This window comes from Lonchura striata, chromosome 4A (genome assembly GCF_050655825.1).
Source record: "Lonchura striata isolate lonStrDom1 chromosome 4A, ASM5065582v1, whole genome shotgun sequence".
Taxonomy (NCBI): Eukaryota; Metazoa; Chordata; class Aves; order Passeriformes; family Estrildidae; genus Lonchura; species Lonchura striata.
Window position 1 is genome coordinate 18,494,153 of NC_140742.1, and position 68,228 is coordinate 18,562,380.

At 55.9% G+C, this 68,228-nt stretch overlaps 4 protein-coding genes across 12 annotated transcripts; 1 reads left to right on the forward strand and 3 right to left on the reverse strand.

Annotated features, from left to right (window-relative positions):
- Positions 1–26,532: 26,532 nt before the first annotated feature.
- On the reverse strand, positions 26,533–38,243 carry CNGA2 (cyclic nucleotide gated channel subunit alpha 2). Of its 2 annotated transcripts, none has more exons than XM_085570997.1 (6): positions 37,406–38,243; positions 34,598–35,015; positions 33,231–33,395; positions 30,932–31,039; positions 30,439–30,545; positions 26,533–29,772 (listed from the first exon to the last, which is right to left on the reverse strand). In XM_085570997.1, the coding sequence occupies exons 2-6, from the start codon at positions 34,969–34,971 to the stop codon at positions 28,349–28,351; spliced, it is 2,178 nt and encodes a 725-aa protein (XP_085427123.1). In that variant the 5' UTR covers positions 34,972–35,015; positions 37,406–38,243; the 3' UTR covers positions 26,533–28,348. The 2 variants fall into 2 exon arrangements, with proteins under 2 accessions (XP_085427123.1, XP_085427124.1); XM_085570998.1 differs by lacking the exon at positions 37,406–38,243 and having other exon boundaries at positions 26,540–29,772; positions 34,598–34,708; positions 34,886–35,728.
- A 119-nt stretch (positions 38,244–38,362) lies between these two features.
- On the reverse strand, positions 38,363–49,830 carry LOC110472629 (mitochondrial fission factor homolog A). Of its 2 annotated transcripts, none has more exons than XM_085570999.1 (7): positions 49,675–49,830; positions 45,865–46,060; positions 45,215–45,363; positions 44,387–44,475; positions 43,655–43,816; positions 41,214–41,292; positions 38,363–40,191 (listed from the first exon to the last, which is right to left on the reverse strand). In XM_085570999.1, the coding sequence occupies exons 2-7, from the start codon at positions 46,058–46,060 to the stop codon at positions 40,060–40,062; spliced, it is 807 nt and encodes a 268-aa protein (XP_085427125.1). In that variant the 5' UTR covers positions 49,675–49,830; the 3' UTR covers positions 38,363–40,059. The 2 variants fall into 2 exon arrangements, with proteins under 2 accessions (XP_085427125.1, XP_085427126.1); XM_085571000.1 differs by having other exon boundaries at positions 49,682–49,761.
- A 953-nt stretch (positions 49,831–50,783) lies between these two features.
- Positions 50,784–60,622, reverse strand: PRRG3 (proline rich and Gla domain 3). Of its 7 annotated transcripts, XR_014952526.1 has the most exons (6): positions 60,569–60,622; positions 57,403–57,444; positions 56,623–57,200; positions 56,187–56,308; positions 55,554–55,735; positions 55,265–55,454 (listed from the first exon to the last, which is right to left on the reverse strand). XR_014952526.1 is itself a non-coding variant. In XM_021534475.3 (4 exons), exons 2-4 carry the CDS (start codon positions 57,407–57,409, stop codon positions 52,509–52,511), a joined length of 705 nt encoding a protein of 234 aa, XP_021390150.2. In that variant the 5' UTR covers positions 57,410–57,444; positions 60,569–60,622; the 3' UTR covers positions 50,784–52,508. The 7 variants fall into 7 exon arrangements, 2 of the variants coding, with proteins under 2 accessions (XP_021390150.2, XP_085427127.1); XR_002465745.3 differs by lacking the exon at positions 56,187–56,308; XR_014952524.1 differs by having other exon boundaries at positions 55,265–55,735.
- Positions 60,623–63,711: 3,089 nt separating this feature from the next.
- On the forward strand, positions 63,712–66,077 carry CLDN2 (claudin 2). The gene has a single exon (XM_021534595.3). It carries the CDS (start codon positions 64,918–64,920, stop codon positions 65,611–65,613), a length of 696 nt encoding a protein of 231 aa, XP_021390270.1. The 5' UTR covers positions 63,712–64,917; the 3' UTR covers positions 65,614–66,077.
- The last annotated feature ends 2,151 nt before the right edge of the window (positions 66,078–68,228 follow it).

Below are 68,228 nucleotides of genomic sequence, written 5' to 3' on the forward strand. Positions count from 1 at the left end.
AGTGGCCCTGTTTGTCCTGCAGGGAGACTCCTCTCTACAGCCACAGTCAGGTCTGCTAATGGTCATCCCTGAGAACTGCTCATCACCAGCCTCTCCACGCAGGCACGGGGTGCCCAAGCCCAGCACGAGGTGCCCAAGCCCAGCATGAGGTGCCCAAGCCCAGCACGAGGTGCCCAAGCCCAGCATGAGGTGCCCACGCTCAGCACATGGTGCCCGAGCCCAGCACATGGTGCCCGAGCCCAGCACATGGTGCCCGAGCCCAGTACGAGGTGCCCAAGCTCAGCACATGGTGGCCAAGCTCAGCACATGGTGCCCAAGCCCAGCACGAGGTGCCCAAGCTCAGCACAAGGTGCCCGAGCCCAGCACATGGTGCCCGAGCTCAGCACATGGTGGCCATGGTCAGCATGAGGTGCCCACGCCCAGCACATGGTGCCCAAGCCCAGCACGAGGTGCCTGAGCCCAGCACATGGTGCCCACGCCCAGCACATGGTGCCCACGCCCAGCACATGGTGCCCAAGCCCAGCACATGGTGCCTGGGCCCAGCACGAGGTGACCAAGCTCAGCACAAGGTGCCCAAGCCCAGCACATGGTGCCCAAGCTCAGCACATGGTGCCTGGGCCCAGCACGAGGTGACCAAGCTCAGCACAAGGTGCCCAAGCCCAGCACATGGTGCCTGCTATTTAATGTCCCCATCAAGGCACAGAGAAACCAAATGGACTGGAAAACTGGCCCGGGATCAGTGCTTTCCTTCCAAACTGGCACCACAGAACGCAGGACTCCTCTCCATTTCCAGCCTGGCATCCTCAGCAGCCCCTGGCCAGCTGGCCACGGCCAGGGCTGGCAGCGCTGCCAGGGGCTGTGGCCTCCCTGCCCCTGCTGTGGGACAGGCTCCCCGCTGCCCAGGGCTGGCACAGCCCATGGGGCACAGCCCCGGTGCCCGGCACAGGCACCACGCTCAGCTCCTCGGGGCTGGCATCACAGCCTGCCACCAGCTCACACAGAGCGGGAGCCAGCCCAGCTCCATCTCCTGGGGCTGCTTGGCCACTGCAGAGAGCTGAATTGCCTGGCAGGTGTCCAGACCCCAGATGCAAACATTTGGGCAGGAGTGGCTGTGAGCCCAGGGATGAGACTCTGATTCCCTTTGAGGCCAGGCAGGTCTGCCCCACAGCAGCTCCTGGGATTTCCTCACCTGGAGACACCAAATCTGATGCTCAGGAGCCTTCACAGGCTCCTCCTCAGTTGCATTTTGGGCACCCACACTTTCTGCCAAGGCTGGTCTTGCTCCCAGGGCAGTATCCCAAAGCATTTGCCATAGAAATCTGCATTCCCCCTACCTGTCTCGCTTTGATTTGTGGCTGTTCCACCCCAGCTCCTCCCACGGTGACCCCTGAGCTCCAGGGCCCCTCTGTGGTCTTAGGGAGCAGCCAGTGCCAGTCAACCCTGGCTGCTTTCATAAAGCTCTGGGTGTTTTCTGGTGTTTTCTGCAGTCATGTCCTTCAATTCTACCCCTTCAGTGCCTCCTGCACACCCTCTCCATGGATGGGGGAGCACGTGGAGGCTCTTGGAAGGGCTGCAGGGATTTCACTGCTATCTTTAATTCCCAGGGTCCAGGAACTGAGACCAGGCTTTCCCTACACAATCTGTAATATTCCACACACAGCCAGTGGCTGTGGCAGTAGAACTCCCATCACTAATCCATACTACTCCCTTCCTAGAGAAAAGAAAGGAGTGGGTTTGTCATGCTCTCAAGGGATGATGGAACCTTTTGTGGTCTTCTGTATATACCCAAAAGAAACTTTTATCAGCCTGTGTTTCAGGCCAGAGGTCTTCAAAAAGCCATGCTCTTAAAAATGAAATAAGAAGCCTTGAAGAATTTTTATTTCCTATTTCTGCTCACAGGCAATTAGAGGAGCAGGACATTAGGTCTGATTTTATGTGGAGGCCCTTTCTTTCTTTCTTCTTTCTTTCTTTCTTTCTTTCTTTCTTTCTTTCTTTCTTTTTCTTTCTTCTTTCCTTCCTTCCTTCCCTCCTTCCTTCCTTTCTCTTTCTCTTTCTCTTTCTCTTTCTCTTTCTCTTTCTCTTTCTCTTTCTCTTTCTCTTTCTCTTTCTCTTTCTCTTTCTTTCTCAGTTAGTTTTAATTGCATACCCCTTGTACCACAGAAATGTGTCTTGCATGAGAACTAAAGGCAGAGAGAACACTCACTCCATCAAAAGTCTAATCAATACCACTGGGCAGCCAGAGCCAAAAACATGTCAAAAGTGAGCGGGGAATGCAAAGAAAGTAACAGATGTCATTCAAAACCCCAGGGCGTGAGGAAGGGAGGATCATGCCCTGCCTGGCTGAGCAGCCCTGGCAGGGTGGGACTGTGGGACCAGGGAATCCCTGAGCTCTGGACATCAGCTGGAAACTGGGGGAGAGGTGGAAGGGAGAATTGTCCAGCCAGCACCGAGACTTTGATCCTGCTGCAGGAGAAACCGGAGGGACAGGATGCCAAGGGCACCCCAAATCAATGGCACGTGGCAGTGGGGGCAGCAGGGACGTGCAGGGACCACGGGATGAGGGCAGCAGGGGGACCTGGAGCTGGAGAGCGGCCACAGCGTGGGGGAGGGCCCAAAAGGGGAGATCAGAAGGATTTATGAGCACTGCCATAATGAGAGCCAGTTATCCGTGACCACCCTAAATCTTGTCAGAGAGATGCTGAGAGGGACTGCCTCCAGTGGACAGGCTGAAGGTTTAACACCAGCTCCACCGTGTCATCACAAAATGAGCCCCCCGCCCCGTGGGACAGGGACTGCCTCCTGCCTCTGCTCCCAGGGCCAGACAGGGCTGAGCCACACCTCAGACACGAGGGAGGGAGGTTAAATAATGCCAGAGGCACTGCAAGGAGCCCCAGCATCTCTCCCAGAGCCCAGGGAGGGTCAGGATGCTGCCAGCCTGCTGCAGGTGCAGGGTGCACCGACAGGCTCGGGTCCCTGCCAATGACACATACCAGCAGAGCCACACACAAATCTCCCCCAGCTTTTATTAATGACTCTGCATTTCCAGCCCAGCTGCTGCACTGCCCCTTGTCCCAGGCATGGAAAGAGGACACAGCCCCACAGCAGCACCCCAGGTGCTGAGAAGGTGCTTCCATTCCCAGCACCAGTGATGCCTTGTGAAGGCTGACCTGGAACAGGGATTAGACAGAGTTAAAGAATAAGGCAGGGGTTTATTAAGAGGCTTCAATGGATCCACCTTGGGCAGCAAAACTCAAAATGGTCACAAAATCCCCAACTGCTCATGGGGGCTCTCACTTTGATCAGTTCTGCTCCATTGGTACCTTGGAGTTCATTGTCCCATTCCAGCTTCAGCCCAGGCAGTCCCATCCTGCTTGTTTTTCTCTCTCCAGCCCACGGTGTTTGTGCTCCTGGGCTGAGATTTGGATCATTTGTCCTTGGTGTCCAGCTGGAGCAGGAATTGTTTTGTCTCCCTGCTCTGTGCAGAGAGCTCAGCATCCCCTGATATGAAACCCAGACCCACACACTAAAGCAGCACAGAGTCTGAAAAACATAAAAGCCAAAAGCTTAGGCATCACCATGTGTGCAGAACCTCTGCCCACGCTCAGAGCCACCCCAGTGTCTGGCTCCCAAGCTGGGGGCACGCACACTGCTCTGCCTGCCCCCCACACCTGCCCCGCTCTCCAGCCCAGCCCTCAGAGCAGCAGCCATGCCCAGTGGCTTGAGCTTTCACAGCGGGGCTTGGGGAACGTGAACTCAGCCAGCAGCAGGGAGAAGCCAGGGGCCTCTCCCCGAGCCTGGGGAGATGGGTCACTGCCACCTCCCACGGGCAGGGCAGGCTCCAGCCAGGGCCACGGGGGCACAGGGGACACGGGAAGAGCAGTCCCAGGCACTGCAGCCCCCTACCCACAGCTGGAGGCCCCGGAGCTGCCTGCCTCCCCCTCTGTAACCAAGCAGCCTCATCATCAGTCCCCATGAGAGAAAGAAATCAGGTAAGCAATGTCTACAAGCCCATATGGACGGGCTGGGATGCTGCCCAAGCTTCAGCGCGAAAAAAAGTGCACATTTGATGGTATAAATATTTTGGTTTGCCTCCTCCTCGGCAGCCCACGGGCTCCAGCACAGGAAGCACAGCAGCAGCCCTCCCCAGAGCCATCTGCAAGAGGCTGATCCCCACAGCTCCAATGTGTGCTGCAACAAAAGCCCACACACACTGACCTGCCTGCCCACACGCCTCCCAGGCACTGCCACCGAGGAGAGAGGCTTCTGGCACAGTGATGTGGGGCTTTCAGTCCCTGGAAGGTGCTGCTTCCCAAAGAACCTCAGTGGCTGCCACATTTACAACAAAGGAGATGCCCTGTGACACCATCCAGTTCTGAGGGAGCTGTTTGGTACCTTTTGTTATCTCCTGTGACAGAAAAGAGCTGATTCCCTTCCTGTTAGCAGCCTAAAATCATACAATCAGAGTTTAGGTTTGAGTTGGTTTGGGTTCGGGTTAGGGTTAGGGTTTGGGTTTGGGTTTGGGTTTGGGTTTGGGTTTGGGTTTGGGTTGGAAGGGACATTAAAGATCATCTCATTTCATCCCCCTGCCATGGCAGGAGCACCTTCCACTGTCCCAGGCTGCTCCAAGCCCTGTCCAGCCTGGCCTTGGCACTTCCAGGGACCCAGGGGCAGCCCCAGCTGCTCTGGGCACTCTGTGCCATGGTCTCTCCACCCTCAGAGGGAACAACATTTCCTAATAGCTACCCTCTAGGATGCTTGCTCTGAAATCAAACAGGCTGCATGCAGTGGGGACTCTGCCCACCCTGTCACAGCACACCCAACACAGGCCCTTTCCTCAGCAGTGGAGCATCTCCCCAGCACACGTCCCCACTGCTGCGGGCCCTGCCCTTACCCCACACATCCACAGCCCACCAGAGCCACCCCACTGTCCAGTCTCTTCCTCTTTTCTCCCCCAGTACCACGGGACAAGGTCTCAGTCACCAGAGCTGTTCTCTGCCGTGGCAGGAGCAGGATCTGAACAGCAATATGTAGGAGCAGGTAGGAATACAGAGGTGTGTCTTTTTTAACCATCAGAGCACCTGTGGACATGTCCCACCAGTGCTGAAAACAAAGAAGACCAAGCTGCCACATTCCCACAGAACAACAGTGACTAAATCCAGGTGATGGCCCCAAGATGTTCACCAGTGGCTCGGGAAAATACGATGGGAATTTGGTGGTGTGAAAATGTGTTCATTTGATTAAGCAGGAGTGGAGAGGAAATCCATCAGGGCTTTTCTTCACCAAGCCCTCCTGGAACAAGAATAAGAGAGGGAAAGAGAATTTGTCTAAGAGGAGTTTGAAAAGCAGTTTTTCAGCAGTGTGCACTCTATAGATTTTAATTCCTGAGAAAGGGGTTTAAATCCTGCCTCCCCAGCCCACCTTGGCTGTGAACACAGCTGGCCAGAGCCAGCCCCTCAGCCTGCCCTGCAGGTGCCCAGGGAGACTGGGAGCAGCTCTCCTGCTGCTGGTTTGCTCTCAGACACCCAGAGCAGGACAATGAACCTGCTCAGACAGTGCCTCCCTGTGTGTGTGCTCCACAGCTACACACCCAGAGCCAAACCTGAGCTGGGCATCTGCACTTACCTGGGCAAACATTTGTTTTGTGCTCTAACAGCAAGGTGAGAGTGCTATTCCCCTGTGCAAACAGCAGCTCCTCAGACATGAGCACTTCTGAGCTGTGCTCACTCCCCTCTTGAAACAGCCACTTTCCACGTGAAATCTGCTGCATTCTCCTGTGTCAACAGAGTCAGTGCTCGAGGCTGTGCTGGGCTCCTCTGAAATGCCTCTTGTCTTAGATGGAACAGTCTGAGGGTGTTTATTCATCCATTTTTAGATGCACTCTGTTCCTTGTGCCAGCTCAGTAGATGGGTCTGCAAGGCAGGAGCAGGAAGAAAGGATGATCAACAGCACAAACACAGAAGAAAAAGGGCAAAACTGCACTGGGTTTATCCTCCCAGGCTAATGTGGCACCTGTCTTGAAAGAGGAAGGCAAAGGGGTAAGGTAGTTTCCCCTCTCTGGTCTTGGTGCTGGTGCTCACTGGGAGATGGTGACCAAAGCAGGAACATGTGGGGAGCAGGAGGACCCAAAACCAGCCAAAAGTGAGCCCTGGAATGGGAGGAGTGAGGCTGGAGGGAGGGTGCCAGCAGAGCTCCCTGCGGGGCAGGTCTGGGGCAGGAGGAGCAGGTGGAGCTGCAGAGCCCAGCAGGAGCCTGGCACAGCTGGAGCCTGCTGGGAAGGGATTGAGGAGCACAACCTGCAGAGCTCAGAGCTGGGGCAGCTGTTTGCTCTGCCCAGCAAGGGCTCCTCCATGGGGCAGGGCCGAGCAAGAAAATTATCAAGTCAATGAGTCCAGAAAGCTTTGATACCCCTGAGTGTGACAGAACACCTGAGGAGAAAAATGGGGTCTGTGGGGTCCAAATGTCTTCTTAGACACTCAGGAACCCCCTCCAGCCTCAACAGGTGGTGGCACCACACAAAGCCCCAGCTGCTGTTGTTTTCACTGGAAAACATTTTTGCCACGACTTTTCCCCCTGGTTTTAGGCTCCTGTCAGGACATGTTTGGTGATGTGTGGCTGAGTTATCCCTATCATGCTCATGTGAATTGCTCAGCTATTCTGAGCTGCCTCAGTGGTCTGGGACAGGACTGGTGGTCCCACATCTCTGCTGTTTATGTTTCTGTTGAGATGTAAATGCACAGAATACTGAAATGAGCCCACATCAAGGAGCTGGGCTGGGAAGGAGAAATCTCCTGTACCTCCTATAGCACCTAACTCACCCCATGCCACAGGATGGGGTCTCTATAGGTAGGGAAACAAGGCAAGAAAAGTAACGTTATTTGCTCAGGATCACTCATCAGAAGGTTCTGCACATTCAGAAGGGCTCAAAAGGAGCAGAGAAGGGCACCTGAGTGAGCTGGTGAATGGAGGACACATGGTATAAAAGCTTTGTAGAAGAACAGACCTTGCTCAGGCTTGATAAAGCAAACTGGCAGTGATGTGATTTTTTTTCTCTATAAATACACCCGGAGGCCAAACACCAGGAAGGGGGGGAAAGCTATTTAAGCTGAAGGACGATAGTGGCACATGAAAACATCCATATTTATGTCTGAGAAAGTGAAAGAGCAAGTTTGGGGAGAGGGAAGGGAGAAATGAATGGCCTGAAGGGTAGGCAGAGGAGATGCAGGCAGGGCCAAACAGGAGCTGCCTCTCCCAGGGGAGATTCCTGCAGGATCAGTGGCCTTGCAGAGCTCAGGGCCCTCACCCTTCCTGCAGGATTAGACAAGGCACCATGTGGAGAAGGGAGGGGAGCAGGAGCAGGGCTGTGGAGGAGAGGAAGAGATGCTCAGCCCCAGCCTGAGCAGGGTGTTCAGGGATCCCTGGGTGTCTCAGGTTTAGCTGGGGGTGAATCTATTTCCCACCTGTCAGAGCTGGGGCAGCTCTCTGCTGTTCTTTGGGCAGTTTTCTTTATCTCTCCCACAACCCATCCTCCCTCCAGGAGATCTCTCCTGTTCATGGGTCATTAATTATTAATTATCTCCTGTTCATGGCCACTGAGTGTCCCTGCATGGCTGAGAAAATTCCATCATCCATGGGGAGCTGCTCTGCCCAGGGGAGGAGCCAAACATTCCTACCTGGATCCAATCTGACCTGGGAACAGCACAGCAGCCTCTGCCCCCTGCATTCCCAGAGGAGCAGCTTTCTTCCCCCTGCATTCCCAGAGGAGCAGCTTCCTTCCCCCTGCATTCCCAGAGGAGCAGCTTTCTTCCCCCTGCATTCCCAGAGGAGCAGCTTTCTTCCCCCTGCATTCCCAGAGGAGCAGCTTCCTTCCCCCTGCATTCCCAGAGGAGCAGCTTTCTTCCCCCTGCATTCCCAGAGGAGCAGCTTTCTTCCCCCTGCATTCCCAGAGGAGCCCAGGCCCATCTCCCCCAGCCCTGGAGCTCCAAGGAAAACTCCCCCCTTGTGCAGATCCTGCTCCAGCAGAAGCACAGCTGGCACTGCAGGAGGGCTGAGCCCCCCTGGGATGGGGCTGAGCCACCTACCTGACCCACAGGGGGACAGGGCTGCTCTGACTCTGGCAGTGTTTGGGGGGGGGGTTGGGGTGGTTTTTTTTGTTTGGTTGGTTTTTTGGGGGGTGTTGTTGTTTTTTGGGGTTTTTTGTTTTGTTTTGTTTTGTTTTGTTTTTGTTTTGGTTTTTTTAATTATTGCCTTTTTCTTCTTCTTCTTCTTCTTCTTCTTCTTCTTCTTCTTCTTCTTCTTCTTCTTCTTCTTCCTAGTAAAGAACTGTTATTCCCATTCCCATATCTTTGCCTGAGAGCCCCTTAATTTCAAAATTATAACAGTTTGGAGGGAGAGGGTTTACATTTTCCATTTCAGGAGAGGCTCCTGCCCTCCTTAGCAGACACCTGTCTGTTCAAACCAAGACACTGGGGAAGAGGGTGACTGCCAAACTGCTCCTCAGTGTGAGCAGCAGGAAAACATCTGCCTGGGCCCACAGGAGGGCTGGGAGGAGTCCTTACATCCCTGGGCTGTGCACGGGCCAGCAAGGGGTACAGATCCCCCCAAAAGTCAGCACACAGCAGCCTCAGCACACCCCTGTGCTCTGCTCTCCTCTGGGCTCAGAAGCAGTCAGACATTGCTTTCTCACCCCTGCTTCTAGGAGCAAGCTGGGATTTCCATAACCATTAAAAACAAGCCTTTGTTATTAGCCCTGTGAATTATTTATCCTGTCATAATTAATGCAGGGCTGTGAAGGGCCGTGGCAGAGCTCCCCAGCTCGCCTGTCAGCAAACACCACTGCAGCCCTGCTCACCACTGGGGCATTAAATATGCATTGGGGCTGATGGATGGTTCCAGCCTTGGGAAGGGCTGTGCTGGGACCAGCTGGAGGTGGCAGGGGAGGGAGGCAGCCCCAGGGAGCCCAGCTCTCCCCCCCTTGCAGCTCTTCCCATCCCCTGCTCTTACCCCTGAGCAGAGACACCTTCCTGGGGTGGGATCTGAGCCCTCTCAGCTCAGTCACTCTCCTCAGACTCTGATTCATGGCTGCCCCTCTGTTTTGAGGTCAGGTTTGGGGAGGATGAGCCCCTGCAAGTCCTCCTTGCTTTTCAGAGATGCCAGCTGGGCTGCAGGACACTGACCCTCAAGAGAGATGCTCACTCTGCCTGGGCCCCAGGACCATGCAGAGGAGGGGTGGGTTCCTCTGCCTTGAGGGGCTTCACAGGTTTTAATCAAAGCTCTGCAAAGAAGGAGGGAGATGGGGAATAGCTTGCCTAATTAATAAAACAAGAGGAAATCAACAGCTGCTATGAAGCTGCTGAAGTCTTTTGCTCATTGCTCAGACCAGCCCTTAAGAAGTAAAGCAATTCCAGAGTCTGAGGCTTTCCCAAACTCACAGGCTTTTAGGCAGAGAGCTGTGCTGGGAACCCGGGGAGCAGGATCCCATGAGCCCAGTATTACAGGACACCACAGTAACAAACTCACTGGTCATCAGATTGCTGAAAAACAGACCAAATCCAGGCCTAGTGCAACAAGTCCAGCTGCCAGGGATCAACGCCTGGACACTGACACCCCTCACCCCACCAAAATCCCCTCCCTTTAGCTTCCCTCTGTCAGGCTGGGCCTCCAGGACACTCTGTACCTCAACACCCCAGTGCTGCTTGTTTTACACCTTTTTCCTTTCCCAAAACTGCCACTCCTTATAGAAGACAGTGGCAGGGCGCAGAGAAAAGCTGGTCTCAATTACAGCTAGGTTGATTTAAATCAAATATATGATACAGAGCTCATGGATTTGATTAAGAGACTGTACAAGCAGAAGCTTTGCAGCCTGGGTCCATGGAATTGCTGCAAGCAGCCTTTTCCTGGCTATGGTGGTGCCTGAGAAAGGATTATTCCAAAATTTTCAATGAACTGACTCTATCATGCAGGTCTGAACCCACTGGCATGAGTGGAGCTGCTCCCATCCCACCACTCTGGGAGTTTAATCCAAGGAGAGGAAAAAAGAAGCATTAAAACTTATTGTGTGGGCGAATCCTAAAGTGCACTTTAAATGACCCTTCTCTCGTTTGATGTTTCTCTTATTCGAGGATCTTTCTGGCTCCAACATCTATTTCTGTCAACAGCCCTCAGTGCATCTCTCTTGCTATCTTTAGGCTCAGTTTATTGATCCCTCATTCCTATCTATCCATCTCATTCTTTTGTGCTCATTCCTGCCTGTCACTCGATTTACTGCAGGACGCCTGGCCTGGTTTACAATGTGCAGCTCATCTCAGCCCCTTTTTTCCACATTTCTCCCTCCCTGGTGGGGAGGGCCATGGGGCAGGGACCTGCTGGGCAGCCTGCAGTGCCCACCCAGCAGGGACATGAGCAGGCAGAGCTGCTTTCTGTCCAGAAGCAGCCCCCTTGGCAGGGCTGGGACATCCCCTGGAGCTGGGAGGGAGTTAAATACAGACCCAGCAGCAGAGCTGTGGTGTCAGACCTTCTGCCCTGCAACTCCTGCTGTGACACACCTTATCTGAGGAGATTAGCCAGAACTCTGTCCTGAAGCTGCCTCTGCATCCCAAGCACCAGCCATACCCTTGGAGCTAAGGGCGTCCGTGTCAGCGGCCTCAGCGCTCCGCGTGCCGGAGCCCGGCAGAGCAAGGAGCAGGGAGAGGCAGGGGATGGAGGAAAAACAGACTGAGAAAAGGGGCAGGATGAAGGTGCGCCCTCAGAGCTGCTGGGTTTTGTTTTCACCTTTCATCTCTCCAAAGCTGAGCTGGGGAAAAGAGAGGCCAAGAACAAAGCCCTGTCACTTACCCTGGCTGCTTAACTCATTATCCTTAATGTGTGCCACGCTGTGGAGGCAGAACAAGGTGAAGGAGAAGGATTTTCTGTCTCAGAGCAGGGAAATAAAGTCCTTCTCCACTCAGCAGACAGCCACTTTTCAGAGGGTTTAAGCTGACAGATGCCCAGACTATCCAGACACCCCTCCCCAGGACTTGGCAGGGCTGAGACCCTCACAGAGGGAAACCCACCTTTCCTAAGGATGGTTTGTACTAAAAACACGGTTTGTAACCCTGCCCTCGAAGCAGGGACAGACACAGAGTGTGGAACCACCTGGAAAACCAGCTGAGAGCCCAGTGCCTCAGTCTGAACAAGACCGAGGCCTCAGAAAACCCCAGGGGATCCCCAAATCCTGAACTCAGCAAGAGCAGCGAGAAAGGCTTGGGAGGGAACAGGCAGTGTAATAAATAAAAAGGTCTTTGTTCATCAAAACGAGCGTTAAAGGAGATAAGAATTTGAACTGAGTAGGGAATGCAACTAGCATAGAAGACTGTGTAATAGTAATATATATATATATATAAAAAACACAGTATATATATCTATAATATTATATATAATGTATATATTATATATATACATTATATAATAATATTTATATATATATATATATATATATATATAAAAAAAATTATATACAAGTTAACTTTTAGGCCAAGGACAATCTGCAAGGAAGATGAGGAGCCTTCATTCCTATAACCACCAAGGGCAGAAAAAAGACCCCCTAGCAACCAATTGCACTGGTGAAGAGTGCATTGAGAGAAAATATGTCAACTGGAAAAAAAAAAGGACTATAAAAACAAAAAGGTCAAAGGGAGAAGGTGCACCGTGGCAGAGCAGAGGCTCCCCGGCCACCCAGCACTGTTCTTTTGCTTAATACCACTTGCTTAATAAATTATTGTTAATTGGTTTATCTATAATTAGCCTCCCCAATTGAATTTGTCCATAACAGGCAGCTCCATGAAAATATGACTAATTTCACTGTTGAGGCAGGACAGGAACGGAAGAACTCCAGTTCAGAAGGCTAGATGAATAGAACTCAACTGATTTATTTCAAATACATCACTCTTTGTATAGAGAACATTGTGCAGGCTAATTTCATTGGTCTTAAAGTAAAAACATCGCACCCCATTGGTGTGCAGTGAGTGACGCAGGGTGGCAGGACGTATCTATAAACAATGTGAACAGCAAGAGAGATAGGGAATTATTTACATTCCTTTGCAACTCTTTCCCAGGCCCAACCTGATTAGAAACCTCTCATTTTCTCTCTGACTGAACTGAGAATATCCATAGCCAAGGGAACTGCCAGACCTGATCCCCTCTCGGTGGGAACAGGTACACCTCTGGGCAACCATTTCTAGCAAAGCCCAGGGGTTTGCTCTGAGGACTGCCCTGTAGGACATTATCCATGAGGCACAGCACTGCAGGTGTGTCCTGAGTCACAAAAGCCTTGTGCAGCAGAAATCTCAGGGCTGGACCTCACGGCTAAAGCAGCTGAGGGGCAGAAAAGCTGCTCTCTCCATTTCTCTGCCTGAACCCCCACATTGGCCCTGCTTGGGCAAGCAACTCGCAAAGACACAGATGCAAAAACCAGTTCTTGTCCTTCTGACAAAGCCACAAAAAAGAGAGATGAGGGAACAGCCATCCATGGCAGACAGACACTGAAGAAGATTCATGCCCCCAGTAAAAATTGTCTCCACATTGCAGTCCCAGCAATTCAAATGGAAATTGTTTTTACAGAAAAAGGACAATAACAGGGAGGCTGCAAGGGCAGGTCATTATTTAAGAAGTCCTGTTGGGTTCTGGGGAAGAAAAAGAAAAAGGAATGGGATGCTCTGGCTCTGGGTAAAACTGCAGTCCAGAGCTTCACAAGCAGTAGTTCACTGGTGGCATTTGAAGGTGCATGCTTCCCTGCTTGGTGCCCTCTGGCTCCCAGGCACAAAAACCTGAGCCAGGATGGGTAATGGTGCCTTGTCAGAATCTGGGTATTTAAATGATCCCGAGATTGTAGAAAGTCTCTGTCAGCCCCGCTGCCAAAGCAGAAGCCATAATTGGTCTGTGCTGGTTTCCAGGTTGTTTATTCTGTTTATCTCTAACATGTTCTGCTGCCCTGCCCAGCTCTGTCCTGCAGGGCAGCGTGTGGGGCTCTGCCCTCAGTGGGATGTGACAAACATTAAATACCAGAAACTCCCTGGGCTGCATTTACAAGAACGTGCCAATATCTGTCACCTACGTTGGACAGAGTGTCCCCAGCCTGAACCAACAGAAAAATGCCAACACCACAGTGAGACATGGAGGGCATGAAGAAGGAGAAAAAGGACAAGGCACACCCAATTTCCTCCATCTTGTCCCCTTTGGACCCCTCATCTAGAATCCTAAAATTTTACTTTTGCACCCATGCCACACTTAATTATTACTAATATCAAACACTCAGAGCTTGTAATTCATCCTGTAAAACTGAAAACTCTTTTCCATGGCCAGAGATCACAGCCAGTGTCTCTGGGGGCTCTGTCCAGGGGGTTCCTGACCCCCGCCAGGGTCCCAGACCTGCCAGGGCAGCCAGAGGGAAGCTCTGGATTCCCACAGTGCCTGGGCTCAATCCCTGTCCTGCAGGGATGCTCCAGCCAGGCCACAGAGCCTGCACAGCACCGGGCACTCAGCAGAGCCCTCTTCCCACGTCTCCCTGTCCCATCTCCAGCTGAGAGGAGCCAGACCTGCCTGACTGGGCAGCCTCTCCTCTCCCCAGCAGCCAGCTCACAGCTCCTTACTGCACTTTTGCCTTTCTGAGCCTGTTGGCACCTCCAGTGTTGCCACGTGCTGGAGTGGAAGGACTCCACAGCCTCAGGAGTCTCACCTTCCCCCACATATGGGGGTTTTTGAAGGAGTTTTGAATGAGATGGGACCTCTGAGGTTTTTTGATGATGTGGTTTATTTTCTTATCTTCTGCATAGGCAGGAAGGGTGAGTTCAGCTCACATCGTTACACCATAGTTCAGGTCACAAGACCCTTAGGTACAGGACCCTTTAAGGAGTTATTGACTAATAAAACACTGCCAGCAAGGATATGTATGGTTTTGACCTAATCCTTAAATATTTCATCTTATAGACCCACGCTGCAGTGTCAGCTTTCTTAGCCAATCCTGTTATGACACACAAACCTACAGTGCTGCATTCTAATCTCCTTGTTTATCTCTGTAATTTTTATTTTTTCTATATCTTAAACTCTGAACTTTCCTTTGCTGTGCTTAAGGTGTCTCTGCTTTAAACTATAAATCCACATTCTCACTCCTTGCACCTCAGTTTGAAAGCCTTTTCCAAGGTTTTAGATCCAATCCTGTGTTTAATTCCAAGCTTTGGCTTACAGGCCCAAAGTTCTGAGAGCTCCTTGCATTTCAGATTCCAACACAGACACACCTCACCTTCAGTGAAGTGCTCCCAGCAGCTCGTCCCTCTCCTGCGCCCAGCTCAGGCTGTGTCAAACGCTGCCAGAAGTCACCTCCAGCTCTCCTGTCCCAGTGGGGAAATCCTTCCAGCATTCCCCACAAGTGCCACGAGCCTGACCCAGTGCTGCAGAGCCAGGGAAGGGAGGGAAGGGAAGGGAAGGGAAGGGAAGGGAAGGGAAGGGAAGGGAAGGGAAGGGAAGGGAAGGGAAGGGAAGGGAAGGGAAGGGAAGGGAAGGGAAGGGAAGGGAAGGGAAGGGAAGGGAAGGGAAGGGAAGGGAAGGGAAGGGAAGGGAAGGGAAGGGAAGGGAAGGGAAGGGAAGGGAAGGGAAGGGAAGGGAAGGCTCTGTGAGCCAGTTGGGCACTCATAGCTCAGGGGATGCTGTACACGTGTTCATTGTTCAGGGTGCCAAGGCCTGACACAAGCAGAGCACATGGCCCTGAGCTCCTCCTGAAGCTGATTTGGAACCCATCCCCTGGTCAGGAGTCCCCACAGGTCCTGAGGTACTTTAGTGAGGAGGGCTGTCCCTTGAAACTCCTCTTCAGCATCAATACAACTCACTGCACAGCAAAGCCACGAGCTGCCACGGCAGAAGGCAGTGCAGAGCATCCTGTGCTGGAGCCAGAGGATGAGTCCAGTGGGTCAGTGCACAGAGCTCCATCAGCAGCTGGGCACTCCCCAGTCCAGCTGGGTTGGAGCTGGCAGCTGAGAAACTCTCTGGGCTCAGGAGACAACACGACCTGTGCTGGTGAGCAGGTAGGAAACAGCCCCACCATCCCCCTGCTCCAAGACTGAGGCTGGAGAAGGGAAAAGGAAAAGCAGCCTCCATGCAAACAGGTCTGTCAGTCTGAGCTCTCCCAGAAGCACAAGCTCTCTGTGTCTGACAGAAAGCAATCAAGCCAAGGCCAGCTTACAGGAACCTTTGCCATTGCTTTGCAGTAAAAAGATTTCCATAAACTGCTGGTTTGGTTGTTTTTTTCATGAGACATTTTGTCTCAATTTGTCTTTCCCTAAAGGTCATTCTTGCAGACAGCAGCCCACTGGCACCCATCAGTCAAAGGCTCTGACAAGCCAGAGGATCTGTCAGGCCACATTTTGCCTCCCAGCTACATTCAAGGTTTTACATTCAACATTTTTAATTCCCCTAATAGACTTTTTCCTTCAAGGCTAGCACACTATCAGAAACCAGGGAGCACCAGCACGAGGCAGAACTTGGCACAGGAGAACTCCTACAATGCACATTACTGTCAGGGAGATGAGGCAGCCACAGCAGGAAAGCTCAAAGCAGACATGAGGTAAGAGGGTACAGAAGAGCCCCAAATTTAGGAACATCCAGGTAAAGGTGAGATACACAGGGATCACAGCAGCTTGAAGAGGAGTCAGACTCCGTGCTCCCAGCTGAGCAGGCAGGGGAAAGCATCAGGAGATGGCAAAGCCTTGTCTGGAGCAGGACATCTCTGTGTCACCTGCTGGCTGCAGAGCTGGAGGAGACCCTGTCAGGGTGTGGGGGCCTCCTCCAGCCTGGAGAATGGTGAAGAAACTCCACAAGAAACTTGTTCTGCTTCTGACAGTCCTTCTGGAGGGCAGCACCTGAGCAGGGGCTGCAGCTGAAAGACCAAAAAACCAAGCACGTGGCAGCATCAGCTCCAAGAAAGGCTGTGCCAGCACACAGCATTCAGTGTAATATTTGCAGTTCTTTTTTGTGGGAGTCCAGGGCTTCCCTCTGGCTGCCCTGGCAGGTCTGGGACCCTGGCAGGGGTCAGGAACCCCCCTGGACAGAGCCCCCAGAGACACTGGCTGTGATCTCTGTCCATGGAAAAGAGTTTTAAATCCTACAGGATGAATTACCAGCTCTGAGTATTTGATATCAGGAATTATTAAGTGTGGCACGGGTGCAAAAGTAAAATTTTAGGATTCTAGATGAGGGGTCCAGCGGGGACAAGATGGAGGAAATTGGGTGTGCCTTGTCCTTTTTCTCCTTCTTCATGCCCTCCATGTTTCACTGTGGTGTTGGCATTTTTCTGTTGGTTCAGGCTGGGGACACACTGTCCAACGTAGGTGACAGATATTGGCACGTTCTCGTAAATCCAGCCCAGGGAGTTTCTGGTATTTAATGTTTGTCACATCCCACTGAGGGCAGAGCCCCACACGCTGCCCTGCAGGACAGAGCTGGGCAGGGCAGCAGAACATGTGAGAGATAAACAGAATAAACAACCTGGAAACCAGCACAGACCAATTCTGGCTTCTGCTTTGGCAGCGGGGCTGACAGACAGAGACTTTCTACAATCTCAGAATCATCAATACCTCAGATTCTGACACTTTTTTTGAGGTGTTGGAAGGCAGGTGTGAACCATGCCTGGGCTCACAGCAAACCAGATTTATTTCACTGGGGGTGTGAAGGGTGGCTCTGGATACCTCAGACAGCGACCTGGACCTGGGGAGCAGAGACCAGGTGGGAGGGACAATGGTCCCACTGTGGAGTTCAGTACATATAGTTCCAAATCACAATATAAATAAATTATTTAAAAGCTGAGGTGGGGTGAACCCCCTAAGCCTCAAAATAAGCTGCAGAAGCAGGGTTCTGAGCCTGAGTCTTGAAGATGTGGGCAGAGATGATGTGGGACCCCCACATCTCAGGGATGGTAGTGCACACTGAGCTGAGCAGAATTCCCCTCAGGGTAACAGGAGCTGTCCATGGGTGTGCAGGGTAACAGGTTTAGTCAGATGCCACATGAACTTGAGGACCAGGGAGGAGTGAGATGAGCATAAAGCCTGTTGAAAAATCCATAAAACCTCTCCCAAGTGGATTCCAAGAGGAAGAAGAAGCCCCCATGGTGAATGGCACAGTGTCCTGGCAAAGAGCTGAGGAGGGTGATGGCCTCTTGTCCCTTCTGGACCCCAAGGAGCCCAGTGCCAGGGGCACAGGGGAAATCCTGGCTCTGACCTGCCCAGCAGCTCTAACTGCAGCATTTGTTAGGTATTGATTGCCCAATCAATAGGCTGTCCCTGTTAGCAGCATTTTAACTGGACTGCTAATAACAACAACTGTTTGTTGCAGTTTTGGTTATATTGTTAAAACTCTTAATTAGACAAACAATAAATTTTGGGCTTGGCATAAGACAGTGTGTTTGGCTTTTGGTAGGTAACACCAGCTGGACTAACATCTCTGCCCTGCCCTGCCTCCCAGGGGGATGAGTTCAGGGTGTCTGACTGCAAGGAGAAGCTCAGCCCACCCCAAGCTGGTGCAGGGTCCATCCCTGTGTGCTTCACCTCCTGCAGCCTTCCCCAGGCTGCTTCTGGGGACAGATGTGACAGGTGCCATGGGCACAAGCCTGACAGCCCCCCAAATTCTGCCCCAGTTTGGGCTGCTCAGCCCTGGCAAATCCCCTCTGTGTGCCCATGACAACTTTACCTTCTCAGTCCAGAGGGTTTTCCCACCATGAATATACAGAGGACATTGGCCAACCAGCACAGAGCTGGTTAGCGCCCCATCTCAAGCAGAGACTTCATCCAGCTTCCCCCAGCAGCCCAAATAAACCAGGCATTTCTCCATCTTCCAAATAAGCCGGGCATTTCTCCACCTCCCCTGCACGCCCTCCCTTGCCACTCCTCTGACCCCCATCCCAGTGACTGGCAGCATCTCAGGCTTCCAGGGGCAAGAGCAGCCTGTGCTCACAGCCCACCCAAGGTAGCAGTTCACCACAGCATGCTCACTTTTAATTTGCTTATCCGAGCAATAAAGCAGAAACGAGGAATGGCAGCTAATTAAAAGTATCGATTCATGTGGCATTCAAAACCACCCAGACCAAGTCAGGGCAGGAGGGAGGGATGAGGAGCTGGGAGAGAGCAGGGACAGCAGGACTGCAGTGCTGCAGCCAGGTGTATCCTCACTCCCTGGCATTTCCTGCATGGGGAAAACTCCTTTGCTTTAAAACCCTCTCCTGCAAGGCACATCCCCAAGACACTGGGTCTTTTCCTTACCAGAGAAATCTCCAAGATTCCCATTCCCTCAGCTCCATGTGAATCCTCATTTGACTTGCCCCATGTATTTTTAAGGCAGCCTGACAGCAGGCAGGCAACCCCCCAGAAATGGGGGGAAAACACAGCCAGGATGTGTTTGTGCAGGGAGGCTCTCAAAGGTCACTGCTTGCAGAACCCTCTGACCTTCACATCAGGAGAGCAGCACACAGGAGATGTTTGTCTTTGTGACTCAGGTACGTGCAGGACTCACAGCCTGCCTGGGGCCAGAAAATCCAGACAACTTCCAGCTCACCTGCTCTGCACAGCATTGCACAAGATGGTTTTTAAAACCAGAGTCAGTGTCTGTCACTCCCATGGGAATGGGAGTGGGAAAGATGGGGGCCAGCAGCAGGTCTCAGGTGTCTGCTGTGGCCAGGTGTCTCTTAGCAGAGAGTTGATGGGAATGGATTCAAACTGAGAGTAACTGTAGATTAGCCATTAGCAAGAAAAATTTTCTGTGAGGGTGGTGAGGCACTGGCAGCAGAGAAGTTATGGATGCCCCATCCCTGGAAGTGCTCAAGTCCAGGCTGGATGGAGCTCTGAGCAACCTGGTGTAAGGGAAAGTTCCCTGTACACAACAGCAGGACTGGATCCAGACAATCTGTAAGGTCAACCCAGGCCATTTTACAGTTCTGTGAAGAGGAAGATGCTCATGACAAGACACAAGCTGGGGTTGCCTAAGCCTGGCCAGTGTGGGACTGTCTGGAGGGGAAGGTGGCTGCTGAATCCTCACTTCCCACAAGAGTAAAAATGTTGCATCTTAAGAGACCAGCCAAGTGAGGAGCATCCAGACAGTGCTGTGCCAGAGACAGAGCTGGGAACAGGCACAGAGGCATCCACAGCCACTCATGAGGTAAGAAACTGCCACTCTCTTCTTGCTCTGCATTACCCATCCCATCATCTCCCCATCCCTCTGTGTGGCACAGCTACCAACAGCTGTCCCCATGGGATCACCAAAGAGCCAGAATCTCTGACTGAAAGCTTGCTCCCTGTCCCTCTGACCTCACACAGCAAGCAGATGCCACCATGTATGAAGGGAGCAGAGTCCCCAAGTGCCTCATCCCCATCCGAGGCCTTAGAAGCAAAGAGGAACCTGCAGGAAAGGACTTCTGCTCTGAATACCCTTGAGAAGCTTCTCAGAGAAGTGACAAAGTGTGGCAAGCACATTTCTCTCCCTCTCAAGATTCTTCATAGAGGTGCACAGAGAGAAAGAGAAAACAATTTCTATTTCTGCTCCTTGTTTTTCCTATGTGGAATGTGTTTGGAGAATTGTTTACCTGGGCTGATGGCTTGGTTGGATTCTGGTGAGGATTGTTTGAGCCTGATGGCCAATCCAATCCAATCCAATCCAATCCAATCCAATCCAATCCAATCCAATCCAACCCACCTGGGGCTGGGCTCTCAGAGAGGGTCACGAGTTGTGTTAGAGTCAGAGAAAGTAGTGTGTAGTTTTAGTATCCTCCTTTTATATAGTATATTGATGTATTTTAGCATAGTTATAATAAAGAAATAATTCAGCCTTCTAAATTGAGTCAGACATCCTCATTTCTTCCTGTTGGATTCACCTGCATTTACAAACAAAGTACCTCTCATTGTTAAAGCTGCCCTAGCAGCCTCATCGTGGGCATGGAGCCTGGGGGATGTCCATCCTGTGCCTGAGGTGTTTTCAGTGCTTCCTCTGAGCTCGGTGGGGACTGCAGGCGTGGCTCAGGCTCCTGCTCTGCTTCCCCTCCTGCGTTCCCCAGCCAGCAGCCGCTCCACCCCAGCCATTGCAGACCATCCTGCCTTGCCAAGCAGCCAGGCAGCTTTCCCAGGGCACAGCCAGACACAGAGAGGGCCAGTGGCCACTTCACAGCTGCCCTTCCCCCATCCCACTCCACCCGGGCATCACAGGGAGATCAAAGATCCTGCTACAGCTGCAGGTAATCCATCCAGGCAGGCAGGCACAGGGATTCACTCTCTGTGACAGACGTTATCTGGCTCCAGGAAGGATAAACCTAAATCCTCTCCTGTATTTCCCCTCCACTCTCCAGTCCAGAAGATGAAATGTGACATGTGGCCAAGACCAAAAGGCAACGTTTAGGAACATGCAGGGCTGGGCTGAGGAGAGCACCAGGGAGAGCCCCATGATGGGACAAGGAAGCCCCAGGCTGGCGGGCCAGGGGGAGATGGGCTGCTGGGAAGGCACCCCAGGATCTTCCATCCCATCCCTCCAAGGGAGGTGGCTTCACCTCCTGCTCACCCATCACCCTGAGCTGCTGTCATGGCAACACATGCTTGGCTTCAGGAAGAACAGATACCTCTGCTTGTTTACCCAAGAAGGAAGCAGCATCCCTGTGTTTTGAGCAGGAGAGAAGGAGGGGAGTGAGCCAGCACAGCACAGGAGCTCAGGGACCTGGAGCTGCATGGTGTGCAGGTCTGCAGCCTCCTGCCACCCACGAGAAGGGTGCAGCCTTCATCCACTTTGGTTCTGCTGCTCATGGCTGGGAGATGTGCTCGTGGGGGCGGTGACAGTCCCCACACCACGCTGGGGCCCACAGGAACACGGGGTGACACGGGGTTTCAGCTGCACAGCACAAAACTGGGACGTGCTGAGCACTCAGCACCAACCGTGCCCTCCAAAGGGGGGACCACACCTCAGAAAGGTCCTTTAATGCTCACCAGGGGCTGCAAAGAAAACAGACTGCAGCCCCAGCAGGGCTCTGGCAGCAGCTCCTGCCTGCCCCAGCCACTTCCCAAGAGCAGCCGCAGGACACGGCACATCCAGCACACCCATGGACCGTGAGAGCCAGCTGAGTGCAGAGCCTTTCCTTGGGAACCTCTCTCACACCTGCAGGAGAAGCAGACAGTGCTTTCATTTCAGAGCTCCTGAATCCAAAGGAGCCTGAGCAAGATATTTTTCCCTCCAGAAACAGCAGAATGGGAGGCTGGTGACCACCTCCACCAGCTCCACGTGCCAGCCCCTTGAGAAGAGGTGGAATTCAGTGCCTCACTCCTGGGATAGCAGCACCAGCACCCACAGCAGTCCTGGTTCCCCTGGGCGCAGAGGAGGCAGGAGCTGGGGGAAGAAAAGCTGTCTAGGAAGTTCTGAAAGAGCCCATGCTGGAGGGTTTGGAGTTGCCTCCAAACTGTGGGAACCCAGGGCTTCCCTCTGGCTGCCCTGGCAGGTCTGGGACCCTGGCAAGGGTCAGGAACCCCCCTGGACAGAGCCCCCAGAGACACTGGCTGTGATCTCTGTCCATGGAAAAGAGTTTTCAGTCTTACAGGATCAATTACAAGCTCTGAGTATTTGATAGAAGTCATAATTAAGTGTGGCACAGGTGCAAAAGTAAAATTTTAGGATTCTAGATTAGGGATCCAAAGGGGACAAGATGGAGGAAATTGGGTGTGCCTTGTCCTTTTTTTCCTTCTTCATGCCCTCCATGTTTCACTGTGGTGTTGGCATTTTTCTGTTGGTTCAGGCTGGGGACACCCTGTCCAACGTAGGTGACAGATATTGGCACGTTATTGTAAATCCAGCCCAGGGAGTTTCTGGTATTTAATGTTTGTCACATCCCACTGAGGGCAGAGCCCCACACGCTGCCCTGCAGGACAGAGCTGGGCAGGGCAGCAGAACATGTGAGAGATCAACAGAATAAACAACCTGGAAACCAGCACAGACCAATTATGGCTTCTGCTTTTGCAATGGGGCAGAAAGACAGAAAGACAATCTCGGGATCATCAATACCTCAGATTCCAACACAAACTTTCCTGATTTTCAAGATATTTGCATCCAACCAGCCCACAGGAGAGTTGCAGTGTGGTCAGGACAGCAGAGCGAGATGGGAGCTTGCCCCTGCACTTCACAGCCCCCCGTGGCACACAGATCCCAACAGGCTGGGCCTGCTGTGCTCCAGGCTTCATCCCAGACCCTGTCTGCAATCCCTAAATCCCTAAATCCTTGCTCCATAACTCACACAAACCTGGTTTGCAGCTTGCTGGCCTAACTCAGCTCTGGAGAACGGGCAAGGCCAGCTTTCTCCTGTGCTGCAGCCCTGCTGGCCACAGCCTGAGCAGAGGTTTCTGGGACTCCGTCACTGTTACCAAAAGGACCTCTTGATGAGCACCTTAATAAAAACAAAAAGCGGGCAGCAGCATCACCGTGGTGTCCTGGCAGGCTCTCTCCATTTTCCCCAGCTGTGAAATGGGTACTTCCACTTCCGAGAGGTTGATGAGAGCTCTTTCTGGATATCATCCAGTGACAATCATTTCATCCCTGGAAGCGATGCTCACAGGGGAGGGATACCCAGTGTGGCACAATGAAGTCATGGTTGATTCCCCTGAGCGTCCCAGGCCTTTTCCTGCAGCTCTGGTACAGGCAGGTCAGCTCTGAAGATGCATCCTTTGATAGCAGAAAACATCTGCAGATGTCAGGGCGCTTCCCTGCTCTGATGGGTGCCTGGTGAAGTACATGTTTTCCCCTGGCATGACCTGTCCCAAAGTCAATATATTTGTTCCATATTTGATGTCTCCCTTCCACAACACACAGCTGAGAAAATCCCCTGTACAACAGAAGCTATCTTTGAAGAGAGCTGAAAGAAGGAAATTATTAATAATATATAGACAAGGTAGCTCAGTGCTTTGTGGCACATGGCACGTCTCTGCAGGGTGCTGAGCAGAGCCTTGCAGCGGGGTTTTCCTCCTGGATGCCTTTGGCAGCTCTCTGCTCCCCATCTCCAGGAGAGCCTTAGGGAAACCACCTGTGAGAGGGGCAGCAGCCAGAGCTGGATCTGCTGAGCCCCACGTCCGCTCTGCCGGGAATTTAGGCAGCCTGCAAGTGCAGCTGTGCACTGTGCGCTTCCCTCCAACATCTGCCTGTCCTGCTCACTGAAAAAAATCATGGAGCTGCTGCTAATTTCATTAGCAGGCCCGTCAAGCGGTTCATCAAGCCATGATTTCCTGGCTTGCCGCCTTGAGGAAACAAGCGGGATCTGCTCTGAATTCACAAAGCCATCCCCTGGGGTCATTTGTCTGAAGGCTTAGAATTTCCCGGGTGCATTATTATCTCGGATTAAAAGCGGGGGAGGGAGGGGCCCGGATTGCTTTTTGTGCCCACCCCGGGAGGACAGCAGACCTCCCCCAGACCTCGCTCAGCCGCCGGCAGCTCCCGGCCCGGGCCCGGCAGAGCCCGCGGCGCTGCGCGGTGCGGGCACACGGAGCAGCACCCGCGGGGCGCCGCCGGGGGCTCGGCTGCGAGCCCGCACCGGGTCCCGCACCGGGTCCCGCACCCAGGTCCCGCATCCAGGTCCCGCACCGGGTCCCGCACCGGGTCCCGCACCGGGTCCCGCACCCAGCGTCCCGCACCGGGTCCCGCACCCAGCATCCCTCACCCGGGGTCCTGCACCCAGCATCCCGCACCCAGGTCCCACACCGGGTCCCGCACCCAGCGTCCCGCACCGGGTCCCGCACCCAGCGTCCCGCACCGGGTCCCGCACCCAGGTCCCGCACCCAGCGTCCCACCCGCTGCAGGGAGCGCCCTGCCCAGATGGTTCCCTCGGCCCGTGGAACGACCTGTCTGCAAGGAGGGTCCCGCACAGAGCCTCCCGCACACAGTCCCCCCTCCCGCCCAGGGATGCCGCACTGTGGGTCCCCTCTGACTCACTGGAGACCCCCCTCTCTCACTGGGTCCGCTCTCTCTCACTGGGGTCCCTCTGTCGCACTAAGTGTCCGCTCTGTCACACTGCTGTCCTCCCTCTCACTGTGTCCCCTCTCTCTCTCACTGCTGTTCCCCCTCTCTCACTGTGTCCCCTCTCTCTCTCACTGTCCCCTCTGTCTCTCTCTCTGTCCCCCCCTCTCTCTCACTGTGTCCCCCTCACTCTCGCTCTGTCCCCTCTCTCTCTCACTGTCCCCTCTCTCTCTCACTGTCCCCTCTCTCTCTCACTGTCCCCCCTCTCTCTCTCACTGTCCCCCCTCTCTCTCACTGTCCCCTCTCTCTCTCACTGTCCCCCCTCTCTCTCACTGTCCCCCCTCTCTCTCACTGTCCCCTCTCTCTCACTGTACCCTCTGTCCCCTCTCTCTCTCACTGTCCCCCCTCTCTCTCTCACTGTCCCCTCTCTCTCTCACTGTCCCCTCTCTCTCTCACTGTCCCCCCTCTCTCTCTCACTGTCCCCCCTCTCTCTCACTGTCCCCTCTCACTCTCACTGTCCCCCCTCTCTCTCACTGTCCCCCCTCTCTCTCACTGTCCCCTCTGTCCCCTCTCTCTCTCACTGTCCCCTCTCTCCCTCACTGTCCCCTCTCTCCCTCACTGTCCCCTGTCTCTCTCACTGTCCCCTCTCTCTCTCACTGTCCCCTCTCTCTCACTGTCCCCTCTCTCTCTCACTGTCCCCTCTCTCTCACTGTCCCCCCTCTCTCTCACTGTCCTCTCTCTCTCACTGTCCCCTCACTCTCACTGTCCCCTCTCTCTCACTGTCCCCTCTCTCACTGTCCCCTCTGTCCCCCCTCTCTCACTGTCCCCCCTCTCTCACTGTCCCCCCTCTCTCTCTCACTGTCCCCTCTCTCTCTCACTGTCCCCTCTCTCTCACTGTCCCCTCTCTCTCTCACTGTCCCCTCTCTCACTGTCCCCTCTCTCACTGTCCCCTCTCTCACTGTCCCCTCTCTCTCTCACTGTCCTCTCTCTCACTGTCCCCTCTGTCCCCTCTCTCTCTCACTGTCCCCTCTCTCTCACTGTCCCCTCTCTCACTGTCCCCTCTCTCTCTCACTGTCCCCTCTCTCTCACTGTCCCCCCTCTCTCACTGTCCCCTCTCTCTCTCACTGTCCCCTCTCTCACTGTCCCCCCTCTCACTGTCCCCCCTCTCTCTCACTGTCCCCCCTCTCTCTCACTGTCCCCTCTCTCACTGTCCCCCCTCTCACTGTCCCCCCTCTCTCTCACTGTCCCCCCTCTCTCTCACTGTCCCCCCTCTCTCTCACTGTCCCCTCTCTCTCACTGTCCCCCCTCTCTCTCTCACTGTCCCCTCTGTCCCCCCTCTCTCTCACTGTCCCCTCTGTCCCCCCTCTCTCTCTCACTGTCCCCTCTCTCTCACTGTCCCCCCTCTCTCTCTGTCCCCTCTTTCTCTCACTGTCCCCCCTCTCTCTCACTGTCCCCCCTCTCTCTCACTGTCCCCTCTCTCTCTCACTGTCCCCCCCCTCTCTCTCACTGTCCCCTCTGTCCCCCCTCTCTCTCTCACTGTCCCCTCTCTCTCTCACTGTCCCCTCTCTCTCACTGTCCCCTCTCTCTCACTGTCCCCCCTCTCTCTCACTGTCCCCCCTCTCTCTCACTGTCCCCTCTCTCTCACTGTCCCCCCTCTCTCTCACTGTCCCCTCTCTCTCTCACTGTCCCCTCTCTCTCTCACTGTCCCCCCTCTCTCTCTCACTGTCCCCTCTCTCTCTCACTGTCCCCTCTGTCCCCTCTCTCACTGTCCCCTCTCTCTCTCACTGTCCCCTCTCTCTCTCTCACCGGGGTCCGGCCCGAGGGTCCCGCGCGGGCGCGGCGGCTCCGCGGCCCACAGCGCCCTCTGCCGGCCGGCCGCCGCACCCGCAGCGCCGGGCTGGGCAACGGGGAACGGGGAACGGGAATGGGGAATTGGGAATATGGAATGGGGAATGGGAAAGGGGAATGGGGAATGGGGAATGGGGAATGGGAATGGGGAATTGGGAATATGGAATGGGGAATGGGGAATGGGGAACGGGAATGGGGAATTGGGAATATGGAATGGGGAACGGGGAATGGGGAACGGGGAATGGGGAATGGGGAATGCGGAACGGGGAACGGGGAATGGGGAACGGGGAATGGGGAAAGGGAAATAGGGAACGGGGAAAGGGGAATGGGGAACGGGGAAAGGGGGAAAAGGAATGGGGAACGGGGAATGGGGAATGTGGAATGGGGAATGGGGAATGGGGAATGGGGAATGGGGAACCAGGAATGGGGAATGGGGAACGGGGAACGGGGAATGGGGAACCGGGAATGGGGAATGGGGAACCGGGAACGGGGAAAGGGGAAAGGAGAATGGGGAATGGGGAACGGGGAATGGGGAACCGGGAATGGGGAATGGGAAATAGGGAACGGGGAATGGGGAACGGGGAATGGGGAATGAAAAATGGGGAATGGGGAAAGGGGAACGGGGAATGGGGAAAGGGGAATGGGGAATGGGGAACTGGGAAAGGGGAACGGGGAATGGGGAAAGGGGAATGGGGAAAGGAGAATGGGGAACGGGGAATGGGGAATGGGGAACAGGGAACAGGCAATAAAGAAGGGGGTACAGGGAATGGGGAATGGAGAAAGGGCAATGGGTGGTGTGGGAGGAAACAAGGAATGGGGAACAGAGAATGGGGAATGGGAGGCGCAGGAGGAAACAGGCAGTGAAGGAGGGAACAGGCACAGAAAGGAACCAGCAGTGCAGGGTAAAGGGCGGTTCTCCAGGGCACGCTCTGCAAAGAGCCAGCTGCAAATCCATGACCAATATCCCAGGAAAGGAGGAATCCAGGAGCTGTGGCTATTGGCAGTATGAGGAGCGGCAGACTGCAACTACACTGACTTCAGTCAAGAGCATCTTGATCATAAAAGGAAAAAAAACAGACCCAGAAGAGCTACAGTTTAATGATGATAAACTTTTCTTACCCCAACTTCTAATTTTGGTAATGCAACCATTCCTACCCCCACAATCCCAAAAAGCAAGGCGATTGTCTTTAAATGGAAAATGTTCCTACGAAATGCAGAGAGGCAATTTTGGATTGGAGGGGAAGAAAGAACAAAAGAAATACCCTCAGTTTACCACTGTGAACCCTTCTGGGCTGACATTTCCCTGTGTGCCCTCCCATCATTTTAGCCAAACTCTTAGCTCAATTTGACCCAGAACGTGAATTCCCTTCTCCCCAAATATTTCCATGTTTGGAAACCAGCCCAAGCCCACCCCATGGGTGCACAAGCCCAGACCCAGGAATGAGGTGTCATCCTCCAGTCCCAGCACCTGCCCCGTGCCCTGAGGTGTGGGTGACACTGCTGCTTGCACTGGTGCTGTTGCTGCTTGCAGGGGTTTGGGCGCTGTCCCCCTCTCCACACTCACACCACGGACCCCCCATGGCTGCAGCACAGCCTGGCAGACCTTTGCTGGCTCTTGCAGTGGTGCCACATTTCCACCCTCACACGTGTGCCTGTGGCTCTGCCACTCATCTCTCCTCTGGAAGGCAGGGGCCTCTGCAGCCTGCAAAGCCCCAAAATTCCCACTGAGTACAAGAAAACCCCCTGCCTAAGAAAATAAATGTGTTTTGCACTCCCTCTGAGCTACCCACAGCAAAGCAAATATGGGCACAGTCGGCTCCCACCATGGCTTTGTTCCTTAAAAACATGTCTTTCAGTCAAACCTGTCCTGGCACATCTGGCTGTCATTAGAGGAGAAAGCTGCTCTCTGTCCGACTCCTGCTCGTAGCGCTGCACCTCTGCATTGCACTTGTCATCCAAGACATCCACAGCCCAAAGGGCAATCACACAGCTCCCACAGCAGGAGGGCTCGGGAGCGCTGTCCCCAGGAGGGTGCAGTGCTCAGGGCACCGAGGCACCTGCACCAGGTGCCCCCACAGCACCAGACAACAGAAGAGAGGCGGGCAGGAGCAGCGGCTGCAGGCCCTGCCAGTCAGTGCCCAGCCTCAGCAAGGAGGGACCAGGACAGTGACCAGCCATGTCCATCTGCACGTGCCAGAGGCACAGTTTGGTCTGCCTTAGCTCAGTTTGGGGATCTTGTGGGTAAAGAGTTTCTGGGTGCAGACGGGGCAGCGGTTGCAGATACTCACTGAGGAGTGATTACCTGAAGGGAGTTAGAAAGGCTGAAGGCAAAAGGCAATGAAAAAGTGACAGGTCAGAGGAGGAGCCGAGACAATCCCCTGATTTGGAGCCACCCCAGGCAGTGCCAGCAGCAGTGCTAAGGACCTGAGCAAAGGCCCTGGCAAGGCAGCCACAGGGTCTGACTGTGAAACGGCAAACACTGCCTCAGCACAGGTCAGACATCATCCAACTCTGTTCCCTCTCACTGCATCCCACCAGGTGAAGCTTTCTCCTCATCCTCAAACAGACTCTCTGAGCTATCAGAGAAGAAATCCTCCAGTTCCTCCTGCCTCATCTGGGACTCCAGGGCAGTGATGCGCTGCTTGAGCTTCATCTGGGCATCACTGTACTCAGCCAGGAGCCGGCCAAAGCGGGTATGCAGCATGTCCAGGTTTGAGGCCACCCTGTCCAGCCTCTCCTCCATGCTCTCCCCTTCTGTGCTTTCCTCTGCAGCTGACTCATCCAGCAGCCCTTCCTTGATCAGGATCTCCCGGCCACGCTCCTCCAAGATCCTTTTGGCATCAGGATACTCTGTGACTGCTTCCATGAGATCTTCCTTAGACAGGCAGAAGAGATCAGAGTAGCCCAAGCTGCGGATGTTGGCCGTGCGCCTGTTGCCCATTTTGCTCCCTTTGATGTTGAGGATGCTGATCTCGCCAAAGCAGCCCCCTGCAGTGAGCAAAGCATACTGTGTCACCCCATCATCCGCCACCACGGCCAGCTTGCCCTCCTTGATGATGTACATCTCCTTCCCGATGTCCCCTTTGCGGCACACGTAATCCCCCGGGCTGAACACCTGAGGCCGAAGCTTCAGCACCAGCTCCACCAGCAGCCCTGCCTCACAATTCTGGAAAATCCTCACCTTCTTCAGCGTCTCCAGGTGAACGTTGATGGCGATCTCTGCCCTTAACTTATCAGGGAGGTTCTTGAGGACCTCCTGTTCGTCTACTGCCTTCTTGTTGGTCCACAGGTAGTCGAACCACTTGATGACTTTGGTTTCCAAGTCTTTGCTCACCTTGCGGAACTGCATGTAGTGTTTGACGGCGTCGATTTTGGCCTGGAACTCCGCCCTGGTGGCGTTCATGTTGGATATCATGGACCCCACATTCCCCACGATGGTGGCAAAGATGAGGACGCCGATGAGGAAATCAAAGATCACGAAGAGGTACTCTTCATCCCGCACGGGGGGAGGGGTCTCCCCAATGGTGGTCAGAGTCAGCGTAGACCAGTAAAGGCAGTAGACGTACTCCCGGGTCAGATAGCCGTACTCAGGCCCTGTGACATTGGGGTAGACCCAGCTGTCCTCCCCGAAGCCTATGGCCTTGGAGATGGCGTAATAAATGCAGGCGTTCCAGTGGATGATGACCAGGATGTAAAGAACCAAGTTGCTGATGCGGAAGATGTTGGGGTGGCTGGTTCTGGTCTCGGTCCTGTCGAAGAACTCGAACATGCGGGAGAAGCGCAGCAGCCTGTTGAAACGCAGCTCAGGGCAGTGCAGTCCCACCCAAAAATAGGCCAGGTCTGTGGGCAGGGTGGAGAGAACATCCAGCTTGAACTGGAGCGTGTGGATGTAGTTATCCCGCAGCTTCTTCAGGTCCTTAACCAGGAGGCCCTGTTCCAAGAACCCTAAAGAGAAGCAAATTACAGGATTATCTTGGTTAAATTTTGACTTTTCTGCAGGTTTTGTGAGCACCTGAGCAATAGCTGATGGTACACCATGGATTTGTGTGCATAAATACACAGGGTCACCCAAATACTGCCAGTTCCTGCTCTACTCAGTTTGTTATCGCTCAAGGCCTTATCTGGCAAAAGCCACCCAAAGGTATAACTCGGGGGTTTTGTCTGTTGCCATGAAGAAAAAGGAACACAAAGGTTTCCATCCTCCAGATCATTAATTACTGCAGTTCTGACAGAAAACGTACGGCCAAGTGCTGCTTTCCGAGAACATTAAATTCTACCGTTTTTCCATGCAGATAATTCATTAGCTGAACTGATGCAAAATCAGAGATACAGACCTTCCACTATGCCTGAATACTAACAGTAATGCAGGTAATTTTGTACAATTATTCAAAGGTGAAGTTGAAAGCTGGGATGATTAATCTTTCATATTGAAACTTGCTTCATTTCTCAGATCTTCTAATTAGATTCTTTCTCTAGAGACTGCTTCATACTAGTGAACACCAAGGCAAGCAAAACCCTCCTTCTGATGGAACCGTGCATTAGGCCTGTCCCTTGCAGCTCATCTCCACTTGCAGGGGATTAAAGGAAAGCCAGGATGCTGCTCCTGCTCACCTGTGTGCAGGCGGATCACTGTGTCCCCGAGGTAGAGAGCATCTGAGGTGTAATCTAACACCAGCCACAGCACAAAATAGCTCTTCTGCAGGTCAGTGAAGCAAGCCCTGGAGGAAGGTCATCAAACAGGCTGTGAGACCACAAATCCCCACGTCTTCCCTAACTATTACTGCTGAATGTAGGCTGATCCTGAGGCACCCAGCTCTGCAACACAGCTTGGCCACTGGGCGCTCCTCTTCTAGGAATTTAAACTCCCTGCTCTGAAAAATCTGCCCTCCCATGATGGAGGTAAAGCAACATCTTGACACCACCTCCCAAATGACCCTGGAACAATGGCCTTTCCTGATGGGCCAGAATTCACAGTGACAGGGGAGGGTCTCTCATTTCAATGCCCACCAGCCCCAGCAGTGTCAGATTGATCCTGGCTGAGCCACAACAGCCAGGTGAGCAGGAGGGGCAGAGGAGGCAGGAACCCTACAAGCTCCCAGCTCACCTGGCCACCAGCAAGCACCAGTTATAGAGGACAGGAACTGCAATCACAGCCAGCCAGTGGTAATACCAGTCTCCTGCAGGGTCCACCACAAAGAAATGCCATTTCCTCCTGGAAGCAGAGAGAAGAGCCAGAGCTGGCAGTGTATGTGGAAAACAGGGTTGGAACAAACCATGTGAGCCACATCCTTCATCCCTTGCACCACAGTGCCTCCAGCAGAGCTGCAGCTTGGGTGCCAGCCTGTAAGCCAAGACCAATCCCAGCAGTGCCAAATCCCAGCACTGTTCCAGTTCCTTTATCCCTAAAACCGAGCTGAGAATGCAGCAGAAGAGGAAACTGTGGGATGGTAAGGCAAGGCAGGTGGCCCACATGACACAGACCCCAGTGGCAGAGCCACGAACAGATGTATGGCAGAGGGGGATCAGAAAAGTCCTCGTGATGTACATGACATTGCTTCTCCCAGGTGAGGTAGGGACCGGTGCCAGGCAGATCAGAAGAGAAGAGTAATTGAAGCAGGAAGGAAAGTGTGCTGCAGATCAGTGGCAGCCCCAGGAGGGGCTGCCCAAGCCCCAGAGCAGTGGCCCCGGGGCAGCTGGCACGGCAGGGCTCCTCCTGTGCCTCCTGCAGGCTGCACAGCCCGGGCTCCAGCCTTTGAACTGCTCCCAAGTGATTGATCCTGCTCGCCCTGGGACTCTGAGATAAGAAGTGTGTGCTCCAGTTGCCAGATTCACTGGAGGGGCTGGGGAAGAGAAACTCCATGGCTGGGGTTGATAGGCTTATTGCAGCCTGGTGGAGCACAACACTCTCCCTCTGTCCCTCCCTCCCAGCTTTTGAACACACAAAACTCCCTCCAGTGACAGATAAAATCGACCCACTTGCCAACAGATTCCCCATGCCCACCCCATTACTTCTGGCAGCTTCAAAGGCAGAACCCCTGCTTGGAAGTCTCCTTTCCCTGGAGTACAGGCAGTGCCCAGAGTGTGGGATTGGCACTCGCTCAAAGCCAGCCCCAGCCCCTCATGTTCACCCTCTGTGCACCCACAGACAAGTGGTGACCCAGCCTCCCCATTAAAAGGGCTTATTTGTAACCAGAAAGTGTGGCTGGAGCATTTGTTTTTTGAGAAAGGGACTCTGCTCCCCAGGACATACAGCAGTGCCACAGGGGAAGCTCTGACTCACCTGCAGCCAGCACCCACAGCCATTAATAACCTCAATAATGCTGTTAATGATGTTGGTAATTTCAGCTTTAAATCACCAGTGCTGCCATGACAGGAGGCCAGAATCGCTGATATTACACTGACAGCAGGGCCAGAGCTCTGCTAACCCAGGAAAAGGGAATAATCATCTGCCTCTTGCCAAAGGCTTTGGAGCCATGGCCACGAGCAGCAGCTCACTTGTGGGATTACCAGACTTGGGGCTCTTCTTACCTGTGGAGCTGAGGCCCTAGAAAACCCCAGGAGTTCCCACTGCATCCCCAGAACCCACTGGCACTGAGCAGCCCTTTCACAGCACGCTTCCGCTCCTTCTAGTCATGAACAAGCTCCCCTTAACCTCACAGGACACAACAGTATTTCCTTTCATTACTACTAAACACCCAGATACAAGGCTCAGATTATTTTTCTCCTAGAGAAAACAATTATTTCTTGGTGTTTTAATTACCATGTATAATGGTAGGGTCCAGAGTAGTGTGTGAGCTTTGCCCTCTAATTAGCCAGCAGAAGAAAAGCCAGGTTATTGCTTCTCACCAGGAGTGTGAGCTGAGGAGATGAAAGGGCTGGATTTGAAAGAGTCTTTTCAGAAAGCTGCTCTTTGTGGGGGCACAGGCAGCAAACACACTCCCTTCATCCTGCAGATGATGAATGAGACTGGCAAATCCCACTTTTGTGCTCCTGGGTGGGATGCAGTGGTTGCTGGGTGGAGTCCTGCATCCCTTGCCTCATGTCCAGCCCCTCATAGGCACAAGCTGCAGGTGCATCTTATTACAGACCCAGGGCTGGCTCCAAAAACAACCCTGGTGTGGGACTGGTATGAAACTGGGGAGTCTGATGTGTTTCCCACCAGGACACGGACCAGGAGGGAGAAGACCCCGAGGAACAGGCCAGGTCTTTTCCACGGGGACAGGACAGTCCACCAGGTGCTGTGTGTCAGCAAACAGCCCAGCAGAGCCAGGCTGGCTGCCAAGACAGGGGCTGGAGAGGGCAGGAGGACCCTTCCCACCACTCCACCCCGCTTCCTTCCTTCCCATCCCCACTGGCAGCCCCCCAGCTCCACGCACAGCTGATCCCCAGCCAAGGCACCCTACTTTTTGTTTAACTTCTCAGTCTCCTCCTCCTCGCGCTCAGCGCCTGCAGCCGCTGTCGGGAGCTCGGGGCCTTGAAAACGCTCCAGGAAGGGGTCTGGCCTCTGCTGCTCCTCGTGCAGGCTCCTGCTGGCCCAGTCCCTGAGCACCAGCACCAGCCGGACTATCCTGCAGGGGAGACAGGCACACCCCGAGCTCTTAACACAGCGGGGACAAAGCCAAACTTCACACTCATCAGGGTGCTGGAACCCCCGGCCTGGTTTAGGGCTTTTGTGTGGTGGTAAAATCTTTTTCCTAACTTGTGTTTCTAAAGAAAAATTTTGTAGCTTTTTGTTGTTTGGTTTTAAGGTAGTTTATTGCTAGTTATCTAAAAGATTGTTTTTGCGGGCTGTTGCTGTTTGGTCAGCAGCCCAGGCAGAGACACACACACACCCTGACACCCTCTCTGTCTGGTGTTTTCTTTTTCTTTTTCTTTTTCTCCACCTAGGCTTGTTGTTATTTTTTATATGATATGTGTTCCATGTTTACAGTTTTTCCTCAATACCTACTACCTATGTTATAAGGTGCTTTTCTATTCTAAACTAATCCATAAGTGCCAGCATCACTAAGAACATGGAGGTAAAGAAAAAGAAGGAGGAAGAACAGGACTGGCTCACTTTCTTTTATCTTAGAACTTTTTACTCTTATGTATAAAGTAAAAAACCCCCTGTACAAGTGCTAAAACCCCCTTGTATAATACTAAAAATTTTTTCTCTTTATTTTGTAACTACTTCTACTATACTATTTAACTTTTTGTGACTGTTTGTTCTACTTTTAAATTTGGTAACTCATTCTATGGCTCAAACTTAAAATTACAGCTGTTTCTAGCTGCTTGTTAGGGTTTAAAATGCTTTTGACTAAGGTTTGGAACCTTTAAAAATGTCTGAGGGACATTTTAAGTTCCAACATCAGGGGAGCTGCAGCTGGGAAGAAAACTCTTGCAGCCCCCTCCCAAGCACTAGACTTTCTTTTTTACCCTTTTTAGTGATGATGTGGGACCAAAAATATACAAGCAATACAGACCACCCTGATAGAGTTCCACAGCTTCTACCCCTGCTGCCACTCCCACAGGAATATCAGGAATCTGTGGGTGACTGAGGCACAGGGAGGCTGCCTGCAGGGAAAGGAGCCTCTGAGCCCTGTGGGGATGAAGCCATCCCCTACCAAAACCCTCTCCACGGGCACTGGGGCACAAAGAGCAGCATTTACAGATGCTCATCCCTGCATCCCATGAATCCCATACAGCAGAAGGGATCCTCACCCCACAGAAGGCCCCAGTGCCAAGGCCAGGCACAAAAGGCTCACCCCGTGCCAGGGGCACACACAAGTACCTGGCCAAGGCTCCCTGGCCTTGGAAAGCGTGGTCAGCCCTCTGCTCCCCCCCATGCAGGCTGGCTCCTCTCTGCAGCTCTGAGCTGGTGCCATCCTGGGTTGAACAGGTCCTGCAGTGGAGAAAGAGGAGGATCACATGCACTCTGTGCCACCATGGCACTGCCACTGCCAGGCACACTGGAGGAGGCTGGCAGCAGAGATTTGTCAGCACAGCCCTGCCTGTGCCAGACTTTTCCCTCCCCTGCCCCACCAGGGCCCCCCTCAACCACAGCAGGGAGCAGCCTGACCTGGTGCTGAGCCCTGTCCCCTCCGTGTCACCCCCGGGCTGGTGGTTGGCTGGGGAGCTGTGCACACCATTGCTCTTCCCTGGCATCCTCAGGGTGAGGGGACCACGGGCACACACCCTGCCCCAGGGACCTGCAAAAAGCACAGGACAGCCACAAGAAAACACATGCAGGACACATCACGTGGTTTGACCACAGGAACCCAGCACAGCGTGGGAAGAGAGGGTCCAACACCATGGCATGGGCCCACACCATGTTTTCCAGGAGTCCTGCAGGGCATTTTGTTCTCTCCGAGAGATTCCACAGCTGCCTGGAGCCATGAAAGATGCTCACCTCATCGTTGAGGCTCCTCATTCATTTTCAGAGGAACACCTATTTTTCCTTCTTTTCTCTGGTTTTGCCTACCTCTCCTTTGCCTTTCCTGCTCTCCTTGCCTTCTGTTGCCTGGCCTTGTCTGCCCCTCCCCTTCCCATTCCTTGTCTTGTGCACTTCTCCTTTTCCCTGCCCTGCCTGCCCCTCCCTTGCCTTTCCCAGTCCAACCCCTCCTTTCCCTGCTCGCTTTCCCTTCCTTTGCCTTGCCTTTACTTGCCTTGTCCTTCCTACCTCTCCCTTGCCGTGCCTTGCTTGCCTCTTCCTCTTTTGCCTTGCTTTGGGTTTCTTCTCTTTTGCCTTGTCCTTTCCTTTCCTTTCTCCTTTTTTTCCCTTTCCTCACCTTTCCCTTCTCCTTCCCTTTCCCTTCTCCTTTCTTTCCCTTTTCCTTTCCTTTCCTTTCCTTTCCCTTCCCTTTCCTTTCCCTTTTCCTTTCCTTTCCCTTTCCTTTCCCTTTTCCCCTTTCCTTGCCTCCCCTTGCCTTTCCCACCCCACTCCTGCCTTGCTTTGTGCCTTCCTTGCCTCCTCCTCCTTTGCCTTGCTTTGGGTTGCTCCTATCTTTTGCCTTGTCCTTTCCTTTTCTTTGTCCTTTCCTTTCCTCTTTCCTTTGCCTCCCCTTGCCTTTCCCACCCCACTCCTGCCTTCCCTTGTGCCTTCCTTGCCTCGCTTTGGGTTGCTTCTCTATGTTTTGCCTTGTCCTTTCCTTTTCTCTGTCCTTTCCTTTCCCTTCTCCTTTCCTTTTCCCCCACTCCAGCCTTGCCCTGCTGCCCGCCCTCCCCGGGCACGGGTGCCACCGCAGTAGCCACCAGCGGCACTGGGAGCCCCCGAAGTCGGAGCGGTGCCGGGGCGGGCTGGCAGGGCCGGCAGGGCGGATCCCGCCCGCAGCGGCACGGCTGACCCGGAGCGCTCCGCTCTTCCAGCACGAAGCGGGGCAGCAGCAGCGGGCGGGCAGCGGGGACAGCGCGCACCGCGTGTGTCACTGTGTGCCACCGCGTGTGTCACTGTGTGTCACCGCGTGTCACCACGTGTCACCGTGCGTCACCGCGTGTGTTACCGTGTGTCATTGTGTGTCACCGCGTGTCACCACACGTGTCACCATGTGTCACCATACGTGTCACCGCGTGTGTCACCGCGCGTCACCACGTGTGTCACCACGCATGTCACCATGTGTCACCATGTGTCACCGCACGTGTCACCGCATGTGTCACCGCGCGTGTCACCGCGCGTGTCATCACGTGTCACCACGTGTGTCACCGCACGTCACCGCGCGTCACCGCGTGTCACCGCGTGTGTCATCACGCATGTCACCATGTGTCACCATGTGTTACCGCATGTGTCACCACGTGTCACCACGCGTGTCACTGCACATGTCACCGCATCACCGCATGTCAACGCGAGTCACCGCACATCACCGTGTGTCACCACATGTGTCACCGTGCGTCACCGCGTGTGTCACTGTGTGTCATCGCGTGTGTCACCGCAGGTCACCGCGCGTGTCACCTCACATGTCACCATGTGTCATCGTGCATGTCACTACGTGTCACTGCGTGTCACTGCGTGTCACCGTGCGTGTCACCATGTGTCACCGCACGTGTCACCGCGCGTGTCACCGCGCGTGTCACCGCGCGTGTCACCGCGCGTGTCACCACCCGGCCAGAGCCCGCGGTGCCCTGAGCAAGGCGCTCTCAGAGGAGCTGCCAGCAGCCAGTGCTGTGTCTGGGGATGAAGGGGGAGGAGGGAAATGTGTTGTCCAGGATGCTCCATTTCCCTGTGCACGCTCCCTTCTCCCCCACCCGTCACCTCCTCATCACCTCCTCAGGAGCTGGAGGGGCCCCAGGCAATGCCCAGCTGGGGATCACAGCCACGCTGAGCTGCTCTGTGTCCGTGACCCGAGTCCCTCGGTGAAGGGTCACTGTGCTGGCAGGGACAGGCACAGCCAGCACCTCAGCTCATGCAGGATGCTCAGGCCCTGCCACGCCAGGGGACTGCAGCGCCTCAACTGCTCCCAGGGCTCTGCTCCCGCTCCCCTCCCAGCCCCTGCCCTGGGCAAGAGCAAAGATGGAGATTATTTCCTGCTTCAGAGGCTGTGCCACAGCTACTAGGATGGAAAACTAGAAAAAGTAGACACATTTTACCACCCTCACATCCACTTACCTCTTCTCCTGTTTGGCAGAGCAGGGGACCAAAAGTGCTGCTCTGGAGTCCCTTCAAAGAGAGCTGCAGACTTTGAAGGTGATCATGAAATGCACCTTTCATCAATTTCTGTCCTCTTATTTTTCTCAAGAAATCATTCTAATGCCCGGTTAGCAAAAAAATCTGCATCCCCAAGGCAATAAGGAAGAGGTCAGTTTTTCTCCTCTCCCTCCAGGATGTAACCATTTGCAGTGGCTGAGGCTGGATCCATCCCCAACAGGCACACGGAGTCCTGCACCTTGTGCAGGGTTGATCTGAAAACACCGGCACCAGGAGTCTCTTTTATCTTTGCTATCAAAGGTTTACCTTTCACTTTCCCCTTCAAAGCCTTAAATTCCACTTGTTCTGATCTCACTGAGCACCCACGCAGCAGGGAGTCCAAAGGAACAAACAGAATTTCTCAGCCTTGGCTGGGGCTGTGGTCCCTGGGCGAGCACCCAGCAGCACAGGGTGTCACCCTGCTCCTGTCCCCGCAGCCCAGAATCCAGGTGACAGCTCACCAGGAGCACTGGCAGCAACGTGCTCCCCTTCCAACTCTCTTTTTGCTTCCTGCCTGCAGCTGCCTCCAAAAGGAACATGGGAACTCCAGGAGATGCTCCCTCGAGAACCATTGTGCACAAAACACTTGATTTGGTCGTTGTGGCAGTGGCCCTTGGGGACACCCAGCCCTGCCACGTGTCCTGCCTTGGGACAAAGCAGCCAGCAGGAGGAGGCAAGGAAGAGAAGGAAGGAAATAAAAGCATCACTCCAACAGGGACAACATTAACCAGAAGCTTTTCTACTCAGGATTCTCCCTCAGCCAGGGCAGCTGGGGCTGAGACAGCCACAAGCAGCCACAGTCCTGCTGCCAAGGGAATAAACCTTACCCATTCCCACTTACTGGGGCATCAGGATCAGACTCCACAGAAAAGAAACATGTCCGGAACACACAGAGTTTATTAAAATATGCATTTTGAGGTCAGTGTTTCCAGATTTACACCAGCATTTATGCCTTACACAGAAGTCATACCTTCCACAACCTGCCAGTTACCAGCCCATGAGAACACATCCAGCTGGACCACCCCTCCTCCAAACACCTTCAAGCCACAATTTGAAGGTGGTGTGCCTTCCCAAAATCATCATAAAATAAACCCCAAACACAAGCTTCCTCCAAAACACATTAACACCTCTCAAAGGAGAGAAAACAGACAATTTACCTCATTTCCTGGCCCAACTTGCACCCCCTTATACACCACAGGTGTGCAAGGTCCTCTGGTGACCCTGCCCACAAGCACAGGAGCCACCCATCCTGCACATCCAGCCTGCCACAGCACAGAACACCGAGCCCCCACAGCAGCCTGGCCCTGGCCATGCCAGCACTCTCCTCAGCTCAGCAGTCAGCCTCAGGTTCACACCTGCAATTACTTTGGGACAGTTATTTATTAGTCACTGTCCAGCTGCCAGATTTCCAGTCACGGGCGCTTGATGCGGTGTCAAGCAGAAAACACCCGAGCACTGATGTCTGTAAATAAGCTATTGGGACATCTGGATGACATGTAGATCCAGCTATAATTAGGTATAGGTGACACAGAGAGGTCCTGTTAAGCCTTGCCAAAACCTGCCCCCATGGCCTGTATGCATAACTGCAGCAGATGTGCTGGATGAACCACCAAAAACATCTGAAAGTCACCTCAGAATCAAACGTTACTAAACTCTGGAGAAGGAAAAAACCAGAAAAAGCTGTTAAACTGAGCCTGTTCACAGCTAAAGAGCATCTGGGTCAGGATTTTCCCTCACCCATGTTCTTGCATCATCACTGAAGTTGCAACTTGGCAGCAAGACCTGGGAGAAACGCTCCTCCACTCCCCTGTGCCACGGGGAGCCTAACAAATCTCTATTTTCCCTGACTGTTTGGTGCTATCACTGTTGATATGAGCTTTTATAATCCAGAGAGTCACCAGGGGGAGGTTTCCCATGTAAAGCTCTCTCGGAAAGAGCCAAGCCCAGATGTCAGCAAGGCTCTTGCAGTCACTTTGGATCTGAACATCTGCAAACCAGCTGTGGCTGCGGGATGGGAGTTCCTGGCCCCTCCAGCTCCACTCCTGGAAGAGGAGCTCTGGCACAGGAGGCCTAGCAGCACCCCCTCCCCCCAAACAGCAGTTGCACAAGGAAGAAAAGAAAACCCAGCAGAAGTTTAGAAACACTCAGTCACCCCACAGAAGATAAGGAATAGACCACAGCAGTGGCTGAGAACTTTGATGGGGTGAGAGTTGAGATCTCCGAGGTGGGGACCAGGGGACCAGGCCCACCACAGGCTGTGGCTGTGCCAGGACCCCACACCCACCAACACCCAGCTCCTCAGGTTTGCATCTCCCCTGGCAGCCCAAGGGCAACTGCACAGAACAGACACCTTGTGTCAGCCACCAGGCTCCTAGGAGACCTCAGCTCTTCACAGCAGCTTCTCACACCTTCACTGCCACCAAGGCCTGAAGGACACAGATTCTTGAGGGCCCACAGTGCAAAAAACAGTCCTAGTCAAGAAAAAAGTTTCACTGCTGGCAAGTACACGAGAAAGGCTCCTGTCCCTGCCCTCAGCCACCCTGCTGGGGTGAGCAGGGGAGGTTGGACACAGGCCATCATCTTCTGAGCCAGAGCCACGTGTTGACGAGGCAAGCAGAGATCATCGCGGAGTACAGCAGGGCCTCCTTCTGCCTCCAGGCGTGGCACTGCTCCTCCAGCAGGCGCAGCCTCCCCGAGATCCTGGCCAGCTACAAGGGAAGCAGGGGGGCACTTTGTATGGGAGGAGTGGCAGCAGCACCTCAGGCCTGCAGATGCTTCCGGAAAAGATTCTTCCCATCAGAGAGCATCTGAGCCCCTCTGACTGCCACCAGAGGGGTCTGGCTGGGTCCTGCAGACCCTCGGGGTAGGAGCTCGATGGATCAACACACATGTACATCCTGTCCTTAAGGCAGGACCAGCCTGACAGCACCAGGACTGAGCAGCTGCCCCCTGCAGCCTCCTGCCCATCCCTGTGGCTCTCCCAGCAATACCTGCAGCCCTTCACCCCCTCTCACCTGCCTTCTCATGGCTGCCACCTCCAGCACCCCGGCTGCTGCTACCACGCTGGCGTGGTGGTGTGGAGGAAGGGTTTTAGAAGGGCCTTGGGAATGGGAAACTGGGGAAAATATACATTTCTGTATGCCCCATTGTTTCGGGAAAGTTTCGCTTCAGCATTTTTCTGTAACCCCCTTCTCCCCACCCCTGAGCAGTTCCCATTGGACCCAACCCCTGGGGTGGTTCTGATGTGCCTAAGCTGGACAGTGTCTCTATTGTTTAGACCTTATATCTTAATTTTGCTGTATAAAACTGTATCCGGGCAATAGCCCGGGGCCTTTGGTCCCTGCAACTCTTCAGGCAATACAATCTATCTGGACAAGAATACCATTGGTCTCTCTTGGTCTCTTTATCTCGAACCCTAGCGGCGACTGAGGCAGCGCCGCAGCTCGGACCGTGCTAACCCAGACGCTGCCTGGTAAGCCCAGGGCAGCGGGACCGCGGAAAACCCCGGCCCCGGAGGGGACAGCTAGCCGGAGGGTCCCGGGGGGCCGGGGAGGGACGGGGGACAGCGGCGAGGAACCCCCGAGAGCAACAAGTGGCGCCCAATGTGGGGCTTTACACCGGCTCGAGTGAGCAGCCTGACAGCACCAGGACTGAGCAGCTGCCCCCTGCAGCCCCCTGCCCATCCCCGTGGCTCTCCCAGCAATCCCTGCATCCCTTCACCCCCTCTCACCTGCCTTCTCATGGCTGCCACCTCCGGCACCCCGGCCTCCTCCAAGGCGCTCTCTGCAGCTGGGATGGGCTCCTGGGAGCTGGGAAAGGAAAGCAGAGATGCAGGTGGACCAGAATTGCTGGTGGGGTGCAGCTGTCCCCCCACAAATGCAGCGCTGACACGGGGAGCTGAGCCATGCAGGGAGTGTGTCCCCAGGCCGTGCTGCACCAGGAGAAAGCAAACAGCAGCTGCACAGCATCCACTCACCCCTCCTTAACCCCAGCATGCACACTGGCACCCCTCCAGCAGGCACCCAAAGGGACCAGGACACACAGACAGCACACGTCAGGTAACAGGAAACACATGCTTGTATTTCTTTTGAGATGCAACAGAGAGAAAACATATGTACTAAGCATCTATTCTCTGTAGTCCCAGGAATTCACTGAGGGCTGGATAAAACCTCTTTAGAGCCAGCCAGGTAAGCAGGTGGCACAGGACAGTGCTGAAATGGAGGGGTGATCCCGTTTACATCAGCAGGTCAGGAAGCTGCCATCAGCTGCAGGGAAATATCATTTTTTGCTCTTGTAGCAAATTTTACCTGCAATTTGAAACATAAACAAGCAACCCAAATGTTCATCACTTGCTTCCCTCCCTGGAAACACAGGGGCCCCCACTGGAATGAGCTGCAGCACTGGCAGAGGCAGCAGCAGACCACTGATCTCAGGGGCAGTCCTGGAGGCACAGCCTCACTGCAGGGTCCACACCACTGAGTCACCAAATAAAGCAGATCCACAGTGAGAAAATACCAATTCCTGTCATCATAGGCTAGTCCAAAGTCAGCTGTTCTGTAACCAAAACTCCCCTGTTCACACCAATAACTCACACAGGCACTCGCTGATCCCCTAGGGGTTAACAAGCTCCTAACCCCGCTCCTTGGAGACCCTGGGGAGGAGAGGGTGTTTATCCCTGTTTGCAACATGCTGATCTTGCTGAAGACAAGCCAGAAGAGCATGGAGATTCACTGAATCCCTGTCTGAAACTCCATTTGTGAGATAATACCTCCAAAAAATGGAGCTGCAGTGTAAAATGACAGTCACAACAGAAAGAAAATGCAATTTTCCCCAGTAGAGAACCATGAAAAAAGGACACATCCTGCAGCTTTTCACTCACAATCTCAGTTGATACAGGTAGACACCCTTTAAAGTAGAGACTAGAAATTGCCTTCTGGTGACTCATACCCTTCAAGAGGCCACTGTCAGCCAGATATTCCAGGCTCTGTCTGAGACCAGACTTCACTGAAATTTCAGGACAAACAAGTCAGCACAGTCTTTTTGGGGTTTTTATTGCTGCATAGGGGTACAAAGCTGTCCTATTGAAGGGATGTCTGCATCTGAAGGGATATAAAGTACTAAGAAGAGTTGTTTGAGGGTGGCTGGTTTCAAAAGAAGATCAAGGCCTGGAAGAAGCCCTAGAGTCACCCCACAGCATTACAGCAGCTCTGCAGGCTACCAGGGCCTGAATGTCCTCCACTGCTGGAGGGAGGAGCAAGAAGGTCTTTTATAGCCACTAACTTTTATAGCCAGATCTCTTGGTCATTAAGAAATGAAAATTATGTTTGAAGACAGCCTCAGCCTCCAGTTTAAGAGCAGAGACATCACTTTGGATGCTCAGCAAGCAGCAGGCAGCTGGGCAGGGAAGGCAGGATGTGCCACTGATGATGGATGTGATGATGGATGCTGGTTCTCCTCCCTTTCTGCCTGGAGCCTTTGCTCAAGGTGAATGAGGAGTATTTAGAAGTTCCTCCAGGTGCTCAGCAGCCTTAGAGCAGTGGGGACACCTTAAGGCTGCAAGGATGTCTTTGAGAAAAGAGAATTTACTGCAGTAGCACAGATAAGGGTGGTGGAGACAGCTCCTCCAGCACATCTGGAGGGACTGAAGCCACTGCACAGCTGCTCCAGGGAGCACAAAGGGACACCACACCCTGGCCAGGGGCACTGGCTGTGGGATGAGTAATGCCAGTTCATGGAAAGGCTCATTAAGAGTGACCAAGACACAGCCAAAGGTGCTGGCAGCCTGCAGGAGAGGCTGTCTCAGGGACAGCACCTGGGTCAGGCCATCTGCTCTGGATTTTGATTCCCTTCACACACCCCTCTCCAACAAGCCATGAGAGAACACAGAAAAATTAGTCCTTGCTTAGCAGCAACCCCCCAGCAGTGCCCCGGCAGCCCTGGGTCACTCAGGGGCCCAGGGGACTGGTGTTAAGCTGAGCAGCAGACTCAAGCCTGGCTGGTTAGTGAGGGGCACCAAGGCCTGGCCCCCAGAGCTGGCACACAGCACAGGTGAGAAAGGAAGTCAAGGCAGCCATGCAGGAGCATCCTGCAGCCCAGAGCTTACAGGGCTCGTGCCTGGCTGTGCCCCAGGCCAGCCCTTGCAGAGGGGCAGAGCTGCTCAGGACAAGTCACCTGGGGGGCGCCGGGTCTCGCAGAGAGTCCTGGACACGGTGGAAGAGCACCTGGCCCAGCAGGTACATGGTCTGGAAGATGTTCTGCATGGAGTAGATCCTGCCTGCCTCTGTGAGGAGGGGGAGTGGGGCACTGGGAGCAGGCAGGGGACACGAGCCCGGCCTGGGTGCACACAGAATCACGCCTGTTACTCCCTGGTCTGGCACAACAGGGCACAGGCACTGGGCACTGCCCCTCACCCCTTCAGCAGCTCCAAGCATTTCTGGGCAATGCCACTGGCACCCAGACCCCGATGGCATCAGAGAGGGAGAACCCTCTCCAGCAGCCCCCAGGCTCAGGGGCACCACCTGATTCCCCCAAAGCCAAGCATGGCTGTGTGCCATGCTGCTCTCCTGCCACCCAGGGCAGCTCTGGACTTCACGTGGGACAGCAGCTCCTGCCCCAGGACCAGCTCAGAGACAATTTCCCCACTGCAGAGACTCTGGAGCCCAAGGCCATGAGCAGAGGCCTGGGGAACAACACAGCTGCATTCAGAGCTGCCCAGCACAAACATCTCTGGCACCAAAGACCACGTTCCTGTCATGGATGAGCACAACCTGCCAGGAACTGCATTGCTCTGATTTGGGTCCCCCATGCCCCTCCCAGGGACCCACACCAGAGAGCTTCAAAAGAGCCCAGTGAGAGGAGATGCTGCTCCCCACCCACCCTGGGTGACTCTGGGCCCGTGCTCACCCCTCCTGGCGCTGTCCTGGACTGTGCAAGGCCAGCTGGGCACTGTCACTGGGGGTCCTGTCCCTCCGTGGCCTGCTGCTGTGGTGGCCCTGTGGGAATCAGACACAACCACGTCAGCACAGAGCTGAGCCCAGCCTGGTGCCCTGTGCAGGGCCAGGGGCAGCATGGGGAGAGCCCTCAGTGCTGGGAGCTCCAGAGGAGCCCCAGCCTGGTGGCGGGTGCTGCTGCAGGTGGGGAGACATGCTCAGAGCAGACAGAGGTCCCCAGCATTAGCCTGCTGATCTGAACTCCAGCCAGATCAAAAACCCCAAACCAAACCCGTCCAGGGTCAGCTCTCAAATTTCAGGGAGGTTAAAGCACTTGAGGAGGCAGAACAGCAGCTCCAGCAGCTAAATCAAGTCTTTGCCTGCCCATGCTTGGGACCTCTCTTTGAAAGAGTCTCACACAAGGTTAAAATCTGCTTTTGGCTCTGACCCCAGAACCCTTTACACTGCTCTGATGAACCAGCTCTGCCTCACACTTCAAGAAGAAAAACATGTTGAAAAAGGACTTAAAAAGCAGCAGCAGCAGCCAGTGGTGGGACTGCACCTAGCTTAGCCCACCCCTGCCCATGAAATGCAGCAGGAGATGAGGCTGGATCAAGGTGCCAGCACACAGATGTGCACTGCTTCTGGGTCAGAAAGAGAGCCCACCATCCCTACCTCTCACTCCTAGGACCTCCTGGAAGATGAATCCTGGCTTGGGGTGATAGCAGCTACCTGAAGAAGCCCAAATTTGGGGTTGTTCCCACTCCCCACCCCAGGCACCCTGTCCCCGCCCGCACGGTACCGCTCGCTTGCGTCGCTGGGTGCTGGCTCTGCTGGCTGAGGGCAAGAAAGGGAGGTCCCCAGAGGGGTCTGGGGACACCTGCACCACAACAGAGGGGACCTTCCTTGGCTGGGTTAACAGGACTGGCCTCAAACTGGTGTCCGATATCTCTACAGAAAGGAGAGAGAGAAGAATTGAGCCAACCTGAATGGCCTCAGGAGAGGGATGAGAGCTGCACCCTGTGGAGAGTCAAGCCTGTTTTTAGTGCCAGATGAACTGAACACTATGCCTGGGGTTTTTTTGATAGACCACAGAGGCAGAGCCACTGCCTCAGGACAGCAAGGTTTTGCAAAGATGGGGCCAAACGTCCTGCATCCCAAAGCAGGGACCCTGCCAAAGGCCAAGAGGGAACTGCAAGAAACACGGAGGAAAATGCCTCCATATTTTGCTCCTCACCTGCTGGAATTAAGGCCCCTCCAGACTTCTGTTGGTGACCTTTGCCCACCTCTTCCCAAGCCACCCACCATCCTGCCCTACATTCCCGAAGAGAAGTGCCTGCATTATCTGCCCCCATCCTCTCCTCTGGCAAAGCAAACAAAAGGGGGGGTTATAAAGGGGTTCTACTCCCTGGGATGTTATGCCCCACCCCAAAAGACAACCTAGGGCTTTACCTGCCAGAGAAATCCTCTCAGGGATGTGCATCCGGAAGGAGGCAGGGACATCCTCTGTCACTGGCTTCCTGTCCCCAGGGCTGCAGCTCTCTGCCACCTTCAGCCTGCTGGGCACCTGCATCCTCTGGTTGATGGCCTCTGTGAAGTGCAGGTCACAGCGCACCTGGCTCAGGTCCAGCCCCCAGAGAGGCCACATCTGGAGGTGAAGAAGAAGGGAGTACAAGGGACTTCACCCCTGGTAAGTCACAGCTGTACTAATCACCAAAGAACAGCCTTGCTCTGAGTGGGCCACAGCTGTGACTAATAAAGACAAGGGTGATAAAAGGGATGGGTTGACTGGTCAGGGAGAGCACAGAGGAAGAAGACCTTGAGGAGGTAGAGGAGCCCTGAGGAAGACAGAACAATCCAGAGAGATACAAAGAAGAACAAAACAAGGAAGAGAGCAGCTGCAGGAGATCTGCTGTGAGATCAGTCTGGGTCTGATGGAGTTGGAGCTTGCGGTCATAGTGGAGCCAGGTAAAAACCTGTGGTCAGAGGAAGCAAGGAAATACTTGTAGTGATATTCCAGCAGTCAGTCTGTCAGAGAAGCCAACAGCAGGAGTTTGCTGTAGTCAGTCAGGATGGCTAAGCTGTAAAGGAGAATAAACCAGGAGCCTTTTCATGCTGTTAAATGAGAGCCTGTGTCTTGGCTCATTTCTACCCCTAAGGAGAGGCCTGCTGCAACACACATCTTTGCAGGTGTCCTCTGGTGTCCTGGGGTTTCACAGAGGGAAAGAAAGCTGCAAACAGGAGCAGCACTTCCAAAAGTGACAACAGGGGCAGCTCTTCTTGCATCTGCACAGGGAAGTTGTAGGACAGCTAACACACAGGCGGAAACAACCCAAAAGATAGGCACTGCAGGAGTTGTCTGGGAAAAGGGGATGTTCCCCAGTGCCCGGCTGGCAGGGACAAGGCTGCAGGTGAACTGGGAGCCATGTATGAGCTTAGCACCCACTGCCTCAACTGACAGCAAGGGTAGGGCTCAGCACACAGCTCAGTTTTTTTTCACTAGTTTTTAGGGTTCACTATTTTCCATCCAGAAGTAACATTCTTTGGAGGTCTGGGATCATGTTTTTGTGTTCATATATACCTTTGAGGAAAAATGAGGTTTTCTAAAAGCAAAACAGACTTTCTGGATGATGGGCTTCCAGATTACCACAGGAAAGGCCTTGGTGCTCAGTTTCTCTCCACACACACTCACTGCAGTGTCCCCAGGGCCATGCCCCATTCCCCCCATGATCCAGCCAAGCATGGCCTTTGCCCTGAGCAGAGGGGAGGAAAAGCACACATCCCCTTCCTCAGCTTGGAGCAGAGCCCCCAGTTTGGCTTTCTTCCAGATGGGGAGCAGCACCAAAGAGGGACACAGCCCCCAGCTCTCACTGCTCCCAGGAGCAGCTGACAGCAGGACCAGGACGTGGCATGTCAGATTATATATATTTTTTTTTACTTAGAGATGGGGCAACTGAGAGGCATTTTAAAAACTTTTATTCTATTTTTAGTCTTATGTGAAGGGTGAGACAATACAGATGTTATAATTTATGTTGCTGTAATCAGAAGTTAACTATTTCTTAGTTACAATACACTGTGTTTCTTGTCTGATGGGTAAATACTTTTTCTCTATGTTTTCTCTTGATTTTTTTTTTTTTTTTTAACACTAGGTGCTATCACAGTGAGCTTTAAGAATTCTCTATAAATCCATTTCCTACAATGGGACATGGACATGATCTGGGGGTTTGCAGCTCTCAGGACACACAGTGGCCCTGTGCCTCAGTTTCCCTTTTGCCAAGTCCCAGGGTTTTGAGAAGTGCTCTGGGCCACAGTGTCCCAAGACTTTCATTGAGCCACACAAGCAGAGGGCAATCAATGTACACTTTTGGGAGAGGAGCCCCAAAAGTCACGTTCCTGGCTCCCAGCATATGCACTCTTTATTCTTTCCCAAAAAGCTGCAGTGAGGAGAAAATCCCAACAAGCAAGAGGTGCTGAGGCTGGAAGACCCCAGCCTAATCCCAGGGCTGCCCAGGCACTCCAAACATACATGCACAGCACCCTGCACCCTCCTTGCTGTCACCTTTTGATCTCACCGTGCCCAAAACGTGCTTCTTTGCTTCTAGAAAAAGTCCCCCACTGTCAGAGGGGCCAGCAGCAGCCGGGGCTGCCCCCCACACCCCTCACTGCTGCTCCTCAGGGCACTTTGGACCCCCTGACCTTCCCAAGCCCCCTGCAACTCTTAAGGATTTCACTCAGGGTAGAGGAGCAGAAGGAAATCCCTGGGGAAGGATCACAGGACCTGGCCCCTGCAGCTGCCAGGCCTTGACACCCTCCAGGTACAGGAGGGTGGCAGAACCAGCTGTGCACCTGCCATAACCACTGATCACTCACCTCGTGCTGCTCCCTCCTCCTCTGTCATTAAATCCTTTTAATTACAGCAGGATTTGCCCAGCATCAGCACTGGTGACTCCCTGCTTGCAGCCTTGCAGACACTGCATCCCTGTCCCTGCACTGGGGCTGTCCTGGAGGCACTGGGGGGCCCCACACCATCCCCCCCACCCTGCCCAGCCCATGGCTCTCATCACACACACACTCCTGTTTCTCCCTAAAGCACAAAGAAAGTGGGTTTTTGCAGGCACCCCCTACTCAGAAACAGGACAGTAATTCCTGGGATGGTCCCAAAATGTGTCAGTCCCACAGGAGAAACCTGCATCAAGCCCCCAGCCAGGGTACGCAGCCATGGAGAGCACCAGGCTTCTCCTTCACATTTGTGGTGCTTCAGAGGAGCCAACACCCTGTGTTACATTCCCAGCCTGTTCTCTGGGAAACCAGCAGATACTAATAACAGTAAATCTGGAGAGGGCAGACCTGTTCATTTTCTAATCACCTCTGAAACCACTGCAGCTCCCAAGGAACAGAGGGATGGGAGGGGGTGAGAAGCAGGCTCTGAGACTAAGCTATTAAGAAACGAAAAAAAAAAATCGGCTGTCAAAATTCATAAGAACAAAATGCTTAAGTGGCTGGATTTCCTCCTTTAACTTTCTTTAGGGCTTTTTGGAGCTCTTGTCGAGCACCCCCCACTCGCCTGGAGAGGCTCAGCCTCTGCTTTGGCGCTCCTCCTTGGATTTGCAGTGACCGGGAATTTCCGGCTCGCTAAACCAGAGCGGCGCTAAGTCCTGCGAGGCAGGAAAACCTGCCCTGGGAAGGGAAACTCCACAGCCTCCCTCTCCCTGTCCCTGTCCGGCCCAGGACACCCCCGACGAGGCAGGCGGGGCCCAGGCTGGTGCAGCACAGCCCGTTCGGCGGTGGGAGCGGTGGGAGCGGTGGGTGTGCGCCAGCCCCGCGCTGCGGCTCGGGGGTTCCCGGTGAGCCGGGGGTGAGCCCGGGGGTGAGCCCGGGGGTGAGCCGGGGGGTGAGCCCGGGGGTGAGCCCGGGGGTGAGCCCGGGGGTGAGCCCGGGGGTGAGCCGGGGGGTGAGCCCGGGGGTGAGCCGGGGGGTGAGCCCGGGGGTGAGCCCGGGGGTGAGCGGGGGGTGAGCCCGGGGGTGAGCGGGGGGTGAGCCCGGGGGTGAGCCGGGGGTGAGCGGGGGGTGAGCCCGGGGGTGAGCCCGGGGTGAGCCCGGGGTGAGCCCGCTGCCCCGGGACGGCTCCGGGCACCCGGCCGGGGCAGGCACGGGGTCCCGCGCCCTCCCGGTGGGGACAGCCGGCCCTGCCCGGGGCTGCCGCCGCCGCAGGGCCCCGGTACGGCCGTGCGAAGGGCAGCGGGGCCGGGCACCGACACTTACTGCGTACCGCTGACCGACGCGACTCGTCGGACCCGTAAACAGCCGCGCCCGCTGCCGGGACGGGGCGGTGCCGGCGGGGGCAGCCCGGCCCCGGGAATGAGCCCGGCCCCGGGAATGAGCCCGGCCCCCCGGGAATGAGCCCGGCCCCCCGGGAATGAGCCCGGCCCCCCGGGAATGAACCCGGCCCCCCGGGAATGAGCCCGGCCCCCCGGGAATGAGCCCGGCCCCCGGTAACCACCCCAATACCCAATAATGAGCCGCCCCCCCCGGTAATGAACCCGGCCCGGTATCCAGCCCGGCTCCCGGTAATGACCCGGCCCCCCGGTAATGAGCCCGGCCCCCGGTGTCCAGCCCGGCCCCCGGTGTCGAGCCCTGCCCCCCGGTGTCCAGCCCGGCCCCCGGTAATGAGCCCTGCCCCGGTGTCCAGCCGGTCCCTCCCCGCTTAAAGCCGCAGCCGGTGATTAACGCGGTGGGACGCGTCCTGGTGCCACCTCCGCCGGAGCGCTCCTGTCCCCGCCCTGCTCAGCCGCGTGTCACAACGCTGCGATTGCTGTCGCCGGGGGCAGACGCCAACCAGGACCTTCCCCGTGTCCCCAGCCCCGGGCAGAGCCCGCTGCCCGCAGTGCCCGCAGCCCCCGGGCCGGCACAGCCCCGGGCCGCCCGGTGCCGGAGCTAATCTCTGCCCTCCGCAGCGATAAATGGTCCCTTGGGGATTAACGGCAGGTTTAAACATTTCTGAATGGGGACAGGGCCCAAGACCTGACCGTAAAATCTGGGTTTGAAAAGACTTAAAATAAATCCCCCGCTGCCCTAGTCTTGCTATTTAAAGGGGATTATCTAAGGGGTTTAGGAGCACACAGAGGACGGCAGGACAACCTATGCACCTCAGTCCCCTCAGAAAACCTCTCTGCATCTCTCCTGCAGGCAGCTCGGGGCTCACAGGACACCGTCAGGTTTCTCAGGGGGTACACCACACGGCCAGGTGATGTTCGGGGCTCCACTCCCAAACACTCCCATCCTCACTGGGATCAGCCAGCAGCCGTGGCAGAGGTTAGTGGTGTCACTGTCCCCCACAACATCCTTTGTGGGAAAAAGCCACCCTGTGCCGCTCAGACTGTGAGGGTTTTTTAATAAATACCTTTTTGTTTTTGCACAGAAATATACCAAGTCTTACAGAATACAAACTGCAGGGATAATGACCGAGCATCAAAGACAGAGGATGCAGAGCACCCTTGTGTTTCCCTCTGGTGTTCTCTAGCTCTGGCCCTGACACTCTGTCAGCTCTCCCCATAACCCCGACCTGCTAAGGCTGGGCAGGGGACAGACAAGGTGCCAGCATGTCCTGCCCCACGAGCAGCCACGCTGGGCAAGCCTCAGCTCTGGGCTGAGGGCACCAGCTGCAAGGGCATCACTGGGGCCAGGCGGGATGCAGGCCACTGATGGATGAACAATAGCCTTTTGGTGCTGGTGGAGAGGCTGGTGCTGGGTGAACACCGGGTGGTGGCAGTGCTGGGAGCTTCTGGGGGGTTGGAGGACAACCCTTGTATTAATCCATCAGACATGACTGGGGAAGGACAGCCCCGTTGCCTGGACCCTACAGGCAGCTGCCCAGGGAAAGGGGACACTGATCCCACAGCAAAGCACCTGGCTCTGCCCTGCCCTGGCAACACAACCACACGAGCAGGCTTGACCCCGCTCCTGACCTCAAGGCATGGTCTGTGGTCTTGTGGCTCCCACCCCTGTCAGCAGGAGTTCCATGCCACAGCCCTGGACACCAAACACAGCCCAGCTGAGAGGTCAGGGGGAGAGCGGGGTCTCGCATTCCACTGTACCTGCTCTGGAAGACAAAGAGCCCCAAAGAGAGGAGCCAGGCAGGGCAGAGAGGTTTAGGGCAGGGAGAGGGGAGGTTTGGCCTGTCTGCAGGCTCTCACCTCTGGGGCAGACACCAGATAGGCCACGCTCAAGGAGAGAGCTGAATCCCCATCACTTAAAGCCACGAGACCACATTTGGCTCAGGGTCAGAGAAGACCTCCTTGGCCAGCTCTGCAGCAGCCAGACCTGCAGCTGCTCAGCACCCACAGGGGGAAAGCAGAGAACATCAGGAAAAGGCCCTGCTACTCCAAAGTCACTTACCTCAAGTACAAGACCACCACAAGCCCTTTCTCCCTTTCCAAAGAGATCTAGGAGATCAGAGAGCACCTTCTAGCTGCTCCTCCCTGATCTCCACAGAGCAAATATCACTACAAACACCACAGTGTGGACCGGGCTCCCCACTCCCACTTGGCAACAAATCCACATGGGGGAAGCACCATCTCCCCACAGAGCTGGCCCCACCAACTGCAGGGATGGACAAAAATTTGCCACACCAATCCTGCATCTCCATCACCTAATCAGAGCCCTGAGCAGTAGAACAGGGCCCAGTGAGAACATGGGGTGAGGCTGAGCAGCAGCCCAGGGTGGCAGCAAGGCTGCTCTAATCATGGGAAATGTCATGTCTGTTTGAGGGGGAGGTGAGGAAATCAAATGCACCATGGGGTGACCCCCCCATTGAGCCAGGAACAAGCTGCTGCTCGGCTCTGGCTGCTACAGCACTTACGTGAGTGGGGAGTGAGGGCAGGACATGGCTGGCTGGCTACAGAGCCGTCCCACAGCCCTGCCTCCCCCACCTGGGGACAGCTATTTTTGGTTAGGAGGGTAAGGCTATTGTGTGATGGCACCAGATTGTACAGGTGAGATGGGGGCCTGGCGAACCCTGAAGGGGGTCCCAGGCACGGCGAAGGGAGGGTGGCTGGGTGGGTGTGAGTGTGTGAAGAGGCAGGAGGGAGGCAGAGCCGCTATTTGCCCGCGGCAGGGGCCGTGGCCACGATCTCTTCGTACTTCGGCGGAGGGTCACTGTAGGAGACGCTGGTCTCCTCACCGCTGCTGCTCTCCGGGTGGCCCGTCACCTCCTCGTAGGAAGGCGGGGGCGTGGCACTGGACAGTCTGGAGAGGACGGACACAGAATGCTCTGGCGGGCACAGGGTGCCGTCTGGCTGGGGGGTGCCCCCCGCTCTGGCATCCCCAGCCCCCCGGCTGCTGGCTTCCCGCTGGTACTGGGTCTCCCCTTGGCTCTGCGACCGCTCCCGGTACACCATGACCCTGGGGAGGCTGCGGCCCGTCCGGCTGGCCAGGTAACGGTTCTGGGCATAGGAAGGGCGGTGGCGCGTGGCCTTTTGCAGCTGGCACCTCCAGATGATGAAGAGGGCGATGACTATGAGAAGAGCCACTCCCAAGAGGGGCACCACCACGTACATAGCGTCAGAGCGCTCCGTGCCGTGCCCGGGGTCCTTGACAGAGTACACAGAGCTGGTGTAGCCTTTCCAGAACTCCATCTGCAAGGGGAACAGAGAAACAACCATCACGTGCTGCAGCTGGGAGAAGGACCCAACCTCCACCAGCAATAATCACCGCTCTCCCCAGGCCAAAGGGACAGCATTTTGGATGTCTCCCACTCCTGAGGCACTGTGGGAACCAAGATAGAAGGACCTGGGAACATTCCTCAATTATCCCACAGCAAGCCCAACCTAGAGAATCAGGGACAACAGCACAGATTTGCCACATGTGCCATGGGAGCACCTCAACCTGCAGCTGTGGGCAGGGAGTCCTGGCAAAAGCAAGGTGAGGCCATTGCCTGGGAAGGGAAAGCCATGCAAAGAAGTGAAGCCACGACATGCTGCCTGCAGGCAGAAGAGGACAAAGGGAAGAGGAGAGGCTGTCCCCTCGTGCTTTCCCTCTGTCTCCAGCCTGCTGAGGAGTGAGCCCTCCCACATGCACTGGGGAGCAGCGTAGGACAAGCGCACCGTCTTCTCCTTGTTCTCAAAGACCTCCTTGACCTCCTCATAGCTGCAGACCTCCTCGATGCACTCCCGCTCGATGGTGCCCTGCCGGATCTCCTCCAGGAAGCCATTGGCTCTGGGAAAGCGTTTCAGGAGTGAGTGGGCATTCCTGGCTCCCAAGAACACTGCAACACACAAGGCAGAGACATTCTGAGCAGGCACAGCCCCATACCTGGCCTCTGCCCAGCCAAGCTTTCTGACCCAGATCCCTGATGCCACATGCATCCCCAACACCAAAAACCCAGGCCTGCAATCACGTAGGACAGCAGGTAGGACAGCCAGAGGGGCACAGGACTCTTGGGGTCTGCCCAGAGACAGATGGCACCAGGAGCCCTCCTGTCAGGGCTGAGGTGCTAGAGACATCAGAAGTGGCAGTTGCAGCCACACAGGGCAACTGAGGAAGAGACAAAAGGCTCCAAAAGTATTTGTTTCCAACCTTCTGCCCCTGATGGATTCAATCTTTCTGCCCCTTTGCTGCAGGGCAAGGGAGATTCCACCAGGAGAGCAAGACCCCACAGGTCTGGGACACAGAGCTCTGCCAGGACACAGGGTGAGCACCAAGAGGGACTCACAGCCCACAGTTCAACAGCCTGCTGGAAGCTGTGTCCCTGCTGCCAGCTGCTCAGGGGTCATGCAAGCTCAGGTGGCATCAAGGACTCTGTTCAGGCCCCAGAGAAACCACTGTCTTCTCCCAGGCCCAGAACAAGGGCAAACATCTCCAAAACACAGGGATGGCACAGGGGGTACGAGTCAGGGGCCTGAGCAACCACTCCTCCCACAGCATCACATTCTCATCTCCACTGTGTTTTATGCAGAGGCCTCACAAACTTTCCTCTGCTCCCAAAGCCTGGGAGACTCATCAAGTCTTCCCACAGCACATGCAGTCCTGAAGCCAGATGGAGGAGGAACAACACCTTCCTTCCTGCACGAGAGACATCAAAGCCCCTCCTGATACCCTGCAGGAGGGACACCTCCGTGGGGTACAGGAGGCAAGCGCCTGCCAGGACCTGCAGCAGCACAGGAGGCAAAGAAGCTGTTTGCTCAGGGAGCAGAAACTTCACACAAAACGTGATCCTTCCAGGATCCAAACACGCATTTCATGAATGAGTGTTTCCACAATGCAGTTCAACACACTCAGCTGCAGGCTGGTTCCATCTCTTCCCACCAAGCCACAAAATCCTGCTGCTTCCCTTGGGAAGATGAATCAGTTCAGATGGGTGATCCACGGGAACCTATTTACCTCCTTCACACTCAGGCTCAGTCTTCCACTGGATCAACAAGGTGAACCCATTCACAGAGCAGCAGCATCAAAGGGGGACAGAATCTCCCAGCTGACCAGCTTGGTGCTAACAAAATACTGACTCCACAAGCAAAACAGTCAGTGAAAAGCCACTAACTTCTTTCCTTAGGAACCTTTTGCCAGGGAGAAAGGCAAGTTTCCTTCTGCTTTACCTTCCATGTACCCTGCTGCTGAAACAATACAGCAAGGTATTTGTGAGTATTTGGAAAGATCAACAGGGACGAGATCATGGTGTAATAAACAACTACTACTGTGCTACACCAGCCTGGGCTTGGAGGCACTGAGCTGCTTTTGTGCTGTGTAGGTGCATTTTCCCCTTGTGATTTATTAATGCCTTGCTTCTCTGAGAGTTTGCAGAGGGCTGAGCCACTGAGGTGTGAATGAAGAGCAGCATGAATGATGTGAGTCACAGATCTTCCCTCAGAATCGACTTTATTATGCAAACCATTTTTTTTTTTTTACAAGGACAACCGAAAAAGCATTTTCAAGAGGCACAGAAGGCATCTTGCAGAAGGGCAGGGATCAGCTTGCCTTGGCTTTCACAGTTGAGGAGGGCTATCCTGGCTGGAGAGGGAACAGGCTGGCAGGCTGATCTTGTCTTGAGCCTTTCCAGAAGGAGATGAAATTTTACAAAGACAACATTCATTCTGCAAATATCCCGTACTTTGCTGGAGAAGTCTGGCCTCACCTCCTTTGCCTCCCACCTTGATCAGACCGTGGTATAAACTCTCCCCTCCTTGGCACTTGAGCCTGACACTCAGATTTCAACTTCCTCAGCACATCTTAGAGCAACAAGCTTGGCTGCAGTTCTCACTGTCAGGGTTTTCCATCCCTGCAGAAAGCAGTCACTGGACCCGTTCCCTGCTTTGCCATGCTGAGTTGGCCACTAAGGTAGGAAATAAAAACAGACACACAGGCAGGCAGGTATCAAAAGCACTGTCCCAACTGCAAGCATGCTGTGACAGAGGTGTGTGTTTTTCCCCACATGCAATTTCCTTCAGGGACATAAAAATGGCAGAAGAGCAGAAACTCAGTCACTGCTCCCTCCCCTTGAAAGTGCAAAGAACTCCCACATGGCTCTCGGGACCAGAGCAGGAAAACCACTGGCCCTCAGGAAAGGAGCCCCTCATCTCTACTGGATCCCCAGCTGACATGAAGAGCAGATAGCCAAGCAGGTCCTGTCCCCAAACCACGGGTGAGGGGACCTGCCAGTGCCCAGCAGCCTCAGTGCTGATCCCCTGTGCCTCTCCAAGCCTCCCCACACCAGCTGGAGAACCGGTGCTCAGGAAAGATCAGAGCTTTTAGGCAGGGGAAGCAGGAGCAAGGGCTGGGCTCACCTCATCCCTGTTGGGCTTCCTGGGGTGCTGCTGGCCCCTGGAGGACACCACCCCAATGTCTCAGCTGCCCTGCTTGGGGGGCACCCAGGGGCTGCTTCTCTGGGGAAGGACTGTGGCTGTGCCTGCAGGGGGACAGCCAGGGATGGCAGGGAGCATGTGGTGGAGAACCTGCACATCACCACATCCCGCCCCGCACATCAGGGTCACCATGAAGGGGACACTGTCACCACAGGGGACACCTTCCACCACCAGGACATGCTGGTGAGCCAGCACCTGAGCTCTGGGAAGGAAAAAAGGCAGCAGTGGAGGAAGACAAGGAGCCAGCTGGGCACCCTCCCCATTAACTGAAGATTAAAGCAACCTTTTAAAAACACTGCCTGAAGATCTCTGCTCCCTCCCGCACCAAGCACAGCACAGATAAAGAAAGAAGGCATACCTGTCATCCCTGGGGTCCTCCTGCTCCCCAGCATGGCCACTGCCTCCACCTTCACAGCTGGCTCTGGTGACACTCCAAGCAAATCCTGAGATCCCAGACAGATCTCTCCATCTCCCCTTCACTCCTGCCATCCTCCTTAGCTCCCGTCACACCGGGGCACGCAGCCTCCATGCAGGCTGCCCAGGAGAGCCAGGAGGGAGGCCTGATCCCGGCTCTGGACAGACCACACAGCTCTCTACAGCCTCACCAGGCTCAGCCCATCTTTAGTGCTGGCCCAGCACTGCTCTGGGTGTGCCACAGCGAGCTCAGGGTGGAGCTGAGCTCAGCAGCTTCCACAGAGCACAGAGCCCAGTGCCAGCAGCCACACAGGGCAGTGTGGCCCTCAGGTGGGCACTGGCAGGGTGCCAGCCATGGGCATGAGGAGCACCGTTGATGAGAGATGTCAGTGCAGACAGGCAGCCCAGAGAGCCCTGGGGAGGCCCGTCCTGCACAGCAAGCACCACACAGAGGCAGAAAGGCTGCAGCCTCCGGGTAGTCCCGGAGAGGTCAGACCTTCAGCACCTCCTCTCGACTCCCACCTTGCAGAGGGGAGAGAGAAGCACAAGTCAGGCTGGACCTCAGACCTCACCAGAGCCAAAAGTCAATGACAGCTGCTCCCCACAGAGAGCAACTTCCCTCAGAATGCACAGGCACCCCTTTCTTGAGAGGAGGCTGTCAAACATCCCCCTTCTCTCCTCCAACACCACCAGCACCTCTCCATCTTGCCTGGGGAGCACTTACTTGCCATGCTGCCTCACTCGGCCAAAGGGGGCTCCTGCCTACCTGCAGGGAAGAAAACAGGAGAGTCACTGACAGCTTCCATTTCCAGCCCAGTTTCAAAGCACAGACCCCTGTTACCCAGGATCAGATTCATGCAGAAAGCACGGTGCTGAGTGCTGGACCCACGACAGATCCCAGCCCCACAGTGCCCCTGCAGAGAGCCAAGGATTCCAGCTGCCTCCCTGCTCTTCACCTGCCTGGAGGGGCTCAGGGCACCCTCAGCTCCCAGAGTGCTGGGGCAGGGCCCATGGAGAAGCAGGGCCTTGCAGACCAGCAATAGACCCCATTTCTCACCAGCAGACAAGATGAACTGCATGTCAGAGACTGCTGGGTGCAGCCTGGTGCTCTTCCCTTCCACAAAAGAGTGATGGATACAGGTGAAGCAATCATCTTATTTTAGAGCAACTCCACAGACGTGCCAGTTCTCACTTCTGCAACTCCTACCCACAATCTGGTTGTTGGGCCAAGCTAAGGGCAGCAGCAAGAGTGACAGAGCTGCCTGCACAGCCAGGACAACAGCTCTCCAGCCAGACAAGCACTCTTTGTGCTTCGAAAGCAAAACTAAACTAAACACAACAGGAGTTCAACAAAGCCCTGCAGAAGCAGAGGATATCTGCTTGTTTCCCATGCTTTGTATTCTCCCTGTGCTCAATGCCCCACGGATCAGACTGCCCTGGGCTGACTATTGCTGTGTGTAACACTTGCTGTGACACCTCTGTCAAGAGACAGAGGGGACAGGACTGCCCAGCTCCTGCAGGGATTTATTGCAGATGAAGGAGCAAGCAGGTTAGAAACAGCAGGAACTGCAGGACCACACTTTAGATATCCAGTTATTCCAAAAGCACTTGGATCTGCTGTGCTGGAGTGAGGTCAGGGACAGCACAGAGCTGTTCACAGGGTCAGCAGGTCTGGAAACACAGTTCTCCTTTTCACATAAAAGGCAGGCACACAGAAGGGCTGATGCTGCACACCAGCACACCTCACAACAGCCACCTTCCAGTAAACAGAGCACCTCTCCCTGCCAACATCAGGTTTGCTGTGCTTTCCAAGGCTCCTACACCGTAGAGTAGCAAGAGGGCATGCAAGCCTGGAGCTGTGTCCAGAGAGAGAAAGCAGCTTCTTCCCAAGTTTGAATTTGGGAAGCTCAGATTGCAAACCTCATTCTGGAGTTGAAGCAAGAGCGAGGGAAAGCAGCGGAGCACCAGAAGTACATGGGAGAGGTCTGCTGCCTCCAGTGCCCCACAGCCCAGTCCTGCTTCTCTGAGCCCTTCTGGGGGATGTGAGAGGCCTCTGGATCCATGAATTCCCCCACAGGCTCTGAGCAGGGACCACCTGACCCACTTCTGCTGTCATCAGTTTTTACAAAGAGACCCAAAGCCCCAGGATAAAAGAAAGCACAGCACAGACAGCATGCCACAGTTTCCACACAAACCCTCCTTGTTAGGGGCATTCTCCCCCTCTGATGGACAGGAGAACAAAGACACAGAAAGAAGGATATTCTCACATCACACATCAGGCAACAAATTTAATGCTCTTTAATTTAATTTACACTCTTTTACTTTCTTCCATGTATCTGTGTCAATGCACCAGTGCCACAATCAGGGAGGTGCACACAAGCCTCTGAGCACGAGCAAGGCCGGTGGAAAGGGCAGACGTCCCAGATGCTTATTTTTATTTCCACATGCAAATTCCTGGCCACCTCCCCTGGCTCCAGCGAGCAGGAAAAGCTGGAGCAGTGCACACGCTGACGCCAAGGGGAGCAGCATCCCTCCTGCCCCCACGCAAGCTGAGAGAAGCCTGAAGCTGGAGGCTGACCTAGCAGACGCCCACCCATTCCCGATCCCCCCCTCCCTCCGGCTTCCCATCCTCTATAAATACCCCATCGATAGGAGGTTGCTAAGGCAACCGTGAGGAGGCGCGAGGGATGCAGCCATGGGAGTGAGGATGCTGCAGTCGCACATTTGTGTCTCCCCCAGGCTCCCCCATCTCCGCCCCCGCTCCCGTCACTGCTGCCAGAGGAGGAAATCGTGCCGGGAGAAACGGAGCGCGCGTGGAGCCGGACCCCGCGGACCCCGAGGGGACCCGGGGGTCCCACTCCGGGAGGTGGCACCGCCTCGACGGGCTGGGGGTGGCCCAGGCACGGGTCGGGGGGTGCACAGCCCCAGTGACGCGCCACGGCGCGCACGGAGGATGCCGACCGTGCCAGCATCACGTAGCCGCCGTGCCAGCGGCTCAGCCGGATCCCAGCGATGCTGGGGCTTTTCCGTGCCAAATGCACGGAGAGAAGAGGCTACACCGGCTACGCTTGAGAGGGCAGAAAGCCTCGCCCTCCCAAAGCAGCCTTCACACCCCACCCTGCTCCTCACGCTGCCCTGGCAGCCCCAGCCCGGCCGATCTGTGCCCAAACCCAACTCGAACTGATCCCCACTGCGCTCAGCTTCCAGAGCCACCACGGCAGGGACCCCCAGGCCGTGTCACCCTGCTGCTGCAGGGACCCCCAGCCCACCTGCCCAGCTGTGCAGGGGCTTTCCTGTGCCCCCTGAGCCTCCAGTGCCACCCCACGGCAGAGACCTCAAGCCTAAGTGTCACCCCACAGCCGAGACACCGAGCTCCCCTGTGACCCCACAACAGGGACCCCCAGCTCCCCTGTGACCCCACAACAGGGACCCCCAGCTCCCCTGTGACCCCACAACAGGGACCCACAACAGGGACCCCCAGCTCCCCTGCCACCCTATGGCAGAGTCCCCCCGCCTACCTCTCACCTCTAGCTCACCTGTCACCCCACAGCGGGGTCCCCTAGCTCACCTGTCACCCTATAGTGGGGTCCCTTCCTCACCTGTCACCCCACAGCGGGATCCCCTAGCTCACCTGTTACCCCATAAATGGGTCTCCTTCCTCACCTGTCGCCCCATAGCGGGGTCCCAGCCCACCTCCCCGGCTGTGCGGGATCTCTCCAGCCCCACCCTCCGCCCCACCGACACGTCCTCCTCGTCTCCTCCGCTCTGCTGTTCGCCACGCGCCCAGCCACCCCGCCAGTGCCAGGGCTCCCGGCCCCGGCTCCCGGGCCGCTCCCGCCCGCCCCGGCCCGCGGCCGCTCGGCCCCGCGCTCCGCCCGGCCCCGCGGTACCTCATGGCGGCCCCGCGCCCGCCGCAGCCGCTCCCTCCCGCCGCCGGGCAGGGCAGGCAGGCCCCGCCCCCGACACGCCCCTCGCGCCCCTCGGCCAATCGCGCGCCTCCGCGGCCCGCGCGCCCCGCCTTCCTCTTGCAATGGGGATGCGGGGCGGCAGCGTGGGCGGGGCCAACGCGCCTCCCGCTGCGCGGGACGGATCGACAGCCAATCAGAGCGGGCCGCGCCGGCCGGGCGGGCCGCGGTGGCCGCTGGGAGTCGTAGTTCTGAGCCCCGCCGAGGCGCGGCGGAGCGCGGGCGCGGCCCCGGGGCTGGCCGGAGCTCCGGCGGGCCGGGCCCCGCTGCCGCACCCAGCGCTGTCTGCCTTCCCCCGCCTGTTGCCTCACACCGGCCTGCTGAGGCCGGGGCTGCCAGCTTTCCGCGGGTGTCCCGCGGTCACATCTCCTGTCGCTTCCTCCTCTTCATCATCCCTCTCTTCTTCTTCTTCCTCCTCCTCCTCCTCCTCGCTGCCCGAGTCCTCATAAAAGAAGAGGGTGGCCTGCACCGGGAAGTTCTCCAGCAGCTTCTCCCCCACGCTGTACAGGTGGTCAAAGGCCTTGGACTTGGGCCAGAGGAGCCTGTGTGGGGAGAGCCGGGGTGAGCCCCGCCCGCCGCGCCCGCCCGGCGCCCCGGGGCCCGGCACGTACCTGACCGGGTGCTGGAAGAACGGCAGCGCCTTGCCGGGACCGCCGTCCCGCTCCGCCGCCCGAGCCTGGGGAGACACAGGCGGGTGGCACCGGGCCCCGCTGCCCTGCCCGCCCCGCCGGGCTGGCCCGGGTGCCGCGCTGCCGGCAGCTCCCCCGCCCCGGGGAGGCTGGCATCCACCCCGCGCCGCCCGGCAGGCTGGCAAGCCAGTGTAATCTCTGCCCCGCGCTCCAGAGCGCTGCCCGGGCATCCCGCTAAGGCCCTGAGGAATGCCCAGCCTGGGAACATTCGGGGCTGCGGGGCCCTGTCCCCCGGGGCTCGCCCTGCCCACGGCGGGTGATGCTCCGGGGGAGGCGGACACGGCACGGCCGTGGGACAAGGGACTCCGCGGGACAAAGTGAGCCTCTGGGGCGACAGGCTGGCTTTACCCAGCAGGAACCCCACGGGCGTGGGGACAGACACAGCGGGGAGTGCCAAACTCACAGCGTCCATCTCCTGCCGCGTCGCGGGTCCCTCCTGGGCTCGGGGCAGCCACGGTCTCCAGAGAGGAAAGGCTCTATGGGAGAGAGCAGCTTCAGCCCCACCGCCTCACCCGCCCGAGCAGCACCCTCCGTCCCACCCATGGCCGCTGGGATCCGAGGTGTCCCCAGCACCGCAGCCTCACCCGAGCCCAGCGGGAGCTTCCCCAGCCCCCGCCTGCCCCACTTCCCCCGTACCTCGGCCCTTGCTCCAGCCCCGGCGGGGGGCAGGCACTGGCCAGCGGCGCTGGGAGCCCGGGGGCAGCCAGGCAGCAGGCAGCAGCTTGCATGGTGGCAGGAGACGCTGTCCCTTCTGACACTGCCGAGCCTCGGTGGGGACACATTTATAGCTCAGCCTCGGCCGTGACTCACAGATTCTTTGGGGCAGGGGAACGAGGGGATGGGGCTGTGGGGACAGCAGTGTGAAATTTGTCCCAGTTGTGTAAACAGAGGGCCGGGGGGAGGCTGGGGGCGGAGGGGCTGCGATCTCTGGTGGAAAAGCAAAACACAAAAGGGAAAATTTGGACACCATTTGTGAGAAAATCCCCGGGGGGGAACAGGGGAGGGTAGAGACAATTAACAAGGATGATTAAGTGCTCTTTGTAGGCATTTGCATAAGGGATGCAGGGGAGATGGGAAAGGGATGGGGAACGGAGGGGTGGCATGATGGGTATGGGATTGGGACAGTGCAATGGGCTGAGTGCTGGGCATGCCATGGGCACAGTGTGCTGGGCTTGTGTTGGGGACAGCACAACGGGCATGATGAGGACACTGATGGGCTACAGTGGTGGCAAGCACAGAGCCACCAGGAGGCAGCTGATAGCTCCGGGAGGCTCAAGAGCAGACAGGGAGGGAGGACCCATGGCAGGGATGGACCCCAGGCACTATCAGGGCAATGGTCTTGCTCAGGCATCCATGACCCATCACCCCAGGGAGCTGCCAGATCCCATTTCCACAGATGGGAGAGCAACCACTTACCAGTGTTCCCTGCCCTTTCCTTTGAGTTTTTGAGATGTGGGCCACCCCAGGAGGTACAGAAAAGCTCCTCGATGTGAGGGTGCAAGGCTGATGCAGCCCCTGGCACCAGCAGGGCCACTCATCCCATCCCTGCCCACTGCTCCTGCCCAAGCACTCAAAGACAGTGCCACTGGCAGTCACCTCCTGCTCCTGGGAGAGTTTCAGTTTGGGACAAGGAAAGAAAATAGCAAATGGTCCCTGCTGTAGCTCTGCTATCAGCATCCAAACACCGCTGTCCAAACGCTGGCCGGACCCTGCTCAGCTCTGAGCACAATTTGTCACCAGAGGCCCTCCCTGCCCCTCTCCATCTGTGGCAGCCGGTGAGCAGGAGGGGGCACGGGGCCAGCACAGCTCTCATTACCTTCCCCATTTGCTCCTCATTTGGGCCAGTAGTCTTACAACAACAAACCCCGTGGAGGACAAGCAGGGCCAGGAAGAGTAAACCAAAAGTTCAGGCTGAGGAGTGGGGAGCTCAACCTGCTGGTGTTTCACTGCCCCTCAAACCCCAATACAGGCAGCACAGCCCAGAGTGGACACATGGATGGTGGCACAGTCACAGGCTGTCCAGAAGGATGACAGCAAGCCTCAAACCTGAACCCATTAGGTGAACCTACCCCAATAATTCATAGACAACCAGCAAAGCAAGGCATCCCAGCTCCCCAGTCCTCCCCGACACCCAAAGGGTTTAATTCTGATCTGCAATAAGCCTCTGATCCAGGAGATTTGCAGGTGGATTGTGCAAAGCTGTAGCTGAACAAGTGCAGCCCCTGATCCCCTGGCTGCTCACCCTGCCCCAGGCAGCCGCCTCCAGTCCTGGGTGACCCCCGGCTGCAGCCATCCCGGGTCCCCCCCTGCACCTCCAGCCCCCTCCGTAAGTACCACAGAGCTCCCTCCCTCCCTCCCTCACCTTTCTGCCGGCACCCTGAGCACCCTGAGCACCCCAGGTGTTTCTTTTCCAGCAGCTGAGACGGTGTGGGAGGTCTTGGTTAGAGCACAGGAGAGGAGACAGACAGCTGGGAAACTTTGGTGCCAACATTGGAGGTGGCGGGAGGGGGGGACAGGAGCAGGGGTGGCCCTGGGTGGTGGCAGCATGCTCAGCCAGGAGCGTTCCCAGGGAGAGGGAGGCCACTGGCCGCGGTGCCGGGGCTCAGCCCGGTTTCACAAGGCACCACAGAAGGAGGAATTTTTAAACAAAGCAGAGGGAAAACAAACCAACCCTTTCCACCACCTCTGCCAACCCCCCCCGCCTGTGTACAGGGCTGTGGGCAGAAGGTGGCACCGACACAAAGTCCCAGCGTGAGCTGCACCCCGAGCTGCTCACCCCTCCACAGGACAGGTCACCCCGCTTGGCTGGCGAAGCATCCCGAAGGAGATGCCAGCCCTGATGTAATTCTGCCCTCTGTGGGCCTCCAGGCTCTCCTGGGGATGCAGGTGTCACTGTCACACGCATCCCTCTCCATCCTTGTCCCCAGCAGCGCAGAAAGGCTGATATCCATGGTTCAATCTCAGGTGGCCATGTCCCTTTGTCCCAAAGGAGCCTCAGCAGCTCGGGGTGGGTCCTGGGTGACTGCAGATGTCTTGGGTGAGCCCCACGCAGATGGGTATGAGGTGCCATCCCTTTTTCTCAGCTGGGGGAGCTTTGGTTTTACCACCTGAAGCCACCTCCAGCAGGTCCCAGATAAGACGGTGCAGCCACAGCTTTTCGGTTTCCTCAGCTGGAGGCAGCACAGAAGACAAGGGAGCTCGAGGAAGGCAGCGGGCACTTTCCCCCAGCAGCAGCTGGCTCTCCATCCTGCCCGCGGCGTCAGTGCAGGGGAGGGCTTTGGCGTCCTTCCTGGGCAGCCTGCTCTGCCCCCGGAGCCCGGCTGGGGAGATAGCGGGGGTGAAAGGGCGCCTGGCGCTCCCCCAGGGGCTCGGGTCAATCGTTAACGGGGAGATTTGCTTTGCTCTCCCGCAGGTAACCTCCCCGCGCTCCCACCCGCACAAAACCGGCACCCCCGGCAGCGGGGAGGAGCCGCAGCGCTGCGAGCCGAGCCTCTCCCAGGGCCATGGGAACGTGAGCACACGGGAGGGACCTGGGCCACCACCGCGAGCCTCGGCCAGGCGACAGAGCGACAGCCAGCCCCCACCATGGTGTCCATGGGGCTCCAGCTGCTGGGCTACGCCGTGGCCTTCCTGGGCTACATCGGCACGCTGACGGCCACGCTGCTGCCCAGCTGGAAGACCAGCTCCTACATCGGCTCCAGCATCGTGACGGCCATCAGCTTCACCAAGGGGCTGTGGATGGAGTGCGCCACGTACAGCACGGGCATCACCCAGTGCGACATCTACAGCTCCCTGCTCAACCTGCCCGCCGACGTCCAGGCGGCCCAAGCCCTCATGGTGAGCTCCTGCGCCGTGTCCTCCCTGGCCTGCCTGCTCTCTGTCGTGGGCATGAGGTGCACCGTCTTCAGCCAGGGCTCGCCGGCCAAGGACCGCGTGGCCGTGGCAGGCGGCGCGGTCTTCGTCCTCGGGGGGCTGCTCTGCTTCATCCCGCTGGTGTGGAACATCCACGTGGTGCTGCGGGATTTCCGCAACCCCGTCATCCCCGACAGCATGAAGTTCGAGCTCGGGGAGGCTCTTTACCTCGGCATCATCTCCTCCCTGCTCTCCCTCGTCGGCGGCTTGATCCTCTGCACCTCCTGCCCTGCCCGGGACAGCACCGCCGCCTACTCCAGCGCCTACCGGCCCCAGCTGCTGGCCAGCAAGAGCTCCCGGCCCTCTGTCAGCCAGGCGCAGAAAACCAAGAGTGAAGTCAATTCCTACAACCTGACAGGATACGTGTAGCGGCTGCAGGGGGGAACCAGGCTGGCGCCTCTCCCGGCTCCCCAGAGCGTCCGGGCTGGCACCAAGGGAGCGCGGTAAGAGCAGAGGGCACGGCGGCATCGCCCGTGCTCAGCCCTCTCATGTGCTTGGGGGGCTGACCCCGCTCTCTCCCTGGGATTCTGAGAGCCTTGTGACTGCTTGGAGATCCCAGCTGGTGGCTTGCACCGGTGAGCGGCCCTGAATCCGGCTTCTGTTCTTTACCCCACGCTGCCAGCTCGCGGGCAGCTCCTGGCACGGCGGGACCCCAGCCTGCAGCCCCAGTGAACCTGCCTGGAAAGGGGAGGGGGCTTGTGGCCCCAGGTACCGGCCGCTGGCCATGCAGGCATCCCAGCAGGGCCAAGGGCATGTGCGGGGTCTGCAGTCGCTGCTGGGGGGGTGAGTGCTGGTTGCAAACCGATGTCGCAATAAATACGTCTTTCTAGCCAGACTGTATCCGGGCTTTTCTCTGGCACCGAGGGGCCAGCAGGAGGCTGTGGAGGGGTCCAAGATGTGAAAGGTGCCCCTGGCCCTTGCTCTGGCCTGCCTCCCCCACCCCACAGCGGATGGCTTTGTCACCCGGGAGCCCAGGCAGGTGGGAGCACTGCTGAAGGGGAGGAGGGCCACTCCCTGGCACAGTTTGTCCCTGGCACCACGCTGGGAGGTTGCCACGCACCACTACTGCCAGGGTGCCAGCAGGGACATGCAGAGCTCCCTGTGGGATAATAGCAGGCAGCACCTTCCCTCCGTCCCCCAGCCCTTCTTGTTTCCAGGAGTGCAGGTGTGATGAGACTGGGATGCCCACAGGGAGATTCATTGCCCCTGTGTGTGGCACACCCAGGTCCCCAGGTGATGGGCAGCCCTGGCATTCCCACATCCCCATCCCAGTGAGCACTGGCACTCCTGGGGCAAACATGATCCCAAGGACCAAAGGCAGCTCCCAGCTATGGTGAAGTCTTAGCAGCCCAGCTCAGCTGCAGAGAGGCCTCACAGGCAGGTCCTGGGCCCCCAGGTCCTTGAAGGGTCTATTTTGAGAGAAAGATGCCACCAGTGAGACACTGGAGAGCTGCAAGGGATGGGCAGGCAGGAGCCAAGTGTGTGGAGGGACAGGCTGCGTGGCTGCAGGGGAACAGCAGCAGGACATCCACACAGGCTGCTGGTGGCACTGGGGGATGCTGGCACATGCCAGGCCATGGCAGGAGAGGAGGTGCAGGCAGCCCAGCCCCACAGCCCACCAGGGAGCAAGAACGTTTTAATCCATCTGCTGTACCACTGCCCCACGTGAGAGAACCCCTGCTCTGCTGTGCCACAGCACAGGGCCACCCAGAGACCACCTTGTCCCCTAGGGAGCAGGAGGCCTTGGTCTACCTGCTGACCCCTCATAAAGCAATTTAGATTAGGGCATGGAGAGGAAGGGACCATGTCCTCCACTCGAACGTCACCACCGTCACCCTTGCACCAGTGAAATCATGTTTGCTGTGGGGTTAACGTGCTCCTGATAATGCTGGGCCATGCTTTCTCCCCTCCTCAGAGAGAAGGAGCTACAGGGCACCCATCCCCAGGGTGACACTCGCTGAAGGAGACCAAGGTGGATCTCGAGGCAAGGGCCAGTGTCCCCATTTCCATGGCCAAGGAACCCCGGACCAGCCGAGTTATTTATTCCTGCCCTGGGGAAAAGAATGCCCTGGGGCATGCAAGAGGCTTAACCTGCTGGTGCAGCCCCCCAGGAGATGCTGCAAGTTCTGAGAGTCCTTTGGCCATAAATGTTTCGGGTTTTTTTCCCTGGGCAGCTGGTGGAGAGAGTGGGAGAGAAAATACTTGGCACAAAATGTCACACCTTAAAGAGGAGGAATTCCTGGGCACTGGGTCCTCGCCCCTCGCCTCCCACCCTTGTCTGCGGGCAGAGGCTGTGCTAATTAAACAAAGGGGCATTTGAAACGCTCAGAGCTTGATTGGTGCTGGGCTTATTAATGCTTTAATTCAAGGAGCAGAAGGGAAGCTTCCCCCAGAAGGAGAACGGCAGCTGGCACAGGCAGAGGCAGGCAGGGCTCAGAGCTGGGCTACAGAAACACCCATCACACTGGAACAGGGACCAGTTCCCCGGGCCCCTGGGCCACCAGCCCTGCCACAGGGGACCCCTGCATTAAGCAGTGGGGGGGGTTCAGGGAGGGAAACGTTTCTCCCCTCCAGCTTTCCTGCCCTTCCACATGAATGCACCCAAAGGTGTGAAACTTGGCTACAGGGCAAGGCAGGTTGACACAGATTTTCCACTCGGGAAGGAGGATGGGGAAGGGGAGGGGAGGACACCGGGTGCACAGCTGTGATGACAGTGGTTATCTCTGCATCACGCAATAGCCACGCTCCTCATCATTGGTAAGGCAGGTTCCTGAGGGCAGCCTGGACTGGGCCAGGCTGGGGACAGAGAGAACAGGAGCCCAGCCTGGCCCAGGGGCAGCTCTGCTGAGCGTGAGTGAAGGGATGGAGCCCACCAGCACAGCACAGAGCCAGCTCCTCAGATGGCCTCTTGCCCCTCACCATCTCCATGGCAAAAGCTGAGGGTGCTCCAGGATTCCCTGCAGGAAAGGCACAGGGGAGCACAG

Excerpts from the sequence above, each read along its gene's own strand:
- CLDN2 (XM_021534595.3), top strand. The coding sequence starts at position 64,918 with ATGGTGTCCATGGGGCTCCAGCTGCTGGGCTACGCCGTGGCCTTCCTG.
- LOC110472629 (XM_085570999.1), bottom strand. The coding sequence starts at position 46,060 with ATGTGGCCTCTCTGGGGGCTGGACCTGAGCCAGGTGCGCTGTGACCTG. Across the intron at positions 45,364-45,864 it reads TGAGAGGATTTCTCTGGCAG|AGATATCGGACACCAGTTTG; the intron begins GTAAAGCCCTAG and ends TCCTTTCTGTAG. Across the intron at positions 41,293-43,654 it reads CGAGACCCGGCGCCCCCCAG|CTCCCAGGAGCCCATCCCAG; the intron begins GTGACTTGTCCT and ends TTCCTTTCCCAG.
- CNGA2 (XM_085570997.1), bottom strand. The coding sequence starts at position 34,971 with ATGCCAGGGAAGAGCAATGGTGTGCACAGCTCCCCAGCCAACCACCAG. Across the intron at positions 31,040-33,230 it reads ACTGAGAAGTTAAACAAAAA|GAGGAAATGGCATTTCTTTG; the intron begins GTAGGGTGCCTT and ends CTCTGCTTCCAG. Across the intron at positions 30,546-30,931 it reads TGGTGCTTGCTGGTGGCCAG|GGCTTGCTTCACTGACCTGC; the intron begins GTGAGCTGGGAG and ends ACCTTCCTCCAG.
- PRRG3 (XM_021534475.3), bottom strand. Across the intron at positions 53,046-53,513 it reads TTGAGAACAAGGAGAAGACG|ATGGAGTTCTGGAAAGGCTA; the intron begins GTGCGCTTGTCC and ends TTCCCCTTGCAG.